The sequence below is a fragment of the Notamacropus eugenii genome, chromosome 2, assembly GCF_028372415.1.
Source record: "Notamacropus eugenii isolate mMacEug1 chromosome 2, mMacEug1.pri_v2, whole genome shotgun sequence".
Taxonomy (NCBI): domain Eukaryota; kingdom Metazoa; phylum Chordata; class Mammalia; order Diprotodontia; family Macropodidae; genus Notamacropus; species Notamacropus eugenii.
This window is the reverse complement of record NC_092873.1, coordinates 81,020,570-81,092,658: the sequence shown is the minus strand read 5'-3', so window position 1 is coordinate 81,092,658 and position 72,089 is coordinate 81,020,570. Positions and strand designations below refer to the sequence as shown.

General features: G+C 39.6%; 2 protein-coding genes, 1 long non-coding RNA gene and 3 other non-coding genes across 7 annotated transcripts; 2 read left to right on the top strand and 4 right to left on the bottom strand.

The window, feature by feature from the left end:
* Nucleotides 1-33,782: 33,782 nt before the first annotated feature.
* On the bottom strand, nucleotides 33,783-40,219 carry LOC140523568 (uncharacterized). Its single transcript, XR_011973423.1, has 3 exons — nucleotides 40,020-40,219; nucleotides 37,421-37,551; nucleotides 33,783-34,786 (listed from the first exon to the last, which is right to left on the bottom strand). It is a non-coding gene; the product is annotated as an uncharacterized lncRNA (long non-coding RNA).
* On the top strand, nucleotides 36,737-36,818 carry TRNAL-AAG (transfer RNA leucine (anticodon AAG)). Its single transcript has one exon. It is a non-coding gene; the product is annotated as a tRNA-Leu (tRNA).
* Nucleotides 39,034-39,105, bottom strand: TRNAP-UGG (transfer RNA proline (anticodon UGG)). Its single transcript has one exon. It is a non-coding gene; the product is annotated as a tRNA-Pro (tRNA).
* Nucleotides 40,220-46,083: 5,864 nt separating the features above from the next.
* TRNAT-UGU (transfer RNA threonine (anticodon UGU)) lies at nucleotides 46,084-46,156 on the bottom strand. Its single transcript has one exon. It is a non-coding gene; the product is annotated as a tRNA-Thr (tRNA).
* Nucleotides 46,157-49,634: 3,478 nt separating this feature from the next.
* Nucleotides 49,635-50,077, top strand: LOC140522685 (large ribosomal subunit protein uL23-like). Its single transcript, XM_072638007.1, has 2 exons — nucleotides 49,635-49,773; nucleotides 49,896-50,077. The coding sequence occupies exons 1-2, from the start codon at nucleotides 49,635-49,637 to the stop codon at nucleotides 50,075-50,077; spliced, it is 321 nt and encodes a 106-aa protein (XP_072494108.1).
* An 8,231-nt stretch (nucleotides 50,078-58,308) lies between these two features.
* TRIM7 (tripartite motif containing 7) lies at nucleotides 58,309-71,659 on the bottom strand. Of its 2 annotated transcripts, XM_072641460.1 has the most exons (8): nucleotides 71,050-71,659; nucleotides 68,422-68,517; nucleotides 63,870-64,100; nucleotides 61,998-62,020; nucleotides 61,362-61,477; nucleotides 60,579-60,614; nucleotides 59,956-60,036; nucleotides 58,309-59,644 (listed from the first exon to the last, which is right to left on the bottom strand). In XM_072641460.1, exons 1-8 carry the CDS (start codon nucleotides 71,542-71,544, stop codon nucleotides 59,130-59,132), a joined length of 1,593 nt encoding a protein of 530 aa, XP_072497561.1. In that variant the 5' UTR covers nucleotides 71,545-71,659; the 3' UTR covers nucleotides 58,309-59,129. The 2 variants fall into 2 exon arrangements, with proteins under 2 accessions (XP_072497561.1, XP_072497562.1); XM_072641461.1 differs by lacking the exon at nucleotides 59,956-60,036.
* Nucleotides 71,660-72,089: the final 430 nt, after the last annotated feature.

Genomic DNA, 72,089 nt, shown 5'->3' with positions numbered 1-72,089 from the left:
AGAAAACATTCTACAAACTTTGAAGTGCTATATAAATTATATAAATCTGATTTTTTTACTATTCTTTCTCATTATATCTCCCATTTGCCTCATTCAGTCTCTGCCTAATGCCACCACTCTACTTAAGCTGCGTATTCCCTCATATGTGGACATTACAAGACAAGTACAAATCTTATTTTTTAACCTTTGTATTTCTGTGACCGTAGGTAAATTCCTTAACTTCTAGGGTTGGACTTCTTCGTTTGTAAAATGAGGGAAGTTGGCCAATATCATAAATCTAGAGAGGGAAGGAATCTCAGGGACCACGTCATATTGGACTTTATACCTCTAGTTTCTCCCAGCACTCCTCTAATTCATCCTGCCCCCAGAATAATCTTCATAAAGCATAGTTTTAATTGTGTCACTTTACTACTCAAAAACCTTCATTGTCCCATCTTCTAAATAAATTCCTAAATCTTTCACCAAGCATTCAAAGATATGCACAGTCTTCCTCCCATTTACCCTCCTAAGTAAATCTCCCACTGCTAGCCTTTACATACTCAACTATACTAAGAAATGGAATAATTGAAATCAGCTAAACAGTCATAGAGAGAGAAAGCAATTTGCCCAAGATAACACTTCTTCTAATAAGCAGCAGAGCCAGAATTGGATGCCAAGTTTTCTGACCCCAAGCTGTCAATACAACACTGCTTCTGCCAAAAAACTTTTGTCATTGCTTCCTATAGATTTACAGGAGGAAGTTTGATAAAAGCCCACATAATTTTTCAAAGTTCTTTCAAAAAATGAGTGATCAGTACTTAACTTGGTAGTACAAATATATGAGTTCTTTTGGAGCAGAGAAGGTAAATGTACTTTCTTTAACTCAAATATTTTAACATGAAGGAAAGTTAGGAAAAAAGAAAGATTAATATATTCATATTCATGGAAATGAAAGACAATAGTATTTACCTTATATTGACTATCCACATGAAGTGCATATCCATTTGCTGCTTGGTATGCAAAACATCTAGAAAATAATAGGATACTGAACTTTACATAGAAACTTTCTTTGAGAAATTCCTAGGACACATGAAAAAAAGAAAAGCCAACAGCTTTACATTATGATGGAAGGCAAAGTTTATATTAAGTATTGGAACTTCCTAGCCATTCCTTTGGTAGCAAGCCTTTCTATGTGCCTGGCTCCAACAGGTATCTCTCATGCTAGTTGGGTGGTTTTCAAGTAAAGAGAAATTCAACAGTTATAAAAGTTGATTCACCTCGGGTCCAGTATTTACATCATGATCTCTTCTCTACTTGTATAATAAGGAATAAACATTCATAGTAGCTAACAACTTGAGTTTGATTGGGTTTGGGTTTGGGGGGGGGTTGGTCGTCATAAGGACAGAATGTGGTTTGATAAAAGAATAACAGGGGCAAAGTATGCAAATATACATAAACTATGTGTCAAGCACAAAAATGATGCCACCACAGGGTTCACAGTCTGAGGATCTTAATTTGAGTCCTAGTTCTGCAAGATATCCCTACGTGACTTTTGGGAAATCACTTAACCACTCTGAATCTGTTTTCCTCATTTGTAGAAAGAAAGAACTGGTCTAGATAACCTCTAATGTCCCTTCCAAGCTCTAAATCTATGATCCTACAATCCGTGATCCTATAACTCTGTGATAAGTACTATCAATTGATTCCAAAATTGTAGTGATGGTTCCAGGAGGCATATTGGAACTCTTCTTGGTAACTCTTGTCCCCAACGATTAAGTTTGTTCAGTAGTTTGTTCAAGGCTAGTCTGTGGAATGATTTTCTCTATTCTAAATGAGTTGGATAGAAAGGATCAATGTCAAAGCCTTGGCCTCTTCTGCACCAGCATCTAGCTATGCATGTGTTAAGAGCCAAGATGGGGAAATGGGGGTCATTCACACAAGAATGGTGCCAGGAGGGAAGACTCCCAGAAAAATGATGGGGGACAGGAGAAGATAGGATGTTCCTGCTTTCACTATATCCTTCCCCATACTCTGATGTGCTTGATAGAGGAGAAAAATTACCAGTCTCAGAGTCTCAGTTTCTCTTGCCATGCAATATAGATTCATAGTTTTCAAGATCTATTCTAGCAGCCTGATTTCACAGATGAAAATAGCAGTAACTTCCATTTACATAACACTTCAAAGTGTACAAAATTTTTCCCCACAACTCTATTGTTACAAATATCTCCTTTCTCAGTTTTGCTTGTGCTATATTTATTTGCAAACATCTATTCCTCCAATAGAATGTAAACTTTCTGAGGATAAGGATAATTTCTATTATTCTCTTTGTATCACCAGCACATGGTACTATGTCTAAAAACATCACTGGTTCTTTAATAAATGTACAGTAATTTAACTGAATGCTCTGTACAATCACAGCTCAAACCATTCTCTAACTGGAATGCTCTCTTCCTATCACTCCATTTTTGCCTACTAAAATTCTATGAATCCTTTAAAAATCAGCCCAAATGCCATTTCCTTCATGAAGCCTTCATGTATCACTCCAGCCAGAAATGATCTCTGCAAAATCCAAAGGCATCTTGTCTAGATCACCCATATCTCATAATGTTTTGTGCTGAAGCTATTTGCACCCAAGAGAGAAGCTCTTCTGACAGTCTGTAAGGGCAGAGAATGGGAAGCAGGCGGGGAAGGGAAAGGGCAAAAAAACCGTAGTTGGGTTACCAATTTTTCATGCAAGAACAAAAGAAAAAATATGAATTATTTTACAAATTTAACTAATACCCTCTTTTCTCTCTCCCAGACCTAGGGAATGGTAAGTTTTCCTTCTCCCTACAATCATCTTTCAAAGACCTAATGATTAGGCTTCGGTGTCCTTTTCTTTTCTTTTGCCTTGGCTAAATCAACCTAGACAGCAAGAGAGAAACAATGAGGAGAGAAGAAAAACTGAGAGGTAAATGGGAACTGAAAGAGGCAGAGATGGAAAATCAACATGCAACAAAGCAGAAATTCCTTGAGGGGTAAAAAGAGCAGGCAGGACAGTCACTCACCAGTGATCCTCTTGAGAGAAATGGGTTCAACAGAGAAACTCCTTCACCAAAGAGCTTCTAATATTTAAAAAAATGTCATTTCACATAGTAGGAATATAAGGGGAGTGCCTACAAATTTCATAGGTCATTCTCAACCTTCCTGGCCCACTCTTTCTGCCCTACACTCTCAGGCTGGATCAGCACTTAAACGTTATGGGAGCAAAAAGTTCAGTGACCTGGATTCTTTCTCTGGCTCACTGTCAGTCTATCTCTCTGTCTGTCTGTCTATCAGCCAGAGAAAACTCTCTTCCTCTCAGCCCAACCAGAAAGAGAAGGAAAATAATGACCCAGATAAGAAATGCTGAGTCAGGAACAGAGGCAAGGTGACAACCCACATGTCCAAGTTTCACTGCAGTGCTACATCCTTATTTCAAATCTCCCATACCAGTTCACCCTGAAGAACAGGGTCTCTACTCACCATCACCTAAGGATTAAATCCCAGAGAAAGAGCTCAGAGTCAGAGTTTCATTCCCAGAGGAAGTGCAGGTGCCCCCAGCCACAAGCTCTCTCCAGCTCGCAATTAGCACAAGTCCAAAAAAAGGGAGCAGTGGGAATAAGGCAAGAATTGTGAGTGTGGACCTATGAAGGTCAGGAATCTGGAGCATGGCAAAGAGAAAGAAAGGAAATTAATTAGTACAGACTTCTTTAAAATTATGAAGAAGATGTAGCTTACCTTTAGTGCCTTCCCATCTTTGTTTCTGCACCTTTGTCCAGGAGCACTTAAGGCCCTCATACTGTCCCCTGACTGCCCAGGGATCCCCTATTCAATGCCTCAGACATCCCTGCAGATTCCTATGATCCAGGTTTTTCTTTTCCCCCTCTTTCATCAAAATCTATTGGAATTAAAAGATCTACTATGGAAACATTCTGTTCCAACTAGTTGAACACTTTTTAAGAATTGCTTAAATATTTAAGACTGAGTTTCTTCATAAAATGAAAATGACAGCAATCAAATTATGACTGAAAGGCAATTTGTCATCAAAATTAATAATTTGTTTTTGTTATTCTAAGATATTCTTCCAGCTCTCCTTCAATTCTATTAAAATAATTCATGAGGACATGAAGGTGAACCTAGAGTTCTCAATGAATTATGGGCTAGAGCTCTGTCTGACCTGTCCTGCCAAGTTTGAAAAGCCTTACCTACAGGCCCAGTGGCATCTGTTATATGACAACTAGCCTAGTTAAACCTAGAGACTCCTCACTGGAATTCTAGTTACCAGGTGATAAATTTTTGTGATCATAACTCTAGCCCATAATTCATTAAATGGGAGCCAGATTGTGGAGGAATAAATCTATAATCTCATTAGAGGTCTGGGCACCTCACTGATGTAAATAATAAGCCCATAACACTTCATTTATATAGGTAAGTACATAGTACATTCTGTCTCACTCTCCCAGAGTCATATTTGTTACACCACCCTCAGGGTTCTAGGTTGGCATGTGTTAGTAAATGTCTACTAACCACCTCTCTGAAAATACAACAGGATACATTTTAAAGTTTAATCTACGTCATTAACACTTTCTTAAGTCTAGAAAATCAACAAAACAATAAATCCAGCCCTGATTGAAGTCTGCCATTTTCTGAAGAGTAAATGTTCATGCTGAAAATTTAACAATTGGCTCTCATACCTTTGGTTCTAAGGTACCCAGAAAGACTGCAAAGGTGTCTTTACTACCATTGGCTCATCCTCCACTGACAGTGCTCACACATTGTTAGGTGCTAGTAACTAGCAACCCAATTCCATTTAACAACTTAACATTGTAACTTTTACCAAAGGATATTTACTTCAAAGGTACAGCAGGAAAAATATACAAACATTTTCCTCAATACTTTGGGGGCATACTCTCTCCTACAAAATTCAAGTCTCTGGGGAAGGTAAATTCAACTTAGTTCAGTGCCTACATCATTCCCCCTCTGTTCAAGTCCAGATGTGATGTGAATGCCACATGAATCCTGCTCTAAGCTACCATTGGGCTAGGGTCCAGAAGGTCACTCTCTAACGTCATTTTTTGCTCTTTGGCACAATCAATGTTGTGCTGCCTTCAAACAAAAACTCTGGAATGCTAGGGTGTTTCAGCACTCTTCAGATCTTACAAACTCACAGGGTTTTAGGCTCTATTCTCTTCACTGATGGCCCTGAATGAAGGAATCACCAAGCTACCCCAAAAGTGCTAATGCAAAATAGGAGGTGACTGGAGGCTGAGAGACCTTTGGAATGCCAGCCAAAGAGCCTGCTCTTTATCAGGTGTTTACTGACCACAGCGTCCATGCATACTCCATAGTATCTTGAAGGTACTTCCACTCCATGTCATCATGATTCTACTGGAAGCAGGCTCCCCATGGTCAACATACGGGGAGATAATTTGTGCTTGTGCCAAACTGAATTAAAGCTGCAATAGATATTTGAAAACTGATTGGCATTTGAAGAGTTGTAATTCACCTGGGTGAGATTTGTCCTCTCAGTCTCCAAAAATCAGTCTGGCACTATAGAGATCTTTTAACCAGAGATGGAACTGAGTCATAGCCCAGAGACACATACTTCAATTCAAGAGACAGATTATGAAACTATAACAGACTATATAATAACAGACTATATGATAGCCTATATTACAAATAATAATTATTACCATTAGACACAAATATCTGTACATTTTGCACATATGTATTTAAAATCATTCTATACATACTTCTATGAATCAGTTCTTTCTCTGGATCCAACAGTGTGTTCCTTCATATGTCCTTTATAGCTAATTTGGATATTTATAATAATCAAAATGACTTAGTCATTCAAAGTTGTTCTTAAAACAATATTGATGTTATTTATACAATATGTCTTGGTTCTGCTCATTTCACTCTTCATTATTTCATGCAAATCTATTCATGTTTTTCTAAGATCAAATTCATCATTTCTCTTTTTTTTCCCTATTCTACTATGTCATGGAAATGCTTGTTTTATTTGATGTTAGAATAAAATACTTTTTAAAAAAAAACAAGTAATACTTGCTGGTAGTTTTAGGGAAAATCTTATCAACTTAAGGAAAAATTCAATTTATACCTATACTTTCAAGTTTGTTCTTTTAATAAAAATGAATATTGTAAAAACTGTCAGTAAGTATTGTTGTAGTTATGGTTTGTCCTTTGTTCTCGAAAAGGACTATAACATCAGGAAGTTGACAATATGATTGGCAATTAAACTGGATTTGAGAGAGGAAGGGCTATGCAGTCACTAGATTCACTTTCTCCTCCAGAGCCATCTGGGTCCAGTGGCCAGACAGGATATGGCTCAGGATGCAGTAGGAGACTTTGATCTTTTTAAGCAAAGGTCTTTTTCAAGTTCTCACTCTGAGTAAGACAATGCCCATTCAATGAATAGACCTCTTTAAGAAGTGAGTCAAAGGATAGCTCCTTCAATCAAAAAAAATAAACTGAGAGGGAAAGACCTTCAGGGGTTGCTCACCAAAAAGAAATAGTTACTATCTGCATTCAGGTGAGCCAGAAGGGCACAAGAAATATTCAGTAAGTGGTACTTGGACAGGGCAGCTCAGACTACTCACAGGTTGTGGTATGTCTTTTGTCCTCAAAGAGGACCATGATGTCAGGGAGATAATTGCATTGGGAAGGCTTATTCCCATTAGAGATAATGTTTACTGATTCAGCTACAAGACAGATTGCATTCTCTCTAAAGGGGTAAAGCTAGAATGCCCATTATCACCTCTATTATTTAACATTGTACTACAAATGTTAGTTGTAGCAATAAGAGAAGAAAAAGAAATGAAAGGAATTAGAATAGGCAATGAAGAAACAAACTACCACTCTGCAGATGATATGATGGTATTCTTAGAAAATCCTGGAGAATCAACCAAAAAACTACTTGAAATTATTAACAACTTTTACAAAAGTTGCAGGATACAAAATAAACCCACACAAATGATCAGCATTTCTATATATTACCCACAAAATCCAGCAGCGAGTAGAAAGAGAAATTCCATTTAAAATAACATTAGACAATCTAAAATACTTGGGAGTCTACCTACCAACACAAACCCAGGAATTGTATGTATACAACTACAAAACACTTTTCACACAAATAAAGTCAGATCTAAACAAATGGGGAAATATCAATTTCTCATGGCAGCCCAAGCCAATATAATAAAAATGACAATTCTACCTAAGTTAATCTATTTATTCAATACTATACCAATCAAACTATCAAAAAATTATTTTGTAGAGCTAGAAAAAATAACAAAATTCATATGGAAGAATGAAAGCTCAGAGATATCAAGGAAATCAATGGAAAAAAATAAAGCAGAAGGTGGCCTAACCATACCAGATCTCAAATCCTATTGTAAATTGGTAATTATCAAAACAATTAGGTACTGGCTAAAAAATAGATCAGTGGAATAGACTAGGTACAAATGATCTTGTAGTAAATGACCATAGTAATCAAGTATATGATAAACCCAAAGATCTAAGCATTTGGAATAAAAACTCATTATTTGACAAAAACTGCTGGGAAAACTAGACAATAGCATGGCAGAAACTAGATATAGTCCAACATCTCACACCATATGCCAAGATAAGATCAAAATGGGTACATGTTTTACATAAAAAGGGCAATATCATAAAAAAATTAAGAGATCATGGACTAGATTATCTGTCACATTTATGGATAGGGGAAGTATTTAGGACCAGAGAAGATATAGATAGAATTACAAAATGTAAAATAGATAATTTTGATTATAAAAAATTAAAAAGTTTTTGCACAAACAAAATCAATGCAACCAAAATTATAAAGAGAGAAGAAAACTGGGGGAGAGTGGAAATTTTGCAACAAGTATCTCTAATAGAGGACCCATTTCTCAAATAGAGAAAGCTCAGTCAAATTTATAAAACTGTAAGTAATTCCTCAATTGATAAATGGTCAAGTATGTCCTCATTCTTACAGTAAGATAATAAAGGCTTAATATATGTTTCTTTAAAAAAAAAAAAGATAAATGATCAAAAAACATGAACAAGGGGGTGGAGCCAAGATGGTGAAGTAGAAAGACACACATACGCTAGCTCCAAACCCACAGCCCATAAAATATCTGTTAAAAAAAACTCCCGGTGAATTCTGGAGCAGCAGAAGACACAGAACAATGGAGCAAAGGAGATTTCTGCTCCAGAGAGCCTGAAAACCTCTCGCAAAAGATCCGTCGCACTGTGGACCCGGAGCCCAGCCCAACCCAGAGGCCGCATGGCACCGAGAGGAGCAGATCCGAGTGGGCTTCAGGGATGGGATCTCCAGCAGCCGCACAGGTCCCTCCACCCACAGATGACGGGGGTCGGTGAGAAGGTCTCTTTGGTGGGTCGAGAGGAGAGTGGGATACTCCCATAACTCAGGCCCCCTCGGGAGGCAGCAGCAGAGGCGGGAGCAGACGGGCTCCCCAAGCAGGCAGGAGCCTGGATCCATTGTTGAAGGTCTCTGCATAAACCCCCTGAGGGAAATGAGCCCTGGCAGCCCTGCCCCCACCTGAGCACCTGAACTTGATCTCACACTGAATAGCAGCTGCACCCCCGCTGAAGCCCTGAGGCTGGGAAGCAGCATTTGAATCTCAGACCCCAATCGCTGGCTAGGAGGATCTGGAGGCGAAGTGGGTGTGAAGAGAATATTCAGAAGTCAAGTCACTGGCAGGAAAAATGCCCAGAAAAGGGAAAAGAAATAAGACTATAGAAGGTTACTTTCTTGGTGAACAGATATCTCCTCCTTTCCTTTCTGATGAGGAAGAACAATGCTTACCATCAGGGAACGACACAGAAGTCAAGGCTTCTGTATCCCAGCCCACTCAATGGGTTCAGACCATGGAAGAGCTCAAAAAGGATTTTGAAAATCAAGTTAGAGAAGTGAAGGAAAAAATGGGAAGAGAAATGAGTGACATGCAAGTAAAGCATGAAAAACAAGTAAACACCCTGCTAAAGGAGACCCAAAAAAATGCTGAAGAAAATAACACCTTGAAAAATAGGCTAACTCAATTGGCAAAAGAGGTTCAAAAAGCCAATGAGGAGAAGAATGCTTTCAAAAGCAGAATTAGCCAAATGGAAAAGGAGATTCAAAAGCTCACTGAAGAAAATAGTTCTTTCAAAATTAGAATGGAACAGATGGAGGCCAATGATTTTATGAGAAACCAAGAAATCACAAAACAAAACCAAAAGAATGAAAAAATGGAAGATCATGTGAAATATCTCATTGGAAAAACAACTGACCTGGAGAATAGATACAGGAGAGACAATTTAAAAATTATGGGCCTACCTGAAAACCATGATCAAAAAAAGAGCCTAGACACCATCTTTCATGAAATTATCGAGGAAAACTGCCCTGAGATTCTAGAACCAGAGGGCAAAACAAGTATTCAAGGAATCCACCAATCACCACCTGAAAGAGATCCAAAAAGAGAAACTCCTAGGAACATTGTGGCCAAATTCCAGAGTTCCCAGGTCAAGGAGAAAATATTGCAAGCAGCTAGAAAGAAACAATTCAAGTATTGTGGAAATACAATCAGGATAACACAAGATCTAGCAGCTTCTACATTAAGGGATCAAAGGGCGTGGAATAGGATATTCCAGAAGTCAAAGGAACTAGAACTAAAACCAAGAATCACCTACCCAGCAAAACTGAGTATAATACTTCAGGGGAAAAATTGGTCTTTCAATGAAATAGGACTTTCAAGCATTCTTGATGAAAAGACCAGAGCTGAAAAGAAAACTTGACTTTCAAACACAAGAATGAAGAGAAGCATGAAAAGGTAAACAGCAAAGAGAAGTCATAAGGGACTTTACTAAAGTTGAACTGTTTACATTCCTACATGGAAAGACAATATTTGTAACTCTTGAAACTATTCAGTATCTGGGTACTGGGTGGGATTACACACACACACATGCACACGCACACACACATAGAGACAGAGTGCACAGAGTGAATTGAAGAGGATGGGATCATATCTTAAAAAAATGAAATCAAGCAGTGAGAGAGAAATATATTGGGAGGAGAAAGGGAGAAATGGAATGGGGCAAATTATCTCTCATAAAAGAAGCAAGCAAAAGACTTATTAGTGGAGGGATAAAGAGGGGAGGTGAGAGAAAAACATGAAGTTTACTCTCATCACATTCCACTAAAGGAAGGAATAAAATGCACACTCATTTTGGTATGAAAACCGATCTTACAATACAGGAAAGTGAGGGATAAGGGGATAAGCAGGGTGGGGGGGATGATGGAAGGAAGGGCATGGGGAGGAGGGAGCAATTTGAGGTCGACACTCATGGGGAGGGACAAGATCAAAAAAGAAAATAGAAGTAATGGGGGACAGGATAGGATGGAGGGAAATACAGTTATTCTTATACAACACAACTATTATGGAAGTCATTTGCAAAACTACACAGATTTGGCCTATATTGAATTGCTTGCCTTCCAAAGGGAAGGGGTGGGGAGGGAGGGAGGAAAAGAAGTTGGAACTCAAAGTTTTAGGAACAACTGTCGAGTACTGTTCTTGCCACTAGGAAATAAGAAATACAGGTAAAGGGGTATAGAAAGTTATTTGGCCCTACAGGACAAAAGAGAAGTTGGAGACAAGGGCAGAGAGGGATGATAGAAGAGAGAGCAGATTGGTGATAGGGGCAATTAGAATGCTTGGTGTTTTGGGGGGAGAGGGGACAAAAGGGGACAACATTTAGAACCCAAAATTTTGTGAAAATGAATGTTAAAAGTTAAATAAATAAATAAATAAATAAGTAAAACATGAACAGGCACTTTTCAGATAAAGAAACCAAAATTGACTATAGTCATATGAAAAAAATGCTCTAAATCATTATTGATTAGAAAAATGCAAATTAAAATAACCACCTCATACCTATTAGATTGGCTAATATGACAAAAAAAGGGAAATGTTGGATGTTGGAGGGGATATGGGGAAACTGGGACACCAATGCACTGTTGATGGAGTTGTGAAGTGATCCGGCCATTCTGGAGAGCAATTTGGAACTATACCCAAAGGGCTATAAAACTGTGTATACCCTTTGGTCCAGAAATAGGTCCAAAAAAAGGGAAAATTACTTATTTGTACAAAAATATCTATAGCAGCTCTTTTTTATACTGACTAAGAATTGGAAATCAAAGCGATGCCCCTCAATTTGGGAATGGCTAAACAAGCTGTGGTATATGGTTGTAAGAGAATATTATTATGCTATAAGACATAACAAGCAGGATGATTTCAGAGAAATCTGGAAAGATTTTCATGAACTGATGCATACTGAAGTCAACAGAACCAGGAAAACATACACAGTAGCAGTAATATTGTTCAGTGTGAATGACTTAGCTCTTCTCAGCAATACAATGATCCAAGACAATCCCAAAAGACTAATGATAAATCATACTATCTGCCTCCAGAAAAAGAACTGATATTGTTTGAATGCAGACTGAAACATGCTACTTTTCACTTTCATTTTTTCTTTTGTTCAAGTCTTCTAGTTGTAATTCACTATTACTTTCCAAAAATGTCTACCTCAGCAAGTTAGTAGAAAACCCTGAGTCTTAGTGTAGTACCAGGCAAACAGGCAGATACTAACACCAAACTCTCCCACATGCGTCCATGCAGCACCAAGTGAGATTCCAGCAGTACCAGTCATTGCCCCCACCTCAGCATAGGACCAGGCTAGCCACCAGATTTCCATAGGCCTGGCACAGCATGAGGGTCCCCCATGGGCTTCAGGGCAGCGCCAGCACACCACTAAGCAAACAGCCAGGGCTTGCAGCCCCTGGCACAAGAACTTGGGACAATGCCCCTTGTAGCCCAGGAACAAGCTCATCTTTAAAAGTAACAAAATAGCCTGGAAACAATGAGTAAAACAAACAAACAAAAACCACCTGACAATAGAAAGTTGTTATGATGACAAGGAAGACCAAGGCACAAACTCAGAAGAGGAAAACAATGTTAAAATGCCTACATGCAAAGCCTCAGAGAGAAATGCGAATTGATCTCAAGCCCAAAAGGAACTAAAGGAGTTTAAAAATCAAATAAGAGAGATAGAAGAAAAATTGGGAGAAGAAATGAAAATTATGCAGGAGAATCACAACAAAAAAGTTGACAACTGATAAAGGAAGCATTATAGGAAAAGATGTACAAAAAATTTACTGAAGAAAACAACTCCCTAAAAAGTAGAATTAGTCAAATGGAAAAAGAGATTTAAAAAAAGCTCAATGAAGAAAATAACTCCTTAAAATTTAAAATTGGACAGGGAAAGAAAACTAATGAATCTAGGAGATATCACAAATCAAACAAAATCAAAAGAATGAAAAAGTAGAAGAAAATGTAAAATACCTCATTGAAAAAGCAACTGATCTAGAAAATAGATCCAAGAGAGAAAATTTAAGAATTATTGGATTACCTAAAAGCCACAACTTTTAAAAAAAATAAAAATAAAAGAGTCCAGAACATCATACTTCAAGAAATTATGAAAGAAAACTGTCCTGACATCCTAGAACCAAAACATAAAATAGACATTGAAAGAATCCACCAATCACCTCTGGAAAGAGATCCCCAAATGAAAACTCTTTATAGGAACATTATAGACAAATTTTAGAACTTCTAGGTGAAGGAGAAAATATTTCAAGCAGGCAGAAAGAATTTAAATATCATGAAACCACAGTCAGAATTACACAGGATTTAGTGTTTCAATATTAAAGAATCTGAAGGCATGGAATATGATGTTCTGGAAAGTCAAAGGAGCTAGGACTACAAGCAAGAATCACCTATCCAGCAAAATTGGATAAAAAAATTATCAGTATAAGGTTTTCAAGGTTTCCTGATTAGAAGATCAGAGTCAAACAAAAAAAACTGATTTTCAATTTCAAGACTCAAGAAAAGCATAAAAGGTAAAAAAGAAAGAGAAAACATAGGTGATTCAATAAGGCTAAGCTGTTTACATCCCTGCTTGGGAAGATGATATTGTAATTCTTGATAATTGTACCACTATTAATGTAGTTAAAAGGAATATACATAGACAGAGATTGGAGGTACAAGGTGACTTTGAGGGGAGGACATAAAAAAATTAAGGTGTGAGAAAGAGGATTATACTGAGAGCAGAAAGGAGAGGTAGAATGGGGTAAATTTCACATGAAAAGGCATGAAAGATATTACAGTGGAGGGGAAGATGGGAAGATAAGTGATTAGCATGGCTTGAACTTACTCTTATCAGAATTGACTCAGAGGGAAAAACATACACAATCAGTGGGTGTAGAAATCTATCTTACCCTACCAGGAAGGAGAAGAGGTAGGGCTTAAGTAAAGGGAGGAGGACTTACAGAAGGGAAGGCAGATTAGGGAAGATAGTCAGAAACAAAGCACTTGTGAAAAGGGAAAGGTTGAGAAAGAGAAGGTTGACAGGAGAAAAATAGGAAGGAGGGAAATACATAGATAGTAATCATAACTATGAATGTGAATGGAATGAGCTCTTCCATAAAACAGAAGTGGATAGCAGAATCCTACAATATGTTGTTTACAAGAAACACACTTGAAGCAGAGAAACACATGCAGAATAAAAGAAAGGGGTTAGAGCAGAATCTGTTTTGTTCATCTGAAGTTAAAAAAAATCGGGGATAGCAATCATGATCTCAGACAAAAACAAAAGCAAAAATAGATCTAATTAAAGGAGACAAGACAGGAAACAGCATCTTGATAAAAGGTAACATAGACATTGAGTAATATCAATACTAAGCCTATATACACCAAGTGGTATAAGCATCCAAATTCTTAAAAGAGAAGTTAAGTGAGTTATAGGAAGGAACACAAAGCGAAACTGTACGAGTGGGGGATCTCAACTTTCCCCTCTCAGAAACAGATAAATCTTACCATAAAATAAACAAGAAAGAAGTTAAGGATATGGGGAAAATTAATTGGAGATAGAGAACATACCTTTCTCTCAGAAGTACATGGTACCTACACAAAAACTGACCATATATTAAGGCATAAAACCTTCAAAATCAATAAAGGGCAGTAGAAATATAAATTAAAAAGTAATTGAAAACTTAATGATCCAATCCTTAAGAATAAGTGGGTCAAAGAAGAAGTCACAAAAACAATCAACCATTTCATTGATGACAGTAAGACAATATATCAAAATTTATGGGATGTTGCCAAAGCAGTACTTGGTGAAAAATATATTTCTCTAAATTCTTACATCAATAAAATAGAGAAAGAACACATAAGTGAATGGGGCACGCATTTTTAAAAAACACAAGAAAAAATTTAAAATTTCCAATTGAGCACCAAATTGAAAATACTATAAACTAAAGGTGAGATTAGTAAAACTGAAAGTAAGAAAACTATTGAGTTAATAAATAACTAAAACTAGAGGCTCATTTTATGGGAGAAAAAAACTAATAAGAGAGATAAACCACTGACTAATTTAATTTTTTAAAAAAGGAAACCAAATTTCCAGTATCAAAAATGAATTCACTACCAATGAAGAGGAAATTAAAGCAAGCATTAGGAAATTTTTTGCCCAATTCTATACCAATAAATCTAGCAATCTAAGTGAAATGGATGAACGTTTACAAAAATATAAATTACCCAGATTAACAGAAGAGAAAATAGAATATTCAAATGATCCCATCTTAGGAAAAGAAATTGAGCAAGCCATTCCATGAATTTCCTAAGAAAAAATCTCCAGGGCCAGATGGGTTCACAACTGAATTCTACCAAACATTTAAAAGCTGACTAATGCCAATACTATATAAACTACTTGGGGAAGTAGGCAAAGAAGGAATTCTATCAAATTCTTTTTATGACACAAATATGGTGCTGATACCTAAACCGGAAGAGAGAAATCAAAGAAAGAAAACTATAGACCAATTTCCCTAAAGAATATTAATGCAAAAATTTTAAATAAAATGCTAGCAAAAAGTTATATAAAAGCAATATGTCACAAAGATATAAATTTATATTTTTTGTACTTGGAATTTATATCTGGAATGCAGGGCTGGTTCCATATTAAGAAAACTATCAGCATAATCATCCATGTCAGTAACAAAACAAGCAGAAATCATACTATATCTCAACAGTTGCTGAAAAAGCTTTTGACAAAATACAATACCCATTCCTATTAAAAACGCTAGAGAGCATAGGAATAAATGGAGCTCTCCTTTAAATAAGTAGTCTATATCTAAAACTATTAGCAAGCGTTATCTGCAATGGGGATAAGCCAGAACCCTTCCCAATAAGGTTAGAAGTGAGGCATTATCACCACTGTTATTCAATATTGTGCTAGAACTGTTAGCTACAGTAATAAAAGGGGAAAATGGAAGGAATTAGAATAGGCAATGAGGAAACAAAACTATCATCCTTTGCAGATGATATGATGGTATACTTAGAGAATCAACTAAAAAACTACTTGAAATCATTAAGAACTTTAACAAAGTTGCAGGATATAAAATAAACCCACATAAGGCATTTGCATTTCTGTATATTACCAACAAAGCCCAGCAGTAAGAGATACAAAAAGAAATCCCATTAAAAATAACTACAGATAATCTAAAATATTTGGACTTCTACCTGTCAAGACAAATCCAGGAACTATATGAACACAATTACAAAACACTTTTCACATAAATAAAGTCAGATCTAAACAACTGGGAAAATATCAATTGCTCATGAGTAGACTGAGACGGTATATAAAAATGACAATTCTGCCTAAACTAAGTTCCTTATTCAGTGCCATACCAAACTACCAAAAGAATTTATTTTATAAAGTGAGAAAAAATAACAACAAAATTCATCTGGAATAATGGAAAGTCAATAATATCAAGGGAATTGGGGGGAGGGGTGGAATGAAAAGAAAGGTGACCTAGCTGTACCAAATCTCAAACCATATTATAAATCAGTAACCATCAAAAATATCTGGTACTGGCTAAGAAGTAGTGATGGATCAGTGGAATAGATTAAGGACACAAGACACTGTAATAAATGACCACAGTAACCTAGTGTTTGACAAACTCGAAGTCCCTAGGTTATGGGAAAAGAACGCACGATCTGACAAAAATTGCTTGGAAAACTGGAAAACTAGGCAGAAACTAGGAATATACCAATATCTTACACCATATGCCAAAATAAAGTCAAAATGGGAACATGATTTAGACATAAAGGGTGAAATCATAAGCAAATTAGGAGATCAAGGAATAGTTTACCTGTCAGATCTATGAAGAAGAGAAGAATTTTGACCAAACAAGAAACAGAGAGCATTACAAAATGTAAACTGGAAAATTTTGATTATATTAAATTGAAAAGTTTTTGCACAAAAAAGCCAATGCAAGCAAGATTAGAAGGAAAGCAGAAAGCTGGGAAATAATCTTTACAGCAAATGTCTTTGATAAAGGCCTCATTTCTCAGATATATAGAGAACTGAGTGAAATTTATAAGAATACAAGCCATTCCCTGATTGATAAATGGTCAAAGAACATAAATAGGCAGTTTTCAGATGAAGAAACCAAAGCCATATGATCATATGAAGAAATGTGCTAAGTCACTACTGATTAGAGAAATGCAAATTGAAACAACTCTGAAGTAACTTCAAACTGATTAGATTGGCTAATATGACAGAAATGAAAAATGAGAAATGTTGGAAGGGATGTGGGAAACCTGAGACACATTGATGGAGTTGTGAACTGATCCAACCATTCTAGAGAACAATTAAGAACTATGCTCAAATGGCAATCAAACTGTGCATACCCTTTGACCAAGCAGTACTGCTACTAGGTCTATATCCCAAAGAGATCACAAAAAGGGGAAAAAATAGTTACAGTGGTTCTTTTTGTGTTGGCAAAGAATTAGAAATTAAGAGAGAATGTCCATTACTTGGGGAATAGCTGGACAAGTTATGGTATATGGAGGTATGAAATACTATTGTGCTATAAGAAATCTATAAGCAGGATGATGATTTCAGAAAAGCCTGGAACATTTTACATGAACTGATGCAAAGTGAAGTGAACAGAACCAAAAGAACATTGTACACAGCAAATAATCATCAAATAATATCAGCAAATACGATTAACTATGAACAACATGGCTCTTCTCAGCAATACAATGATCTAAGACAATTCCAAAAGACTCATGATGGAAAATGCTATCCACATCCAGAGAAAGAACTGAAGGAGCTTAAATGCAGATCAAAGCATACTATTTTCACTTTCTTTGTTTTTGTTGTGTGATTCTTTTCTTTTTGGCCTTTTTTCACAACATAACCAATATGGAAATGTTTTACATGATTGCACATACATAACCTATATTAAATTGGTAACCATCCTAGGGGAATGGTAATGGAGAAAGGCAGATAATTTGGAACTCAAAAAAAATGGAGAATATGGGGAGGAAGAGGATAGAGAGAAGATTATCACCCCAAAGTGTTAGGGTAAATGTTTTCATGTTTGTTCTTGATATATCTTTGAGGAAAATATTCCTGTGTAAAAGCTAATTCAATGTTAAGTGGTTATATGGAACTGGGGATCCCTAAAATGGAATGAATATAATTGGTGAGGGCTAAAGTCAATGACAAAGAAAAGAAACTCCCCAACCACCTCTAGGAACCAGAAAAGAAGAGAAGGGTGAAATTTAACAGACCTGACCCTCAGAGACTAGAACAGGAATTAGACTCCTGTTACATATGTTCCATCCCTATTACATGAGATATAATTGTACTTTTTGCATTTGCAGAGACCCTTAGAGATATCCTCTATCCAAGACTTTAAATGGGGTTGAGGAGCAGGGAGAGGGAATAGTTTATAATTGCATGGTTGATTATTTTCCAATTTATATCTCTTCATAAGTCAATTCCATTGACAAAATTTTGCAAAATTTGCTTTTATTCTTTTAATAATAAGATATTGATATTTGCTTTATTATTGAATCCTATATAAGTATTGATATTTAGTCTAACATGAGAATATGGAATTTACATCACTAGCAAATAAAATATCTTAGAAGGAAAATAACTAGGTCTGCCATATATAGCAGCCTCAGACATTGGAGGAAACTGAATAGGTCTTTCTCTCAAAAGAATTTTCTGGGGATATATGTAGTATTTTGCAAATCAATGTTCCATCTTAGTCATCCCCAGAAGGAAGTATGCCACTGAGCGACTGGGAAATGAGGTACTCTAGAGACCAAAGTTTTCAGACTCCAGAAAGTTCACCTCGAAGACCTTTGGGATCTCATTAGTAGAGAGGAAAAATGGGGAAGGCAAACTCCTGAGAGTGATAACCCAGCTTTTTAAAACTCCCATGTTATAATGGGTTGGGAGAGGGGACTGGGAAGATGTGAAATTCTTCTGAACAACCAGAATGATTTAGGGTACAGACCTGAGCTATTGCAGAATTTCTTGGTTTTAGGTGGGAGATGTGATAACTACTTCTCTACTGAGGAGACATAGTTCTTAACTCTCAGTCTTAAAATTCGTCACATAATTCCATTCATCATTTTTCACTCCTCTATTCAGTAAACACTTCAAACTCAATATGTCCAAAATCTGTTACTTCTGCCTCTATAAGATCCTTCACACTATACACCACAGAAAATAACTACAACAGTTAAGATATACCCTCCCCTGAGCAATATGGAACTATACCCAAAGGGCTATAAAACTGTGTGTACTTTGATACAGCAATACGACTTCTAGGTCTATATTCCAAAGACATCCAAGAAAAGGGGGTGGGGGAAGAATGACTTGTTTGCACAAAAATATTTATAGCAGCTCTTTTTGTGATAACTAAAAACTGGAAATTAAAGGGATGCCCAACAATTGGAGAATGGCTAAACAAATTTTGATATATGATTGTGATAGAATATTATTGTGCTATAAGAAATGATGAGCAGGTGGATTTCAGAAAAAGCTGGAAAGACTTATATGAACTGATGCAAAGTGAAGTGAACAGAACCAGAAGAATGTTGTACACAATAACAGCAATTTTTTATAATGAAGAATTGTGAAACAGTTATTCCCAGCCATACAATGATATGACAATCCCAAAGGACTAATGATGAGGCATACCATCCACCTCTAAAGAAAACTGATATTGTTTGGATATAGTCTAAAGCATTCTATTTTTCGCTTTCTTCCTTTCATTCTTTTTCTTTTATTTGAATCTTCTTGTACAAAATGACTAATATGGAAATATTTTACATAATTGCACATATATAACTTATTGAATACTGACTCAGGAGGGAGGGAGGGATAGAATTTGGAATCAAAACTTTTTTAATGTTAAAAAAATGTTTTAACATTCAATTGGGGAGAATATATTAAATTTTAAAAGGAAAAAAGAAAAGATATACCCTTCCCCATCAAACTCCATATATCTTGAGGAAAAGCATAAGTAAATATGTTGACCTGACCCAATTCCAAGATAAGGGAAGGGCAATAAGATCATTTCTGCTGGGATCATGACTTTGCTCAAACACCCTCCACTCCGTTATGTTACTGGGTAAAAAGAAGCAGCATATACTGACTCTACCTAGTCACATGAAGAAAAGAATATGGATGGAAGAAGGAATGAGAAAGGCTTGCCAGAGTGGTCATTCAGCCCAAATGAAAGGGTACTTATATACAACAGGATCCAGTTCTATCTTTCCAGAGATTATTCCAGCTGGCAAATTTTGTCTCCCAACATCAAAGAGACTGTCAGCCTTGCATTGATGTGGGGCTCTACTCACCTCTAAAGGGAAAAATCTATAAAGTGAGGTGAAGGGAAATATTAAGACAACAAAAATACCAAATAAATTTGAGGGGGAGGGGTTCAATAAAATCTAAGTGTACAAACTGATAAATCAAGATTAAAACCTAAAAACTGGAAGAATTGTGAGTAAAATCTGAAGGACAATAAAAGCTCACTTAGCAAATATTATTGTTGAGGTCTGGGATGTGCTGGGGAACCCCAAAATACCGATTTGCCAGGTCCTGCTCGAATGAATTCGACACGAGCCTTCTTAAAACCAAAGAAAAATAAAGTGTATTAAAGATTCGTCTTACTGGGTTGACTCTTAAGGAGCCTAAGTATTTGTAAAGCTTATATTCACAAGCAGGCCAGATAGAATCTCAGTTAGACAGAGTCTGAACTGGATTGAATCTGAACACCTTCATAGAGGTGAGATAGAACTTAAATACAGCAAAGACTGAGGGAAGAATCCAGGTGTTGCCAAGTAGTCTGGGGTCCCAGGGATAGTTTTGATAGATTAATCCCAGGGAGAATCCTAATGGAAGTGGCTGGTAATAGGATCAAAGGGAGGAATATCAAAAGAATGCTAAATAGAAGATAGGGAGAATCTGGGCTGGGAGAAATGGAAGGGGAATCCAAGGAGCCTTCCCCAAGGACAGACTTTCAGGGGGTCCTTTTGTCCACAAATGGGACAAAAGCCCTCCTATCCAAGGAAAAAAGGTCTTGACTTGGGCTTGTACCTCATCATTATAATTTGAAAGAAAGTAAACCAATGCTCCCTAAAGAAAGACAGAATCCTATGGATTCCCCATAAAGCAATGAACAATATAAAACTTTAGAATGGTTCAAAAGATAAATAAAACCAATAAAAGAAATTCGGAGTTAATATAGGCCAGAAATCAGAGCTCTCAATATAGTATTTGAAAAACAAAATTGGATTAGATTAGAAAAAATTGAACCCATGATCTCTCTGAAGAAGTGAAAAAACTGGTAATACATATAGATTACAATACTGAAGTGGAAGAAATTTGTCAGAAGATGAGTAAAAAGCAACAGCATTTAAAAAAATATGAATTGTATACAAGTCAAAGCAACTTATTTTTGAAGAAAGGATTGTTACTGTTGTTGGCATCCTTCATGACCTCATTTGGAGTTTTCTTGCAAAGATACTGGAGTGGTTTGTCATTTTCTTCCCCAGATCATTTTCCAGATGAGGAAAACAGAGGCAAACAGGGTTAAATGACTTGTCCAGATCATATGGCTAGTAAATATCAGAGGTCATATTGGAATTCAACTCTTCCCGATTCCTTAGAACTCGATCCACTGCGCCACCTAGCTGCCTGAAGATGTGGTACATAGAGTTAAATTAAATATATAGATGGTCCAGAAGATAATGACAAATTAAAAAAGATATCACAAAGCAGAAAAGAATGTAAGTAAACTGCCTAGAATTTCTGCATGCAGTCATCAAAGTAACAATAGAGAAGATTCACAGATCCCCACCAAACAAAAACCCCAACTTTCAAACTCTGAAAACAGGTAGTAATAAAATTTACCAGTGTAAATAAAATAATAAGCAAGTTTTTCAAGTAGCCAAGAGAAAGACTTTCAAATATGAAGGAAATGAAATTCAAATAGCACAATACTATTCCAGTGTCAGGAAGCATTGCCTAAAGGAATAGATTAGTATATTCCAAAAAGCTACCACCCAAAATACCACATCTCACAAACCTGGATTTAATCATCACTGAAATAAGAGCATTCAACAAAAAGAGGGGTATTTGAAAGTCCTCTCTCCCAAAAAAAAGAATTTAATAAGAAGTGAATACAATGTTAGGTTTGGCAAATATTCCAAGCAAATGAAAAATAAGAAAGATAAATAAATACAACTGCAAATAAAATGTATTGATGTGAAATTAACTATCTGATTATTGGAGTCTGCTGATTATGAAAAGAGAAAGGAAAATTGACCTGTGAGGTAAAAGAAAAAAACAAAGAGGAATCATCAAAGTACTTTAAAAAGACATAAGGAGATAAATAATCAGAACAGGAATAGAAGAACTTAACTGAAGTGCCATGGACTAAAGTCTCTGACCGCACTATAAGTAATCAATGTCTTCTGTAGGATGGAGTTGCATAATGGGAGGTTGTGTGAATAGGCACAAGAGAGATGGTGGGCAGAGGACAAATGAAAAAGTCTATGAGGGAACAGTGAAGGGACAATTATCCTATAACATCTCAGCAAAATGTGATGTGATAAGAGAATAGCAGAAGTGACAGGAGAGAACTGCAAAAGGGATTCCCACCTTAGTTAGGGAAGGGAAGGAAGAAGTCCTGCCTATGACTTCTTCCATAGCGAAGATATATACCTACAGTGGAAGATGAATTTAGTCTAGAAATTTGTGCACTGAAAGATCACCTTCTTTGACAACTTATTGTGCCTCCATGAGCAGCATCCCATTGCAAGAAAAGAAATATATGTATTCCTAGAAGCAGCTAATACCCAGAACAGTGATGCAGGTAGAGGGAGATATGGATCCAGAGATGAGCTGGCATGACCATTGGGAAAGGGACTGATCATGGTGAGGTCAGGAGGAAAAAGTAAGCCACATCATTTGTGACATGGGACATGTCTTCCACTCTTGCTTCCTTCTGAATTGTTTCCTTCATAGATTGATATTTCTAAGAGTAAGGGTCAGTAGGGAAAAAATGAGGATGGGAAAAGATAAAGCAGGAACTTGAACTTGATAGTTCAGAAGCTTTAACCCCATAAGGGACGCTAACAATAAAGAAAGACCAAATAAGGGTATAGTCCACAAAGGACAAAATAAAATTCAGATCAGAAAAGAAGACAACAAGGCAAAGAAAAACTCCCTAGATAAAGGCATTGTAAAAGAAAATTAAGAAAAATGTAATCAGGGGTTCACTTGAGCCTTTGAGAGCCATGAGACTAAAGATCGAAAGTTCAGCTCCTCTTCTTCAAAAGGGAAAAGAGAAGAGTGAACTCCAACAAGACACTGAGTGAAAATGCAAGAGCTGCTCCCTCAGACACATGACTCCAGCCAATGGAAGAAATTAAAATCATGAAAAAAGGCATGTGAAAGCAATGCAGAACGTCAGGGTAGCTATTCCTATTTGCCAAGAATAACAGTGTTGACACTTCCTCTTCTTTGTTGCCTTTCATGACCAGGAGACTATATCTCCCTACCAAAGCTTATCTCTGTATCTTTAAAGTCTATTTTGTTCCCCTAGTTTGGCAGCTTGGTGGTACAGTAGATAGGGCTAGACCTGGAGTCAGGAAGACCTGAGTTCACATTTAGCCTCAGACACTTACCAGTTGTGTGATTCTAGTCCCTTAACTTTTGCCTCAGTTTCTTCATCTGTAAAATGAGATTGATAATAGCATCTACCTCCCAGGGCTGTTGTGAGGACCAAATGAGATAATCACATGCTCGGGGTAGACACCTCCCTAACTCACCAGTGGGTTTGAGACCCCTTGATTACCCTCAACCTGGTTTGGCCTGTCTGTCAAAACAATTTGCCAGTGTGGCTGCAGCTTCTTGGAGCTACAGGTGAGAGTTGAGTGGAACAGGTGGATATCAAAGGTGGAAAGCAGCCTTGAAAAGGGCTTGGCAGCCATCACACCAAAGGTTCTAGTCCTCCCTGAGCACACCCTACACTGCAAATGAGACAATTTAGCTATTGTTACAGTCTCTAAAAGCTGATATTGATATAAGCTGTGGTTAGCTTAATGCATTAGTGACATCTATGTTTCTTTTGCTCAAAGACAGATGGGAGGGAGGCTGTGGTTGATTAGACACAGAGAAAAGCATATTTTCTTCCAATCTCTGGGATTCCTACCAACCAGGGCTCAAGATGAATCAAACAGATTTTTATAGATGGATTATTACTAAACTGCCCAAAAGCAGAGATCAAAATTAATCCAGCCTGACCTGGACTCCCCAGAGTACAAATTACTCAGTAGTCTTCTGGGTGGAAGAAGAAGCCTTGAGAAGGAGATTGGTGAGTATAAACAGGAAAAAGTCATTTTCTGAGGCAATGGTCTTAAGCAGACCTTCTCCTCATATTTCTCTTCCCTCAGGTTTATAGTAGACAGTTATGGCTACAGATTATTTACATCTTTCTCAAGGAGTTTTGTCACAAAAAGCAGAAAAGATACAGGATGCTAGTTAGAGGGAATGGAAGGATCTAGTGAGGGCTTTTTGAGGATGGGAGAAGACATGGGCATGTTTGTAGACAATAAGGAAGGAGCCAGTAGACAAAGAGAAATTGGAGATAAGAGAGAATAGGGATGACAGAAAGGGTTCTCTGTTGGAAATGAGATGAAATAGGATGGCTTGTACAAGTAGAGGGGTTTGCTTTAGTAAGGAATAGGACTACCTCTTCATGAGACAAGGATGAAGGAAGAGATAGTGGCAGAAGGTGTTTGAGTCATAAGAGATGAGGAAGAGAGAAGAGAGAGTTCATAGCAAATGGTCTCAATTTTTTTGGTAAAATATGAAGCAACATTTTCAGATGAGAGGGTTTGGTGAGAGGAGTCATGGGAGGTTTGAGGAATCATGAAAGCGAGAAAGATTGGGAGGTAGGTATTGAAATCATTGAGGAAAGAATGGGAATGTCCTGGAGGTCTATAGACAACAGCTACCAGGATTCTGATTGTGTAGAAGATATGGATTGTATGGAACTCAAAGGAAAAGAGATTGTTGACTGATGGAGGCAGAACAACAACTTGGACATAGTAATGGGGAGCAAGGAGTATACCAACTCCCCTGCTTTGACCAACAAGCTGAAAGTACCAAAAGTGTAGTCAAAGAGCCTATGTCTTCAGTGGCAAGCCTAATGTAGGTGACTGCCAAAAGGAGGAAGGAGTGGGAGAGGAAAAGATATGAAATGAAGGCAAGTTTATTGCCTTAAACAGGCATTCTAGAAGGTATAGTAAAAGCAATAGGTTAGCTGGGACCCTGGGGTGGAAGGGTTGAGAGCTATAGGAATAAGGAATTGAATGGGGGGGGGGTCAGTAAATGGGGTTTGAATGATGACCTACAGGGATTCATGATCACTGAGAAGAGAAGCGAATGATCAGGTGTGAATTTGTTCATCATTAAATGTAAGACACTTCTCTTCGTAGTGAAGGTTGGAGATCAGGCAGGAAATACATTCACAGTCTTCCATCAAAGAGGTGATGAACTTAAAATGTAGAAATAGATATTTTCAGATGTAGCCTATCAGGCAAATTGTTTTGCCAGATTATGTAGCTATGTATTGAGGGCTTTACTTTTCAGGGTTTTAAATTGTTTCTCAATGCTAGAGGGTGGGGTGCAGAAAATAAGAGAGTCAAGTTAATAAAAGAAAAACTACAAAGGATATTTATGCTATTATGTCCCACAATTATTTTAATACAATTTACTGTTGTGCAGTAGTGTTGCTCTGAATTAAAACTCAAGCACTGAACCATACTGCTAAAGAAAAATGGTAAAAATACACTGCATCATGCTGTTACTTAAAAAAGAAAAAAAAAGAAAGGAAAAGAAAGCAATTTCAGTGCATTGCCTTAATGGTTTTAGACTACTGTTGATTTTATTGTTATTGGGGATTACTGTTAATAGAGAATGTTTCTTGAATAAAATTATGTGTTAAGTATAAAAGATTTAAAGTAGACACATTTTTAGATCATAACAGTGTTAATACATATGCTATGTAAGAAAAGAAAATTGAAAATACGTATTTGAGTGATTTGGCCTTCTATCCACAGAAGGAGAAATTCCTAAGCAGCATGCCTGTCCTCCCTCTTCAATTCCTCTCTACTCTGAATGGCAAACATACATTTACCTAAAAAATAGAGCAAATTCCACAAGGCAAACACTCACACAGAGGGCAGAAGAAGCAATACAAGGACACTCTCAAGGTCTCTGTGAAGAGTTTTGAAATTGATTATGAGGCATAGGAGATACCCAATATTGTGTGCCCTTTTCAAAGAAGGCACTGTGCTCTTTGATTAAAACAGAATTGCAATAACTCAAAAGAAACGTGAAATATGCAAATTTAGAGACATCTCCACTCAAAATGTTCATATGCCAACCTGTGGTAGAGCCTATGGAGTTCATATTGGTCTGATCAGCCACAGGAGGGCGCACTGTTGGTCTTGACCCCAACATAGTAATGTCATTTTGGTCTTCTTCAAGGATGAAAGACAACAACCAACCAACTCCTCCCTTGTCCCTATCCCCTCCTTTCTCTCTCTTGGTTTAATATATTTATATATTGAAATCTGTGTGTTTGTGTGTGTGTGTGTGTGTGTGTGTGTGTGTGTGTGTGTGTGTGTGTGTGTGTGTGTAAAGGGAGGGAGTATAAATCACCTTTATTCTACCTTTATTCAATTCAGATTAAAGTGAAGTTCCTGGATACCCTTCTACTCACTCCTTCCTCACTGAGTATATATTATTCATCTTATGTACCTTTATGTGATAGTAATTCTCCCCTTCTTCCTTCTTTCCTCCCCAGAATAGTCCCCCTTCCCCCCTCCATTTTTATCTTCTTATAAAACCATTCAAATAAAACCTCCCACAAAACTTCTGTCATTTTAGTTTTATTCTATGACTATATGTAAGAGGGGTAGCTATAAACACACACTCATATGTAATATTTGCTTGTTATTCCCATATTAACATATAAACAACTCATTCTCACATATTCTCTTTCAAGTTACACAACTAAATGTACTTCTCTCAATTTCTTGTGGTACCTACATTTCCATTTCCAAATATCTGTTCAGTTCTGTTATTTTCATCAAAGATACTTGAAATTCCTCTAATCCATCAAAGATCCCTTTTCCCCTGTACAATCATATTTAAGTTTGCCAGATAGATTATCTCTTGCTTTTTGGAACATTATATTCCAAACTCTCTTCTTCCATATAGTTGTAGATGCTTAATCTTCTGTAATCCTTACCGTAGCTCCTTAGTATTTAACTCATTTTTTTCAAGGTGGTGGGAGGGAGCAGCTTGAAGTAGTTTTTTCTCTTACTGCAAGCTCAGAATTTTGGCTAAGATATTCCCTGGGAGTTTTCACTTGAGGTTTCTTTCAGAAGGTTACCAGTGGATTTGTTCTATTTTTATTTTGCCCTCTGGTACTAAGAGTTTTAGGCAATTTTTGTTTATAATCAATCTCCTTAGATTATCTCTCCTTGATCTGTTTTACAATTGTTAATATTATAGTTCTATTTTTTGTTTTTTCTTCAATTATTTGGTTTTGTTTTCTTGTAGTCACTGCCTTCAGTCTGGCTCATGATAACTTTTAGAGCATTTTGTTTTTTAATGAGATTTTTCACCATATATTTCAAGGAATTGATTTTCCTTGCTATTCTTTCCTCCCTAGTTTTTCCATTCTATTCTCTTATTTCATTTTTTTCTAGGTGTTCTTGCAATCCCTGTGGCTAGGTAATTCTTTCTTCTTTGAGGTTTTCTCTGGACTTGTTGTGGACTTGCTATCTTCTTCAGAATTTTTCCCTGGGAATTTCTCAACTAAGGTATTTCCTCATAGTGATCAGAGTATTCCCTAGATTCCTCATGGAGATAAGGAGGAGGAATGGATCAGTCTTGGAAGTAAATAGTGTGGACAGGTCCTTTAGGGTCCTAAGTATAGTGGGCCAGGCTAGGACCCTCCTTTAAAGCATTCTGCCTGGAAACTCCTTGTCATGAGTCTCTGGGACCTCTCCCTACTATAGATTCCACCTAGCATCTCTCTATCCCCCCAGATGCTGGGCTCAGGTGTTACTTCCATCCAGCTGGATTTTGCTTAATCTTTCTCCTGTAAGGTAACTGGGGATTGTGTTGCCCCATTGAATCCTGCCAGAATGCCTTAAGGTTACTTTCTCTGCTAAGCCAGGGTCAGATTGTGACTTTTCAAGACTAGGCTAGTTTTAGTCTCTGTTTCCAGGAGTGTTGCACTGGACCCTGCTAGAAAATCCTGAGGCTGGGGAGAAGGAGCCAAGATGGCAGAGTAAACAGTAGATCACTGTCCTATCCCATTCTCAATCCCCAAACATCCATAAAACAACACTCCCAGAACAGATCTCGGAATAGTAGAGCCAGGGAAAGATGGGGTTGGACCAGTCTTTCGATTCAGGTAACTTCGAAGATCGACAAATAAGGTCCATATCACTCAAGTAAAAGGGGAGTACAATACAGCATAAGAAGTATCCCAACAAGCTGGTAGCATGTTCCACCTCAAGAAATCAGTGGGCCCCAGAGCAAGGGAACAGGCAAATGCCAATACCAGAACCCCCTCCACATGCCTTACCACAGCCAGGGGAATCAACAGACCCCAACTTAGAAGACCACCACATGTACTCCCTGCACCAGCCCAGGAAGGCAAGCATCCTCCAGCAGCTGAACCTTCCTGTGCTTCAGCACAGTCCTGGGTGGGGAAGGTCTTCTAGCAGGACTTCCTTTTACTTCAGCACAGCCCAAGTTGGGCAGGTGTCTTCCAGCAGTGAACCTCCCTGTGCTTCAGTTCAACCCCAGGGAAACTCAGAAAAAACCATCTAGCCTCAGCACATGCCATACACCATCACTAGGACCCCAGCTCAACACAGGTAAGAGTCTCTGATAAAGATTTCATTTCTAAAATATATAGAGAACTGAGTCAAATCTATGAGAATACAAGTCATTCCCCAGTTGATAAATGGCCAAAGCATATGAACAGGAAGTTTTCAAATGAAGAAATTAAAGATATACATAGTAACGTGAAAAAAATGTTCAATCAATTGATTAGAGAAATGTAAATTAAAACAACTCTAATGCACTACATCACATCTATCAGATTGGCTAACATGACAAAACAAAAAAATGACAATTGTTGGAGAAGATGTGGGAAAATAACACTAATACGTTGTTGGTAAAGTTGTGAACTGATTCAACTATTTCTAATAAGTTGTTTTAGCCTATTTGCAAATATTTTAATGTGTTGCTTTAATGTTCATTAGAGCTATTGGCCTCTAGTTTTATCTATTTTGTCTTTATGGTTTAGGTATCAAAATATATTTGTATCATAGGAAAAGATTGGACAGATGCCTTCTTTTCTTATTATTCTGTACAGTTTGCTTATTATTAGAATTAATTGTTCTTTGAATGTTTGATTATATTTACTTGTAAATCTATCTAATCCTGGAGGGCTAGTTCAATTTATTTTTCTGACATTAAATTATTTAAGCAATCCACTGTTCTTTTGTTAATCTTGCTATTATATATATTTTTTAAAGGATTCATCTCTTTCCTATGTTTGTTAGTATATTAATGTAGCACTATAATTTCTGATAATTTCCTTTGTTTCCTCTTCAGTTGTTGCCAATTCTCCTTTTTAATTTTTGGTATGAACAATTTCACTTTCCTCTCACTTCTTTAAGATCAGGTTAGTCGATTGAAAAGATCTGAAGTTTTTCCCAAACTCATGGTTGGCTACTTAAACTAGTGCTCAGGAGGCAACAGCCTCAGAATTTTCTTTTTTTTTTTTTCTCAAAAAAATTAATCAATTAATTTTTAGTTTTTCAGCATTTGCTTTTAGAAGATTTTGAATTCTAAATTCCCCCACACTTTCCCTTCCCCAAGACAGCATGAAATCTGATATAGGCTATACATGTATGATCATATTAAATATATTTCCACATTAATTATGTTGTGAAAGAAGAATGAGAACAAAAGGGAAAAACAATAAGAAAGAAAAAAACAACAAAGAAAAAGAAAATAGTATGCTTTGATCTGCATTCAAGACTCCATTCTTCTTTCTGGATGTGGTTAGAATTTTATATCATGAGTCTGCTGGAATTGTCTTAAATCATTGCATTGCTCAGAAGAGCTAAGTCTAACAAAGTTGGTCCTTGCACGATGTTCCTGCTACTGTGTACAGTGTCTCCTGTTTCTGCCCACTTCACTCAGGATCAGTTCATTCAAATCCTTCCAAGTTTTTCTGAAGACTGCCTGCTCATCATTTCTTATGGAACAACAGTAGTACATTACATTAATATACCATAACTTATTCAGTCATTCCCCAAATGATGGGCACCCCCTCAATTTCTAATTCTTTGCCACCACAAAAAGAGCTGTACATGTGGGTCCTTTTCCCATTTGCATGATCTCTTTGGGATATAAACCTAGAAATGGTTTTGCTGGATCAAAGGGTATGCATAGTTTCATAGCCCTTTGGGCGCCATCCTTCTAGTCCCTCAGGTTTAAAATCTCTAGTCATCCTCAACTCCTGTCTCTCACCCCTCCCCCCCATAAACAATGTGTTACCTAGGTCTATTGCTTTCACTTTTGTGCTACCTCTCAGATAGGCCTCCTTCTCTCTGCTGATACTGTCACCAACAGGCCCTGGTCCCCTCATGCTTTACCAGGCCTAGAGGCCTGTATTGGGCTACCCGAGTCTTTCCTACCTCACCTCCGAGGTCTTCAGCTGGCCACGCCGGATGCACGTATGAGAGAAAGGACGTTCCAGAGTCGAACAGGGGTTGAGCTTTATTTCAGGGTCTAGTTATAAGTGCAGGGGAGTCTTCCTTAGGAGGAAGAGGGGGAGATTTCCTAAGGAGGCTAAGCTTAAGGGATTGGAAGTAGAAGTACAAGCGGGGAGAGAGGGGGAGGGGAGAGAGGAAAGAAAAGAAGCGGAGCCCTACTGTCCTCTTTGGCTCCACACGTGCTAAGAGAGCTTTCCGGCTTCCTCAATCCTACTTAACCTTCAGCCACACAGTTTGCATCTCAATACCGTGCTGTTAGGTAACTAGGTGTGCTCCAATCCGGGACGACCTCGAGGGCAGGGAGACTCCACCCATCACGTATCTCCCAGGGAGAGGAGGAAATACCCGAGCTAGCCGAGCTAGCTCAGTCTGACCTTCTCGAACCCCTGCTGTTGTTCATGGAGGGCCTCGTAAGACTCTAAGATTTAGAAGTCCCACTTTTACCCGCCCGAGACCGTCCACACGGAATTGAGCTTACAATCCCAACAATGCTTGAACTATTATAATAGACTGCTTGTGAGTCTGCATCCTACACATATCATTCCACCATGAAGAATCTGAGAAATGCCTGAGACTATGTACCATCCCAATTTTGTAGAATGAAGGAAAAGGTTACATCTGTCACCTCTGCCATTCACTCTATAATTCCAAGTCATAGATCCAGGGTAGACTGTGAAGACTGGCACCTAGGGTTGGCATTTCAGGGTGAAGAGACATCATAGGCCCTAGACTGTGTACTGAGTAAGGAACAAGTTCAGAAGCAAAAAAAAGTTATGTGTCTCTGAACACAGGAGTGAACAGGATCTCAGGGCTGGTCTCCAGCCTAGTCTGAAGATAGCAGCAAAAGAGCAAAAGCAAAAATACTATACCAAAAGGGAGTCTTCAGTTATGTCACTGAACCTACAGAGCTTTCCAGTTGGCTGACAGTGACTGAGATAAGAACAGTCTACTGGAACTCCAACCTGGGGCAAGTTTGTAGGTGTGTGGCTTAGACTCAAATCCAGGAACTTGCAGAGTTCAGACAAAGGAAGCAGTGCTCAGACTTTCCTGAAACAGAACCTTCTATGTGAAATGAAAGCTTGGAAGTCATCAACCTGAACTGTACTTGAGATACTAGAATACACTAGAACACTAAAGAGTACACTAAATACTGTCTCTCCCACCCCCACAAACCAAGAAAACAGCAGAAACACCCAAGAGGACACAAGCTCAGGTTAGACATTTGTTCAAGAAGTACACAGAGCATGGCTCTAATATAAAGTCTGAAATCAGAAAGTAGCCTGGAAAAAAATGGTAAACAAAAAACCAGTTCTACCATAAAAAGTTATTATGGTGACAGGAACACCGAAGACACAAACTCAAAAGAAAATAACAACTCAAACATTTTCAAGCAAAGCGTCAAAGAATATCACATCTTGAGCACAAGTCCAACTGGAATACATGGAAGAGATAAGACAAGAATTTTTAAAAAGTTGTTTCAAATAACCAATAAGAATGCTAGAGAAAAAAATTGGAAAAGAAATGAGAGCTGAAATAAAGAAACGGATAGAGAATTAACGCATCTCTGAAAATTAGAATACACTAAAATAGAAGTTAATACCATAGGACAATAAGAAATATTAAAACAAAATCCAAAGATTAAAAAATAGTGGAAAATGTTAAGTATTTTGACCTAACAAACTGGAAAAATCTAGAAAACAAATCAAAGAGAGATCATTTAAAAAGCATTAGACTATTTAAAAGCCTTAGCCCAAAAAAGAGCCTTGACATCATATTTCAAGAAATCATAAAATAAATTGCCTCAATCCCTTAGAACTAGAAAGCAAAGTAAAAATAGAAAGAATCTATGAAAGGAACTCCAAAATGAAAATTCCCAGGAACATTATGGCCAAAATTTAGAGCTTCATGTTTGAGGGGGAAAAAATACTGCAAGAAGCCCACAAAAACGAATTCAACGGCAGAGGAGCCACAATCAAGATCACACAAGATTTAGCAGCCACCACTAAAAAAGAAGTGAAAAGATTAGAATAAAATATTCCATAAAAGAAGGAGTTGGGGAGGCTTATGTTCAAAATTTGAGCATGATCCTGGGGGAGGAGGGAAGTAGAGGAGAGTTGCATAGAAACTTTGAAAGACACATGCAGGAGTCAAGAAAAACATAAAAAGACAAAAATTAGTGAACAATCATAAGGAACTAAATAAGGACAGACTAATAGGGAGAGATGATACATATATCCCCTCAGATCTTCATCAGGGGGCACAGGAGTCTAATTAGAAAGAGGGCCTGGCCATGGTTTTGTTATGTTTTGATGATCTTTTTTTAATGGAAAGAGAGAGGAAGAACAGGGTAAATTATCTCACATAATTAGGGTACAAAAGCAGAAATTATACAAAGAAGAAGGCTTGGGGAAGTAAGCAACATTTGAATCTCACATCAAAAATGGTCAAAGGAGGGGATAAACACATGCATACACAACTGAGTACAGAAATATATATATTTCAGCAGCAGGGAAAGAAGAGGAAAATGGGAAAAGGAAAAAATGGGGAATAATAGGGAGAGTAGATTAAGGAAATGATTAGTCCTAATCAAAACAAACTCTAATAGATTTCAAAAACAGGCTTAAAAGGAAAGGGCTCAGCATGAGGGAAAGAGAAAAGAGGTAGAAGAGCAAGAGTAGATTGCACCCTGTCTAGAGTGGATCAAGAAACACTGAAGGGGTTGTGAGTAGAAAAAGATTAAGAAACCCTGGCTAGAGCACTGGTGCTGAATATATTGCTTTCTAAGCACCCTCTTCTTTATATATAAGGGACAGGAAACAAAAAAGCAAATATAAAATGATAGACTAGAGGAAAATGTGAAATTAGCAATCAAATTATGAGAAGAATTTACCCATAAAACACAAAAGAGCAGCAGAATAGATTAGAAAGCAGAAGATTTTACAAGAAACATATCTGAAACATGAAGATACACATGGAGTTCAAATAAAGGTCCTGAGCGAGATTCAGCTGACATAAAAATAGCAGGGATAGCAATCATCATCTTAGATAAAGCAACATCAAAAGAAAAAATTAAAAGAAAGAAACCACATTTTGGTGGTAAGTACCATAGCAATGAAGTAATATTGACACTAAACATACATATATATATGTATATACATATATATATAGTACCAAAAAGCATAGCATATGAATTCCTAAAGGTAAAATTAATTACAGGGAGAAATAGTCAGGAAAACTACAATAGTGGAAGACCTCAATTTGCTCCTCTCAGATCAAGGTAAACATAAACAAAAATAAAGAAAAAAGAAGCAAAGGATCTCAATAGAAATGTAGAAAAGTTAGATAAGACAGACCTCTACTGATTATTGAATGAGAATTCTGAAAAAGAAACAATTAACAAATTTGAAATAATAACTGTGACTAGGCTATTATGATGTAAAAAAAAAACCAAGACAAATCATTAGATAATTTTTATTTAAAATTATATGATTTTTAAAAGAAGAAAACCAAAATGAACAATATCAACAAAGAAAAAAGGAAAATGCACAGCCAATGAAGAAAATTGCTTAATTAGGAACTATTTCACCCAATTACATTCCAATAAAACTGAGAATTGAAATGAAATCTATAAGTATTTACAAAAATGCAAGATCAATAGGAAAAAAATAGAAGACTTAATCCAATCTCAGGAAGAAAAAAAAACTGGACAAATTAAAAGTGAATTCCCAAAAGGGGAAAAAAATAACAACCCCGACCACGTTTTTACAAGGAAATTCTATCAAACATTTAAAGAACAATTGGTTACAATATTACATAAACTTTTTCCTACCAAAATTCTTCTAGCATACAAATATGATCTTGATCCCTAAGTTAGAGGGAGTCAAAACAAAGATAGGAAACTATAGTTCAATAATCTCTAATGAATATTAGTACAAAAATTTTTTTAATTTTATGAAATAGCAAAATATCACAAAAAATTATACCTTGTGACCAGGTTGAATTTATACTAGGAATTCATACTTGGAAGTAAATTAAATAAACATTTGTTAAGCACTTTCTATGTGACAGGCACTATGCTAAATACTGGGAATATAAATAAAAAATTTTAAAAGCAGTCCTTGCCCTCAAGGAGCTTACAATCTAATGGGAGAAGTCAACACACAAAAGGAAACTTAAAGGGGGAAAAGCACCCTGAGGTGCCGGGTGTGGAGGTATAATACTCCCCAGAGTCCAAACAGAGTTGTTGATGAAAAGGGGAGTTAGCTGGAAAGTTCAGATAAAGGAAACCTTCCTCTGAATTTAGTGTTCTATCCTTTAGCCCTCCATTCAGAGGAAAGGGAAGGAAGGCTGAGGAAGTTAGGGTGTGGTGTTCCAAATCAATAAGCATGATGAAATTTCAGGTGATCAGCTTATCCTCAGTGGGTCATAAAGTTCCTTGAAGAACAAACCAAGCAGAGCTGCTAATAGACAATAGAAAGGATATATTAGGAAAACTATAAATATAAATAATCATATTAATGTGACTAATGAGAAAAATAAAAATCACATAATTATATCAGTATGTGCAGGTAAAGCTTCTGATAAGATTCAACATGTATTTCTATTTTAAAAAAAAAACCTTTAGAAAGTATGAAGATAAATGGCACTTTCCTTAACAGGATAAATGGGATCTTTTAAAATCCAAGAGTCAACATTATCTGTAATATTGATAAACTCTAAGGGTGATAAACCCAGGTCTTTCCAATAAGAATAGGGTAAAGAAAAGGTGTCCATTATGATCATTACTATTCAATATAGTGTTAAAAAAAGAAATTGAGGGGAAAAGCATAGGCAAAGAGGAAACAAAATTATCACTTTTTGCTGATGATATGTTGATGTATATATAGAGAACCTTAGTCAATTAGTTATTAATGGAAATAATGAATAACTTAAGCAAAGTTGCAGAATATAAGTTAAATATATATAAAACACTATCATTTCTGTATAATGACAACAAAATCCAACAGGTAGATTTAGTAAAAGAATCCATTTTAAATAACTACAGGAAATATGAATACGTGAGAGTCTACCTGCCAAGAAACACATAGGAACTACATGGATAGAACCATAAAAGACTATCCAATAAAGACAGATCTGAATAATTGGACAAATATTACTTAGTCCAATTCAATATAATAGATTCAATATAATAAAGGCCAAATCAATATAACAAAATATCATTTAATTTACTTATTCAGTGCCATACCAAACTATCAAAAGATTGGTAGAATTGGAAAAAGAAAGTAATAACAATTTATTTCCTTGCCCACAAGGTTTTCCAGCTTCCATCTCTACATTTCTCTCATTTCCACAAGACAGTCAAAACTCAGTGGCCCTTCCTTCAGGAGGAGGCAGAGAAAAGTAAGAAATAGCATGTTTAACCAGGGAAGAATTTTTTTTTATTAATGAATTGATGCAAAACAAAGCAGATAGAACCAGAATAATTTATGATCACAACAGTGTAAAGACAGACAAACAACACTGATAGGCCTCATATCTCAGATTAGGGTAGTAACCAATTGTGACTGCACCGTCATGACAAAGAGTACAACGTCTCTCTGTTCTAAGTAGAGAAGTGGGGTACAGAATGAGACAGACATTTTTAGACTTGACCCAATGTGTTGATTTGTGTTGCTTGATTAGAGGAGGCTTCCATGAGAAGTTGGGGACTTAGTGGGAAGAAAAAGGAAGAAAGGAAGGAAAGAAGGGAGGAAGGGAGGGAAAGAAAGAAAAGAAAGAGAAGGAAAGAAAAAAAGAAAGAAAAAGAAAGAAAGAGAGAGAGAAAGAAAGAGAGAGAGAAAAAGAAAGAGAGAGAGAGAAAGAAAGCAAGGAAGGAAGGAAGGAAGGAAGGAAGGAAGGAAGGAAGGAAGGAAGGAAGGAAGGAAGGAAGGAAGGAAGGAAGGAAGGAAGGAAGGAAGGAAGGAAGGAAGGAAGGAAGGAAGGAAGGAAGGAAAGATCATTTGAAAAACATTGTAAAGAAAAATATAGCGTTTTATCCCAAAGGACTTACTTTAAAGGGGGAGGGGAAGGAGGAAGATTTCAGGGGATAAAACATCAAGACAGTGGTTAAAAAAAATTGGGGGGGTTTGGGGGAGGGGGGGAAGGAAAGGTAAGTGGCTGGACCAGATGACGTCTAGAAGAATCCAATTCCATGCCTTGAGTGCATGCTTGCAACCATGCGTCTCCACCGTATAAAAATGGCCCGTCTGGGTCCCCAGATAGCCCCACTTCTACCAGTTGGTCGGCCGTTGGCATATTTTCTCTTTCCCTCACTTTGCAAGAAATGAACAGGCGACCCCTACCACCATTACTAGCAGCAGCATTTGGTATCTCCTTGAAGGTGGATATGCCTACACCTTTTCTGCGCATTTGGTAGCGTGGCCGAGCGGTCTAAGGCGCTGGATTAAGGCTCCAGTCTCTTCGGGGGCGTGGGTTCGAATCCCACCGCTGCCAGGTGGAAAATGTTTTCCTCCAGCAACACTTTTGGATCACGTCATCACTAGATGATAATACTCGGCCGTAATTGCGCTACCGGTTACCAAAGTAACGGTGTGGTTAAGACTAAAAAAGGAACCGAAACCTGTTCCTGAAAAGCGCGCTCTGAACTCGCCGCTAGTCCAACACTCCACCACTACCTCTTGATGTTTACGTGCCTCAGTCTTCTGTTTAAAGTGTAATTACTGACAGTGCAAACCTAGAGACAAGCATTTTGTGGGGGCAAAAAAGGAGTGGCCATCTCCTGGGGAATGACTGAACAAGTAAACACATTAATATACGTGATGGATCACTATGAGATTATTGTTAGATGGATTACTATCCCCATGTGATGGATTGCTGTTTAAAGTGATGAAGGGGAGTGTGAATGAATGTGGGTGTGAGACATGTGACGTGTCCATGTGCATCCCCTAATCCTCTTCCCCGGGGTGAATGCCGACACAATTAGCTGGGTTGGACGTATGGTTAAGGGTAGGATTAGGGATGGGGCGGGGGGGAGGGAGGGGAGAGAGAGATAATAATCACTGGAATACTTAGATTTGCAGAAGTGCTTTACATACATCCTTTCATCCTCACTACAATCCCGGGAGAGTTAGATATCACTTCCGTCATGCTGCAGAGGAGGAGGCGAAGCGCTGGGCGTCGTAACTTGTCTATGATCATCATCCTATTCATAAGTGGGGGAGAAGACCTTGAGAAAAAAAGGAAAGGATGTGAGGACGGGTAAGGGAGGGAGGAGAGACGCGGGGAGGAGGTATATTCTTTTGCTAGACTTTCATTGTGCAACCTTTCATTTCCACGACTAAACTCATATAAGCTATATTGCAAAATGATACAAGTTCTGGCTGTTCTCATTGCAAGAAGAGCAAGTGGGTTAAGCAACTTTAATAACCATTACGCTACAGAAGCACTGGCTGGAGGACTTATTTATTGGATTAAAGTTGCACTGATCCGGTTGGGAAACCTCATATAAATTCACTTAAAATGACCTTTATAACTGTCGGCACAGTTGTAAACTGATCCAACAGAACAATTTGGAACTATACCCAAAGGACTTTAAAACTGCATACCCTTTCAGCAATGCTACTACTAGATTTGTACCCCAAAGAGATCAAAGGGAAAGGGAAAGGACAAAATATAGCAATTCTTTTTGAGGAGGCAAAGAATTGGAAATTGAGGGAATGTTCATCAACTGAAAAATGGCTGAACAAGTTGTGGCTTATGATTGTGACAGAGTTCTATCTGTGCTATAAGAAATAACAGGAAGCGGCGGGGGTTGGAAGAGAATGGAGGATGGGGGCGGGGTCAGAAAAACCTGGCAAAACCTGTATGAACCGAGGCAAAGTGAAGTCAGAATAACCAGGAAAACATTACGCACAGTAACAACAATGTTGTAATGATGATCATCTGTGAAATATTTGACGACTGATGAATACACTGATCCAAGACAATTCCAAAAGATTCATGAAGCTCCAGAGAAATGAGAAACTCTAAGGGCAAACTGAGGTATACTTTTCTCGCTTTTTTTTTTTTTTTGCAACGTGCTAATATGGCAACATGTCTGGCACAATTTCACGTGCATAATTGATATCAAATTCCTTGTCTTCTCAGTGGATAGGGGAGGAGTGGGAGGGAGGGAAAGAATTTGGAACTCAAAATTTAAAGAGAATGGTTAAATAAATAATAAATATGAGGTGAAGATGACATGCACTGCACACACAGCAAGGTTGTGTGGCTTACACAAACACTCACTTCACAAACTAGCGCATAGACTACTAGCACAAACGTGAATTCACAATACTAATCAGTAAATGTTCATGAACACTCCTCAGCGAAGTGGCATCTACGCTAATGCAGTCACCGTGGAGTGCAGGTTTGGGAATTCTCTACGACTTGTCTCTGAAACAGTGCCAACACAGAGGTAAACAGGCAATTCACCAAACCACCCCAAAGTACATGGTACCTTTACCATATTTAAATGTACCTGCATAGTAGACCAAATATCCTTTGCTTTAATGCACGGACAGTTCTACGTCACAATTGTAACATAGCAATATTCATTCTACTGCATTTTTTCCTCCCTTTCCTTGTTTTGAACACCAAAGCAAGTCAGTCTAATTAAACTCTAAATATTTATTTCTGTTTTTGACGGAGGAAAAAAAGAAAATGCTACGGGCTCGTCCGGGATTTGAACCCGGGACCTCTCGCACCCAAAGCGAGAATCATACCCCTAGACCAACGAGCCGGTCAGTACAGCTCTCGATCAGAATTTCTAAGAGTCTTATCAACCTCGTTCATATATTTTATTGGGTTTGGGTTTTTTTTTTAATTAACTCTAAATTAGCCAATATCTAACTCAAAGTTATGACACTTCAGTTACAAAGTCTCTAATTCTAGGATTCATCTATATTGGCCCATACTATAATAACCTCAAAACATAATCGCCTCAGATCAAACCCCGGTTGCTCTGATTTCTTCTCAATTTCCTTCTAATCAGCCATCAGGCCACAAACCTTCATGTGTACTGCGTGCTAAGCTCCGGGGATACAAGTTTTTTTTAAAAGCACCCCAGCTTCATTGCTTTTCTTCATCTCCTTTCCCCATTTCCAAATTTAATCAATCAATTAGCAGTTGTTGGCGACTACTCTGAGCTCTGCGAAGTCATATTTAACTTATTTGAAGAAATACATTTGGGCAACTTTCCAAGTACTCTGGAAGTCCCAAATAAACTAGGAGGAATTGTTCAGAACTACACATCAGCAATGAGCAAAACAAAGGAAAAAACTGCAAGGAGTACAAAAAACTAGCCCAGTCCCCTCATTTTACGGAAGAAGAAATTGCACTAAAACTCAGAGAGGTTAAGGGACTTGCCTATGGTCGCACAACTTGTAAATTACAAAGAGGGTTTTAGACCTTCCACATCCCAAAGCCAGACTTCTATCCATTGTCTCCAGAGTCTCTCCAGATGACTCTTACCCGCAAAGTATTCTGCCCTGGCAAGCTAATCGTAAATCCTTCAGAAAGAAAAAAAGAAGGGGTGGGGTACTTTTAACAGAATTCATAACTTCCAAGCATCCTAACCGCGGGAAACAAAATTAAAGCTCTTCAAAATAGAAACACAAGACGCAAAACAAACTTACACAAGGAACCAACGCTTACATTTTGACTTAGGATCTCTTCATAGTTCTGCCCTCCTCTCTAAGGGTCAGTCAGCTAAACAAAACGCTCAGGCTCTGGGCATGTATATTCAGAAAACAAACAAAAATGTCTTGCCAAGAAAAGGAGAAAAGAGGGGAATTTACAGGTCCTTATGTAACTGGGAATCCACTTGGAGGCAGGGAAAAAGATTGTGTCAAGTGAAAACAAATTCCAGCTATGGAGAACTGGTTACAAAAGAGCCAGCAAGGTGAAAAAAGGAAAGATTTTTGTGTGATTTGGGTGTGGCCTGGGAAGGCAGAAGAAAAGGAGAAAGATCATATTGTTCCAAACATTATAAAATGTAGATACTTTGTATTGATTTCTATCCTTTTTTTCCTTCCTCAAGAAGAAACATTGTAACAAAGGGAGAATAAACCAAACTTAGTAATCTTAACTGTGAATATAGATATGATAAACTTTACCAGAAAACAGAATTAGAATAGATTACAAAGCTGAATCTAAATAATTGCTGAATACAAGAAACACACTTAAAACATAAAATTCAGAGACTTAAATGAGAACTTGGAATAGAATCTATGGTGGTTCAGGCGAATTCAAAAAAGTAGAAGAGGCAGTCACAATCTCGGACAAATGTGAAAATGGATGAATGAATGAAAGAAAGAAAAAGAAGCAAGAAGGGAAAACAGATTATATTTAAAATTACTAGAGAGAGAAGGAGGGAGAAAATAAGGGAAAACCAGACTTCCCTGCACATATGTGCCTTTGTCATGAAACAAAGATATTGTCTTTATATTTCAGAACACTTGAAAAAAGTTAATCATTTTTCTCTGAAGAACAGCGTATTTCATTTTTTTTAATCTAATATCTTGCAAATTCTGAGCAGAGTTGGGGTGAATGACTCACAAGAGGACTAGAATGATTTATTGGTCACCACACAGATAAACAGTAATTCAGTCAGAGACAGTCCCAAGCAGCCTCCCTTGATCCCACCAACCCAGGCATTCCATGTGGTGGTATGCTGAGGTGGCAGCCCAGACTAGCAGTAGGATATGTTCTCTAGTAAAAGGTCTAGGTTTACACACTGAGTTTTCAAACGGCCAGCATTGGCAGTTGGCCATTTTTTGAAGGTGAGGTGATGGGATCAGGGAACATAGATTAGTAGCAAAAGAAAGATTTCTAAAAATTAACCACAAAGGCCTATTCAGCTTGTAGAAGGCAGAATTATAATTGTGTTGCATCAACATGATTGCTAGAAAGGTTCAGTAGAGTTCTAACTAAAATTGAACCAGCTTTAAATCTTAAGTATACCAGACCTGTAAAACAGGAGACAGGCCAAGGGAAGTGGGGCCATAGATTCCTCTGATAAGTCATACAATGATCTATGCAGTCTATGTGCACATGGAAAAACTACTGGGGGTCAGAAATCAGAGTCTATAATTGAAAATATAAAATACAGTATATACAATGACTCAGAGGAAAGGCCCTGGGGGGTAGCAAGAGGAGAAAAAGAGACAGATTGGGAAAGATCTTCAGCCAAAGGTGGTAATTTGAGCTGATTTAAGGAAGACTAAGAAGCCAGGAGTCAAAGGTAAGGGAGGAGAGTATTCTACTCGTGAAGGATAGCCAGGGAAAAGGCATACGTAGTAAAGAGATGGAGTGTCATGTGGGAGAAACAGAAGGCAGGACAGCGTCACTTGATCAGCAGAGTACATGGAGGGCATTATAAGATTAGAAAGGTGGGAAGGGGCCAGGGTATAGCTTTAAAACCCAAACAAAAAGTTTTATATTTGATCTTGGAAGTGATCTGGAGCTATTGGAGTTTGAGTGAAGAAAGGGGAGATGATCAGACTTACATTTTAGGAAGATTACTTTGGTAACTGAATGGAGGACCAGTTGGAGTGGAGAAAGTTTGAGGCAGAGAAACTGAGAAGTTTACTGCAATTGTCCAGATGTGAGGTGAGATTTGTATAGTCCTGAGTGAGATGGGAGACTGCATCTGAAGAGCAGTTGTACAGAGAGAAGGGAAAGTTTAGGAGAGTCATTGGGAAGACTTGGCAATAAACTGGATATTGGGTGTGTTCAAGGGAGGAGTTGAGGTTGGCAGGAAATTTGTTGAGCTCCCCTTATGTTCTAGGCATGGAGCTAAGTACTCTCTATGTGTGCTCTTTGGTCATATATGCTCCCTCTCCCATGCATATTCTCTCCCAATGCATGTGGCCTCTCCATACTGTGTTCTTTCCATATTTTCCTTGCCTAGGTTCCTATTCTTGACATAATATAGAAATCTGTTGTCCTCTATGTATGGAAGGTTTACACCTGCCTTTTATTTTACAATGCTATTTAATGCAATGCCTTTAAATAGTGTCTACAAACTAGTTAAGTAAAAGGAAAATTAGTAAGAGCTCATAAACTAGGGTTTTGAGTGGATGCTAACCCAAAACATTCTTTGAAACTGGGGTAGCTTTCTTGAGGGTCACAGCTATTGGAGAAGCCTTGGCTGTTTAAGACTCAGAACTATAAGGCTGTACAAATCCTATTTAGTGCCCAAATTAGAGAACAATTTGCAGCTCTACAGTCTCAGTGACAAAATTTTGTCCCTTCAAGGCTATAAATCAACATTCTCAGTTTGTTCCACTAAAGAGTTCTAGTTATTTCATATTACCGCATCTCAGATTTGTAACAGTTACCTGTCTGGGATTATTTTGGTCCCTTCAGACTCTTTTCTCCCTAAATAGATCTTAAATATCTGAGAAATGAATTTGCATTTTTTAATTCTTTCTAATCTGAGCCTCTCTCCCTTTCTCCTGTATGTGAGTCCTCTCAAAAATCATTCTGGGTACTCCATTAAGGGCAGTGGATATGTCTCCCCTTTTATATTAATAATCAAGTATTCTCCTCCCTCTACCTCCACTTCCTAGATATGATCTGAACCTCAGTTTCCTCACCTGTGAAATGAGGGTACAGGATTCAATGGCCTCTCTCAAAATCTTATTAGAAGACACCCTGTTTTCCAGAGCTAAGGCACAGCCAATAAGTTGCACCCTGAGCTTGGCATAGCAACAATCCTTTGTGCTCACTCTCTGGATGGTCCCAGCCACAGCAAAATCCTAGAATTGTTTCATATATTTACTGTATTGCTTTGATCAGCACCAGGTGTTCTTTGAGCTCAGACAAGCACTGGATAAGCTTGGACAAGTTCCAGCCATGAAGCCCTGCAATCAAACTTGTCTCATTGTTACTGTTACCTCTAGTTGTCAGGGCTACAGCTCTCTTGTATAATCATTGGTGTAAGTACTGAGAATTTGCTCACACTAAAGTGGATCCCTCTCTGGTGGGAAAGGGGTTCAGGGGCAGCAGCACACGTGTCTGGTTTCCCTCCTTGCTTGCAAGAAAATAAACTTCTCTCTCAGTCTCTGCACAGTTGTTCTTGCTTGCTCTGTCTGTTTGACTCTGGCCTCCACAAACCAAGAGATTCAGTCCATTTGTCACCTCTGAAATCTAGATTTGTGAATCCTATAAGCTGATGGACATACATTACAATGAATCTTACCAAGTCTTACACAGCCCAGAGGCTCATCTCATTTAAGATGGTTTGTCCAGTAGATTCAGTTGAATCACTGGATGTCTGCTACATGTAAGGCTAGAAACTGGGAGATACAAGAATGAAAAGGGCACAGTCACTGGCCTGATCACATTGATTATTTGCAATCTGAAACCCATTCACATCTCTCAGTGTCATTTACATTTTAAACATTTCTCTCTAACTGGATAATGATTTTAGTTTACATTTGATCCTTCCTGTTGGATAGATAAACCCAGAAAATCACATTAATGATATGTGTGAAGCAAAGTAAAAAAAGAGAGATTAAAAAAAATGTTTCCAAACAACAACTCCTAGAAGAAATCTCTCTTGTAACCAAACAAGACAAATTAATATGTATGACAGTATAACCTTCACACCATTCTTATGATTCATGACTCATTAATTGAATAAAGAGAACTATAGGGGGAGTAGTAAATAGATACAAAGAAAGAGAGGTGTGTGTGTGTGTGTGCGCGCGCGCGCACGTGTGTGTATCTGGACTTGATGTTAGGAGGAATATGTGTTCAAGTTCTGACACAGGAAAAAGGCAGATATAGGAGATGTCAAGTATATAGGTCTGGCCTGTTTGCCGGGAAGAATTCTTAGCTTAGTACAGTAACCTGCCATATAAGTGCCTAATACATATTTGTTGGCTAACTTCAAATCTTGCTTCAGACAGGACACTACTTCCTTCATGTGAGTATAAACACACACGCAATATAAATATGTATGTATACATAGCATGTATTGTATGTATATATTGGCTAAGACCTGGATCTGAGTTCTAATGTTTTATAGTGTTTATATTTAAGAGATTGTGCAGATACTGTTCTCTCAGTTAAATTTATCGGTCTTCATCAGCTCACGCTCATCTTCCCAAGTTTTTTTATTAATTTTAATTTTTTTTACATAGAAGTAATATTCCCTTATGTTTATGCACTATAATTCTCATCCATTCCCTAATTGATAGGCACTCTATGTTTCTAGTTTCTTGATACTAAAAACAGCATTATTATTGATATTTTTATATACCAGGACCTTCCCTCTCTTTGACTCCTGTGGGCCAGTGCCTTGTAGCATTATCCACGGCTCAAAGGATACGAATAATCCCACTCTTCTAACATTGTTCCAAATTATTTTCCATAATTCATAGCTCCACCAGCATTAACATGCCTGCAGTTCCACAAGCTCTTCAACATTGACTAGGGACAGCTAGGTGGTGCAGTGGATAGAGCACCCGTGCAGGAGTCAGGAGGACCTGAGTTCAAATCTCAGACACTTGACACTCACTAGCTGTGTGACCTTGAGCAAGTCACTTAACCCCAATTGTACCTCATCCTGGTTCATCTCCAGTCATCCTGATGAATATCTGATCACTGGATTCTGATGGCTCTGGAGGAGAAGTGAGGCTGGTGATCTGCACAGCCCTCCCTCACTCAAAACAAAGTCAAGTACAAGTCATGTCATCATTTCACTGATGACATGGTCTTCTTCGGCAACAAAGGACGAGCACATCAACGTTGATTGTTTCCTTCATTTTATCAATCTTTGCTGATTTGTTGGATGCCAGGTAAAACTTCAGAGTTCTTTTAATTTGCTTTTTAAAATTATTATTAGTGATTTTGAAAGCTTTCTCATAATGCTGGTGATAATTATCATTTGTTCTTTTAGAAATTGTTCCTATATCTTTCGACCAAGAAATTAGTGTTAAAAGGAATTTCCTTCAGTCTGCAGAACTTACCCATTCTCCTTTGCAGATTTATCTATTAATTATCTGTGCGTATACTGTTGGAAACTGACAAAAGAGAACCGCAGAGGAAAAGATGAGCACAGAAAACTAAAAGGGCTAGGGAGCTGGGATAGGGAGGGGAATGGGGCATTCAGAAGAATGACACTATAATCATACAAGTTTTTTCCTTCCTTCCATTTATTCATTCTTTCTTTCTCTCCAATGTTCCCTGCTCCCGTCCTTCTACCTTCGTTCCTTCAATCCAGCCTTCCTTTTTTTCTTAGCACAGTGCCTAGCACATAGTAAACACGTAATAAATACGTGTTTCCTTCTTCAACAATGCTTATAGCACATAGTAAGTGTTTAATAAAATGCCTGCTGCCCTTGTTTGCTTCCCTGCCTTCCTTAGCATAGTGCCTAGCACATAAGTAAGCAATTAATAAATGTTTGTCACATTGCACCTTGCCTTCTCTTCTTCTTTGATTCCTTTCTTATCCTAGTATTTTACACATAGTAAGCATTTAATAAATGTTTCCTGCCTGCCTCCTTGCATTTATGCTACGTCTAGGGAAAGGAAGACAAAAGATGGGAAAACAAGAACAGATTGACCGGAAGAGGGGAAACTAGATAGAGCCCGATCGACATTGCAAAGCAGAAGTATGGAAATTTCTTTTCTTCTTCTTTGACATTTTCTCCGTTTCAGTAATCGTAAATGATTACTTCGAACAGGAAAGAAAAACAGTATCTACGGAAGGCCCCAGCGAGATTTGAACTCGCGACCCCTGGTTTACAAGACCAGTGCTCTAACCCCTGAGCTATGGAGCCAGCCATGCTTTCAGCCTGCAGAGACACTCCTATATTGTCATGTGCCGAGGTGTCGCTGCACTGCGTGAGTTGGGGAAGGTTTAGAGCCGGGCGCGCGCCGCGGCAGACGAGGCAGCGAGAACGGCTCTCGGGCCGGGGCGACGAAAGAAACCAATGAACACCTTGGGTGCCAGAGCCGCAGCGCCCACGGCTGGGGCGGGGAAAGAGCCAGAAATCTGGGACCCAGGAGGACAGAGAAAACTAGAAGGAAAAGACGGAGGTCCGGATCAAAGGGCAGTGCGTAGAATAGGGCAGAACCCTAGCCTGGTGGTGGAGAAACAGGGGTTCGAATGCTTGCTGGGTCACTCGCTCACTGCCCAGCTCATGTGACCTTGACCAAGTCACCCCTGGGCCTCAGGAAAAAAAAAGGGGGGAGGAGCGTGAATCTCTTTCCTGCTTTTAGGTTCTCTGAAGGCAGAGGGGCAAGAGTGACTCTGGGGGGTGGCGTTGTAGGGATTGAGATGGGAGAGGAGGGGGCCCTGAGTTTGGGAGCAGTGACAAATGGAAGGGCTCCTTCCCCCACTATCTGCCAGAATGCAGACGCCACTGAAATGGGCCGGTCTTCAAGGCAAGCTTGGTAAATTGCAAGGATGCCAAACTGGCAGCATATTTGCAGCCTACAGAGAGAAGTATATAGGTGAATAAGAAGACCTGTTTGGGGGGGAGGAGGGGCGTGATTCTGACAATAGTGGGTAGAATGGATTGGAAAGATGAGATCGGTGAGGTGGAGAGAACAGATTACCTGCACAAATTCAGAGATCTGAAAAGGCTTCTTTATTTATTGATTTTAACTGAAACTTCCAATCTCACCCAGGCTTGCAGTGCAGGGTCTACTCAGGGGCAAGCCCCAGTGTGATCAGCACCAGAGATCTGACCTGCTCTATTTCAGATTTGAGTTGCTTCACCCTTCCCTAGGCAATCTGGTTGCCCTCCACTGCCACCCAATTGGATCAGCCCACTGAAGCTCAGAACTCTCTAGTTCAAGACATCTTCCAACCTCAGCCTCCCTTGTAGCTAGGATTACACCTGAGAAAGGCTTCTTACAGAAGGTAGAATTTTAGCTTAGACTTGAAGAAAACAAGAAGAGATGACAATAAAGAGAACTGTAAACATCGGGTCCACCAGTGAAGATTCACAGGTGATGGAGTGTCTTTTTTCAGGAACAGCAAGGAGGTCAGGGTCACTGGATCACTGAGTATATGGAGGAGAACTATTATGTGAGATATTAACTGGTGAGATATAAGGAGATTAGAAGTCTAGGAAAGGTCCAGCTTATAAAGCACTTTAAAAGCCCAAAAGAGGATTTTATATTGGATTCTGAATGTGATAGGGAGCCATTAGAGTTTACTGACTGGGGAGAGGACATGGTAAGACCTACGCTTTCGGAAAAATCAATTTGAAGACAGAGAGAGAGAGAGAGAGAGACTGGAGTAAAGAGACAGTAGAGGCATTAAGATCAACCAGTAGGCTGCTGCAATAGTCCAGTTCTGAAGAGATGAGGGCCTGTACCATGGTGGTAGCAGTGTCAGAGGAGAGAAGAAGACATATATGAGAGGTTATGAAGGAAGAATCTACAAGATTTGACAGCTATTTGTCAGGGTAAGATAGAGTGAGGAGTTGAAAATGACACCTAGATCAAGAGCCTGAGTGACAGGAAAGATTACGATGCCCTTGACAATAATAAGGAAGTTAGGGAGAGTTTCAGGGTAAAAATAGTCAGTTCAATTTTAGACATGATTAAGTTTATTTTTTTAACATGGTAAGTTTAAGATGTGTATAAGATATCCATTTAGGGATGCCCAATAGGTATTTGAGACTGGCATGTAAGACTGCAAGTCAAGAGAGAGGTAAAGAATCATCTTCATAGCAATGATAATTGAATACATGAGAGTTGATGATACCATCAAGAAAAATATTATAGAGAGAGAAAAGAGCACAGGCCAGTTTTGGAGGACATCCATAATTAGTAGGTGAGACCTGAATGAAGAGAGCAGTGTCATGACAACCTAGGGAAAAGAGAGTACGAAGGAGAAGACAGACTCAAAGATTGCAGAGAGGTCAAGACTTTGAGGATTGAGAAAAAACATCACCATTAGCCGCTCAATGGTAACTTTGGGGAGAGTGATGAAGTTGGGAGCCAGACTATAGAATTTAGAAGACGGTGGAAGGAAAAGTAGAAGTACCAATTATACCAAACAGTATAAATAGATCTGAGGATCCAGGATAGAGCCCTGTGTGACATCCACAGTTAGTGGTCATCACCTGACTGTGATCAACACATCCAGTGGTCAGCATCCAGCAAAGAAGCCTGAGGAGTGATCAGTCATGTAGAAGGAGAACCAGGAGAGAGTATTATCCTGAAAACCTAGAGAGAAGAGAGTATCCAGGAGAAAAGGGTGATAGACCATGTCAAAGGTCAGGAAGGATAAGGATTGAGAAGTGGACATTAGATTTTGCAGGAGAAAATTGGTAACTTTAGAGAAATCTATTTCAGTTGAGTAACATCTGAAGGCAGATTACAAAGAGTTGCTCATTGCCCTTTATTGTTGAAGAGGATCAAGATGGCATCAGAACAATTCAAACTCAGAAGGCTCTACCACAGATTGGGCACAAATAGTACACATGAACATTTAGAGTGGAGATGTCTCTAAATTTGCACTTCTCACATATTTTTTTTGAGCTACTGCAATTCTGTTTCATTCACAGAGAAAGGGAGTTAAGAGAGAAAAGGAAGCAGAGGCACCAGTTACAGATGGCCTTCTCAAAGGGTTTAGCTGCCCAATGGACAAGAGACAAGGGATGATAACTAGCAGGGGTGGATGGATCAAATGAGAGTTTTTTTGAGGATGAGAAAGACATGGGAATGTTCAGAGGCAGTAAGGAAGCATCCAGTAAACAGAGAGAGACTGAAGATCAAGGAAGAAAGTGGAGATGACAGAATGGGCAAGCTGCTGGAACAGATGGGATGGAAAGGGATCACTTGTGCATGTAGAGGGGTTTTCCTTGGCAAGGAGTAGGGTCACCTCTTCAAAACATAGACAAAATTCCATAATCAAGATGAAACAGGAATAGTAAACTTAGGTAGCAGTGTGATTTATATAAAAGAATGAGTCACAATTTTTGATACATGAGAATTATTTTTTTAAACCATTCAATGTTTTAATCACTTATTCTAAGGAGTCTCCTGTTTTTTTTCCTGCTCCCCTAACTTGAATTTACATTCTCACTGACAGGTTGGCTTCCTCTTTAGAGGGTAGCTTTTCCCTCAGGTTCTAGGGTCTGCCCATCAGTGAGCTTCCCATTAAGACTCATGCTAAGGACTATTTACCAAGATGGCTGCAGACCTCCCAGTTTCCACATACCTACTCCAATAAAACTTGAAAAACTTCAGACCAGACCTAAATAATGATTAAGAAATACAGTGAAGCTTTCCCCAAAGATGGCACTGAAGGCAAAGAAGGAAGCTGTTGTCCCCCTCAAGACAGAAGCCAAGTCCAAGGCCTTGAAGGTCAAGAAGGTGGTGCTGAAGGGTGTCCATAGCCACAAAAAAAAAGAAGAAGAACATCCTCCACCTTCTGGCAACCCAAGACACTAAGAATTCGGAGGCCTTGGAAAAGTATCCCTCAGAAAAACAAGCTTGATCACTATGCCATCATTAAGTTTCCCTTGACCACTGAGCCTGAGGACAACAACATCCTAGTCTTCATTGTGGACGTCAAGGCCAACAAGCATCAGATCAAGCAGGCAGTAAAGAAGCTATATGGCATCAACATGGCCAATATCAACATATTGATCCAGCCCGATGGAGAGAAGAAAGCCTACATCCAGTTTGCTCCAGACTATGATGCTTCGAATGTTGCCAACAAAATTGGAATCATCTAAACTGTGTCCAGATGTCTCACCGAACCTAAAATAGAAAGTTTTCCAGGAAAAAAAATGCAGTGAAAAATTGTAGAAAGTGACTTCTACCCCAGAACCGTACAAAAGTCAGCCCACAAGCTACAGGAAAAGGGGGCCATCCCATAAAGCCAGCATCAGCACAGGGTAGCATTCTAACCCAGAGACAGGATGCTTGTAGTCTGCAAGATTCTGTGTCCAGAAGTGGCAAAAGTGGAGTGGTCCTCTGAAAATGGCCAGGGTGGTCCCCAAGGCAGGAACCTGTGAAGCCTAGGAGACAGCAGGCAACAACTCACTTGGGGTTGAGATAGGATATTATAGGAAAGGAAACAATCACAAGCAAAAAACCAAACAAATAAATGAAAACACTTGCTGATGAAGAATGTGGAATTAAAAGAAGGAGAAAGAGGAAAAGTAAAAAACTAGAATCTAAGGGGGTATTTTACATTGCCTCTTAAGATAATTGGGAATTAGCTGAATAAATTGAGTTGTATTAATATAGCAGAATATTGTTAGATCTCTGCAAACGAGGAAAAATGATTTCAGGGAATCCTGCATAGTATAAACTGAAACAGTAAGCAGAATTAGGAGAACAATTTATACAAAGAAAGCAATATTGTAAAGAAAAACAACTTTGAAAGACTTAAGAATTCTGATCAAAACAATGACCATTCAAGCCATCAGAGAACCAATGATGAAGCATGTTACCCACCTCTTGACACAGAAGTAATGGTCACAAGGTGCAAAGACACACATTGTGGGACATGGTCACTATGTGGATCCATTGTGTTTGGCTCTGTTTATTTGCTACAAGGATTCTTTTCTCTTCTTTGTTTTTAATGGGGTGGAGGGCAGGTTAATGGAGAGGCATCAGCAATTTTGATGAGAAAAAAAAGAACCATTTTACCATTTTTAGATGAACAAAGGAAAACAAGGAAACCTAGAAGGAAGAACAGACTAACAGGTCAGTTTTGAAAGTAACATGTAGAATTTATTAAATACTTTAAAAAAAAAAGCAAGTGGTATAAAACAGAGATTCCTGGTTTCATATAGAATCCTCTTTTTGTGTTCTACTGTATATAAAGAAATGCTCTTTTTTACAGGGAAGTGTCTAAGTTCGGAATAAAAGTAATTTTAAAAAAAGACAGAAGTCAATGCAATTTACTCTTAGCAAAAGCATTTATTAAAATGGTACATACCAAGAACAATTAATGTAAAACATTCCTCACCTAAAACTGGGGAGAACTCCCCTACAAATACACACAACATCAGCAGAGAAAACGAGCAAAGACCTAAGGTACGATGATAGCGAGGCACCAGTGTACAACATGGCAATGTCAAAGACACCTCCCAAATATGGTATTTCAGGCCTAGCAGCTTTTTCTCGCCTTTGCAAGCCTTTCAAAGTTGCTTCTTGGGTGTAGTCTCTTCTGGATTGGTTGCTTAACTAGACAAAAAAAAGAGGATATTTTCTGGATTCTAGCTATGTCTTTTCTATGCTGCCAGGAGTTTCTTTGGAGCTGTTTCCTATCTGAAACTATATGGAATGTCAGTCTCTGCTCCTGGCTGGATATACTCTTTCTCTACTGGTAAACTAGTTCTGCTTCAAACTAACATGTTGGATAAGGAGTCGGGAACAGAGGAAATCTCCTCCCTTTTGCTGCCCTTTAGTATAGATGCTAGGCTCTCTGTCACAACTGCCTCCAATTCTCCAATTCTGAAATTCGTTCAAGGTACAGAGGTGTGTGGGTAATTTTTCACTGTCAATCCTTGTTTCTTTCTTGACTCAATCGTAAAGTTTCATATCTCATAAAGAAACCCATTTACTTTCAGTTTACTCCTCATTATCACCTTGTGATTGATTATATTCTGGGCCTTCTAGGACTAGAATCATCTGAGGTATGAGTCCCTTACACATCTTATCTCTTGTTGTGGACAGAGGGTCGATGCTGGAGATAGGGAAACCTGAGTCCAAGTTTTATAACGAGCACTTATAAAGCACTTCACTACTATTGCAGGCACTGTGACCAAAAATATACACAGTGTGGGACACAGCATGCAATATCACATTTTTTTCCATTTGCTGATCAGTTGTGTTGAATTTTCCTTACTCTTTTCTTTAAAAAGAAAAATCTTTGTCATAAATGAAGGCTCTCTGGGAAGTGATGGATACAGCGGGACATCTTTGTAATGCAAAAATAAAAGATCAGTAAAAATCAACTTTTTAAAAAATTGATATTTTGTTTTGACATAATCCTTTCCTGTTATCATCCCTTATAAGATTTTTTAAAAAATAACAGTTTAGCTAAATCAACTAACACATGAACCATATCTGAGGGTCTATTCAGTATTCCACATCCATCACCCCCATTTCTGCAAAGAAGGAAGGGAGGTTCATCTTCTCTGAGGTCAAGCTGAGGCTCTCTGGTCACAGCATTCAGTTTAGTTTCCAATAAATATTCCCAGAGTATAAACTTATGTCACTTTTCTGTTCAAGTAGCTCCATTACCTCCCTATTCAACAAGCATTTATTAATCAAATTCTGGGTACTGTTTACTAGACTCTGCTAGATAACAAGCCTACAGATGCCAAAGCAAAAACCAACCCCACCTTTCTGCCCTCAAGGAGTTTATAGTAGCGGGATAGGAGGGAAGCAGAAAGAAGACAGTCCCAAAATATACATAGAAAATTAAAAAGAAAATCTATACAGAGTAATTTTGAAGGGCAGAACACTAGCAAGTGGGGGGTGGAGAGCATAACAGGTTTCCTGTGGGATACATCTCTAGGATAAAATACTAACTTCTGTTTTGTATTTAAAGTCCTTCACAGTTTTGCTGTAGCCTAGGTTTTCCAGGCTGATTATATATTATTCGCTTTCATACCCACCCTGTTCCTTCCAGAAAGGCCTACTTGCCCTTCTCTGTACAGGGTATTCCCTGTCTCACTTCTGGGACCTTTGGACAAGTTGTCCCCCATACCTGAAATACTATACTTCCTCTCTTCCCCTCTATTCCCCCATAGACTATAGTTCCTAGAGGCCAGGAAGCTGGTTTTGGTTTTTTAATCCCTAGCCCTCTTCCAGGCTAGTAATGCCCAAGAAACCCTCCTCCTCTGACTAGGAGACAACACCCTAGCTACATGTTGCCTAGAAAAATCCTCCCTCCTCAAATTAGACTACAGTTCAGGAATGATGTCCATGGACACACTCTTCTGTGGCCGTGTGTATATGGCTTCTGTGTAGATTTATGTACTTGTCCCAAATACTCAACCTAGCAGCACAACTGTTGTTATCTCTTGGTGTGGGACATTTACTCTCAAGTCTCAGACTTAGAACTGGGAAAAAAGGGACTCTTCTTTCCAGGCCAACTTGGGTAAAACACATTGGGCTTCTGTGCAAAGAAAGCTATTAGCTACCAGGAGAAGGTGGGAAGGAGAAAAAAGAAGAGAAATTCCTCCTCTCTCCTATCTGGCAGTATTCCAGAAGTTGAAATGGAAAAGTAGCCTAAAAAAGTCCTAAACAGATCTATGTACTCCCCGTTTTTATCTAGCTAGCACAAAAAAAAATGACTTTTTTTTTTAACTAGGGTCCATCCTCCTAAACATAGTCAATTTATCTGAATCAATGTATAACTTCATATGCTTCTTTGTATTCATCAAATTCATTGTATCTTACAGCACAGTAATATTCCATTACATTCACGTATCACAATTTGCTTAGCTATTCCACAACAGATGGGCATCTGCTTTTGTTTCCAGTTCTAACCATAAGAGTAGCTGTAAGTATTTTAGCATATGTGGAACCTTTCTTTTTCTCAATGACCTCTGAGATATATGCCTAGCCGTGGAATTCCTAGACCAAAGGATTTTATTTGCATACTTCCAAAATGTTTTCCAGAAAGGATTGTACCAATTCGTACCAATAATGCATTAATCTTCATCTTTTCACCTCTCCAACGTCTATTATTTCCATCATTTATAATCTTTGCTATTTGGCTGAGTGCTTTGATTTGCATTTCTCTTACTAGTAGTATTTGAGAGCATCCTGCCATATGGTTGTTGATAGTTTGCAATTCTTTTGGCATATCCTTTGATCACTTTTAATTAGGAAATAGTTTCAAGTCTTTATTTTTGTTAGTGCATAAGTTCTGTTAGTCCGTACATCTTAGACAGTAAACCCTTATCGGAGATATTTGAGACAAAGATTACTTCTTATCCTAGCTGGTGCAAAAGTTTTTCAGTTTCATGTAATCAAAATTATTACTCCAAACTGTGAAAAGTACACGATCTGTTTCTCTTGTTTTTTTAAGGTATGATCTTTAATATTCAGATCACATATCCACTTTGAATTTATTATAAAAAATATGTTCATTTAAAGCTAATTTCACAAGACTACTTGCCAATTGCCCTTGGTGTTCTTATCAAATAAGGTCTTTCCTAAGTAATTTGTTTTTGGGTTTATTGAACATTGGGTTCAATATTTCTGGGTTTTCTTGTTAAATATGTTCTGCTGACTTACTTTTCTATTTTTTAAACTAGTACCAAATGGTTTTGATGGCTGTGGCTTGTATTGTTTAAAGGCCAGAAAAAGCTGTTCTACATTCATTCCTACCTTTTTCATCATTTCTCTTGATTGTGTGGACAGTTTCTTCTTCCAAATGAATTATGTTATCAAGCCCTGAAAAATATCCCATTTGGTACTTTGGCATAAAAATCTGTATATTAACTTTGGTTCTATCTGAATGTTTATATTTGCCCAGCTCAGCCATATGTACTATGTATTCTTCCAGATATTTAAATGGCTCTTTATTCCTATAAGGAGTATTTTGTAATTGAATCTATTCACACATTGAAGATATTTTAGTATATTGACTCCTAATTTTTAATTTTTAATAGATTATTAATTTGGCAGCTGCATGAAGGACAGATTAGAAGCCAATTAAGAAGCTCTTGCAATGCTCCAAAAGAGATAAGGGCATAAATAACTCTAAAATCTAACCTTTCACCTTTCAACCACAACCTTAATCTAGTCATTTCTCACCTAATATACTGGTATTTACTTAACCAGACTACTCCTCCTTGTTTCATCCTCTCTTTGTGGTTGACCATTATTACTAAGTTCTCTTCCCTCATTACTGTTCTAACTACCATTCCCCTCCTTGGGTATTTACCAGTACACTACAGAACAGGTCCAAAATCCAGTCTTAAAATTTTCGCTGGGCTGCAAGAAAGTCAAGTAATTTGAACCTCTCCTTTTCTCCTTAGATAAATTGAGGGCTTTTTGCTAGGTTATACCTGTTGCCAGTAATGTTGCCTCATCACCAAGGAATGACAAAACATTTCACCGCCTTTACTCAGGGTTCCTAACACTTTACCTTCTCTATATTACCTCCCTAATGAAAATCATGGGAACATAGATTTAAAGCACTAAAAGATCATCTAGGCTGGGGCAAACCCCTCATACTACAAATAAATGAGGCCAGAGCGTGAAATTATTTTCCCTAGGTCACACAGGTGACTCAGTATAACTCCAGAAGTATCTGATGCCTCTGTGATGAAATACAAACACCTAATTTGTTATTTAAAACCCTTCAAAATCTGACTCCAAATGCAGTTTTCCAATCTTATGACATTTTCCCCTTTCACAGAGTCAAAATGATTTACTTGATATTCCTCACAATTTCCCATCTCTGTGCCTTTGCATAGGATGTCTCCCCATGCCTGGAATGCACTTCCTCATCACCATGGCCATTTCCTTTAAGAGCTCAGCTCTACGTGAAGCCTCGCCTCATCTCCCTAGATGCTTGTGCCTGTTCCAAAAAACTGCCCTTACTTATTTTGTATTATCTTACTTATGTACTGTATTTGTTGCCTCCCTCAATAGAATGAAGGCTCCTTAAAGATTTTTAATTTTATATTTGCATTCTCAATGCATACCAGTTGCTTGTTGGTTCATAGCAAGTGAAAGAGCTGGGATCTGGATCTGAACTCAGGTCCTCTAACTTCCAGTCTAGTGATCTCTCCACTTCTTAGTGATTCAGTGTTTCAGTTAAGTACCCTGGACCTAGACACAAGACACAGTTCAACTCCTGCCTCAGACAACTCATTTAGATGAATTTCTTTACCTAAAAAATGGAGATAATAGTAGCCACTACCTCCCAGGGTTGCTGAGATCAAATGAGATATTTCTTTGTAAAGCACTTTGCTAACCTTTAAGTGACATAGAAATTCTGGTTATTATAGACTTGGAAATTCACTTTTCATCAAACATTTATATGGGCATCTATGTACAAGATAGACTCTGCAGACTTCTTACACTCTGTATGCAAACCAGTCATTTCAGAGTTAGTTCTAGTTCCCAGAAACTAGGAGGTTGAGACACATGGATCCCTAAAGAGAAAAAAGGAGCTTTTGGATCGATGTCTATGTCCAGAATGAGGGAAGGAGGAAAATGTCTTTAAAAAAGGAGAGCAGAGAAAAATGAAAGAACAGAGTGGACAGTAGAAGTTCAGGTGACTATTGTTAGCACAAAGGCAGGATTCCTGGATTCTGGGAGAGGATGAAAACCCGAGTTTCCAGTCAGTGTGGGTAGCTGTGCTTACCTCAAGCCTGGTTCCTCACAGCTCTGCTCTACTGCTACCTCTATAGGTGGTATCGCCCTGCCCCTGGAAATGTGACAGAACCTCCTTTTCCCACAACTGCCCAGCTCACCTCTGACATTTAATAGGGATCATTATTTGAGCATGGAGAGTGAGGGAAGGGACCTCAAGTCCTTTGGAGAATGGGAGAAAGCCACTCAGAATCAGACAGAAGCATGATGACATCACAAGTAACTGCTTTGCATATAGACTTCCTCTGGGGAAAGGGTTCTTAGGTTTCATGTGCTGTCACGGGCCCCTCTTGACAGTCTGGGGATACCTATGGAAAGACCCTTTCTCAGAAAAATGTTGTGAATTGAATAAGATAAAATACATAGGATGACAAAGGAAACCAATTATATTGAAATACGGTTAACAAAAAAATTTTTTTCAAACACAAGTTCACAAATCCTAAGTTAAGAACTCCTGTCCTCAGACCTAGAATCTGTACCAAACTTTTTATTTCTCCCTACCCGGAACAGCTTCTAGTCAAAGAAGTATTCACTCCTGCTACAGAGACATTCACTTAATTATATATCATACTCACATGCAAACACATCTGTATGCACCAAGGACTCAGACAGCAATAAAACGTTCAAAAACCCTCATCCATTAACACACAGCCCCAAAGGGACATGCTCATATTAGCACTTACAGTACAAGTACACACAAGTACACCCACATTCACATAATGGGAGACTACAATAAGTGCACACTCCCTTCCTATGCCCACATACACATATCCAAATTCACTAAGTAATGTACACATTCACACAGAAATAGACACACATCACCACTCGGAATAGAGAAATGATCCACAGATGCACATACACTCACAGAAACCTCTGAAGGACATGTCCCCTTCCCACCCACCAAGAAACCAAGTAACAAGATGAACTCATATTCTGTATTTCTGACTCTCCGAAGGAAAGATGATCAGAGAAAGCCACTCTTCCTCCCTTCTTGTTCTGCTCTCCTCTCTCTTCATCATAGTCACCAAGAGCAGGAAGTATTACCAATTGGGGAAACTGAGGCACCATCCTGGTCATGGAGATCATGAGGGAGAACCTAGAACCCAATGATTCAAGGTTTAGACAATACATATATGTGTGTATGACATACTCTGTAGGTGTGCTTCTTGGAAAGGTGTTGGAAGGGTATTTACATCATTTGGTAAAAATGGAGTATATATTAGTGACAGGAAGTACCTGAATATTAATTGTTATGAGTGCATTTGTGCCTGTAGGTTTGTACACTAATGTGACTGTTTGTGAAGTTATGAGTGTAGATTCGCATGTGTATTTGGGAGCAGAGATCTATCCCCACAGTCAGTGGTAGGCATGTCTTTGTGCTGCTAATCTGTTATATGGTTGGTGAGGGAGGGGAAGGAAGATTATAGGGCAGTGTGAGTGTGTTGGCATTTATTCACTTGAGTGGCTGCATGGTCACACACATGGGCAAGGGTCTAATTCTAGTCTGGGCATACACTGACATCTTGGAAACAGAGCTCTTTCCTGATTCCAAATGTTAGCTGTAGCCAGAAAAATTGATGACAAGACAAAAACAAGCAGCCAAATCCACTCAGCTTTGAGTCCACTTTTAATCCTGTTGGCTACAGCCTGACAAAAGTGCAAAGCACAGAAAATAAAATGTCCTGCCCCAGACCCACAGCTACCTTCCTCCTCAGCTGGGATAGCTCAGGGTTGAGATTCAAGTAAGCAGGAACATACAGAGAGCTGAGAAAAATGATCCTCTAGTGAAGGGGAATTTTACTAGCCTCCCCCTTCCACTTCCTACCACCTCTCCCAACACCTCCTAAAGTCCTGGGGGAAAGGAAGATGCAGAAGAAAGCTGAGATGAAAGACAGTATCAATAGCCAGAGAAAGAAGACAGAGCAACTTTAAGACCTAGAGATGAAGTGAGTCTAGAACAAGAAGCCAGGCAGATAGGTTCAGCCTAAACTTGCTGTTTGGCCACAGTTGTTGCCACCTGCCAAAAAAGGCCTAAAGGAGGGTTGGCCAAAGTCCCCAGTATTCACAGGCCTCAAGGTTAAATCCACAGATAAGTTTGGGTGGAAAGATAGCCCAGAACAAGGAGGGGAAAGGGGAAAGGTATGAGATAATCTGGCTGCTTTCCTTGTAATAAGCTCCAGCAAGAGGCTGGAGAAGGGATAAAGCCAGCACGTGGCAAACAAGAAGCCAGGATTTGGGAGAGGCCTATACATACAACATTAATTTGTTGCCTGTATCTCATCTTTCAAAGAAAACAAAGTTAGATCTGGCCAGGTAGAAAGCCAGGGTTGGGGAGAGAGACCTGTGCAAGATCAACATCCTGCAGCTCTCAATACCCAGAGGCCTGATTCAGCCCCATCCTCTTAGCGGCCCATCATTTCTGGCCCCATGTCATGGCCAGATCCGCAAGTATGTTCCAGTAGAGCAGACAGAGAAGAGGGGAAAGACTCGTTCTCGGAAGGCCACTCGGAAGGTGTAGATGTGCCGCATGTCCTCAGCAGCGTAGAAAGATACTGCACCAGCCTCTAAATCCAGGGCGACCCGGACTCGAGCCAGTCGCCCTCCGGGGCTCAGTGAGGTGCGCTCAGGAGATGTCACGGCCCAATACTGCCCACCATTCAGCTGAAGGGCCCAGACACCCTCTTCGGGAGTGAAGGGGGTGAGGCCCTTACGCCGGACACTCTCACGGGCCACCCCAAAGGCCCAGCCATCAGCTGATCCCACCTCCACCTCCCAGTGGTGACGGCCAGAAGAAAATCCACGAGAGGCCAACACTCGAGTATTTGTGTCAAAACGCCGGGGATTAGGAGGCAGATCTTGAGGTCGTGGGCCCAGACGGACACTCTTGAGATCCAGTGAGAGGATGAGGCGGGGGTTGGCTGTGTCAGGATCCAATGTCAATTCCACTTCGGGGGAGAAGGAAAAGAGGAAAAGACAAAGGCAAAGAAAGGTATTATTGGGTATAGCTCCCTGACTCTAGGTGGGATATCCCCCCTCCTCTCAGAAAAGCTGTATCTCTCTCTTCTCTTGCTAAATCTAACTCAAAAAAAAAATCCCTTTTCCATTAGGAAGCCTTCCAGGATTCCTAAATCCCACCAGACCCTGATCATTCTTTTTATCCTGTGTACATTCAGATCTCACTCTGATCATTTGCACTGTGCTCTACGTTAAAAAAAAAAGTCAGTGTTCAGTGTATGCCCTGTATCCCCCATCATACCAGGAGCTCTCCAAGGGCAGGGACCATGTTTCTTCCTTTCTTCTGTCTCTCCCCCCCAATGTGCCTGGTACAGGGATCTATCTGTACAGGGCGGGCGGGAATGGGGGGGAAAGAGGCACAGCAGGGTCAGTACATGATGTAGACTGACAGACCTCCCCAGAGACCCAGGCCATAGTGTTGCTCCCTCCCCCGGGAGAAGTGTCAACAGTACAGGTTACCCCACAGGCCACTGAGAACATGCCCTCTGGGGTAGTCCCACCTGCATAATGGAAAAGGCAGAGAAAAGAAGAGACACATCTATAGAAAAAGACCCACACAACTCACAAAAAAAAAAAATACAAAAGTAATAGAATGTCAGAGCTGGAAAGGATCTAAGGTCCACTCATTTTACAGAGAAGACAAGGCCCCAGGAAAGGGGAAGTGACTTGCCCACGGTCACTCAACTGGTTAGAGACAGAGCCAGGTCTCCTAACTCCTGGTCTGGGGCTCTCTGCCCTATAGCACACATTGCCTCCCTCTAAGACAGCTGGCAATGCCAGAGAGAGAGACAGAGACTGGTAGATAGATTTACAGAGATGGGGAGAATTGCTTTGCTTTACATCTTTACTGCTAATAACATTTACCTTTCTCCTCTTTTTCCAGTTCTCCCCGAAGATCCTCTGAAAGGAGGAGGAACACAGATGCAAGAATGAATGTTCTAGCTGGGTTAACAAGTCAACATTCATTCAAGCAATATTTTATTAAATCTACTATAAGGCCAGGCACTGGACTAGGCAGGGTTGGGAAGGAAGGAAGAAATCAAGCATTTATATACTTCTGCTATGTGCCAGGCACTGTGCTAAACATTTTACCTGGAAGGTGGGTTATAATATCATCCCCATTTTACTAACAGGGATTAAGTGACTTGCCCAGGGTCATAGAGCTAATAAAAATCTGAATCCACATTTGAACTCTGGTCTTCTTATCTCCAAGCCCAGTGTTCCACCCACTTTGTAACTTATCTGCAGGGCCCTGAAGGAGTTTAAAATGCCACCCTGCTCCCCATCCTGCCTTATTCCAGTGCCTGCAACCCACTCAAAGTCCTTCCCTGCACATGAGCTTTTTCTCCAGGATAAATATTGGAAGAGTCTCTGGCAAGACAGATAAGAACCCCTTACAGGATGACTCTGCTGCTGCTTATTCCTTCCCCTTTTTGCATTGCTGTCTCACCTTTCCTCCACCAGCTCCACCAGGATAAGACATTCAGACATAAGCACAGTGCCTATCACGGCAGGCATTTAATGAATGCTTTTGAATTAATCAGCTGACAAAGCTGAACTACAGTGTCTCTTGTCCCTCCTGTGTGAGCCTCATTAGACACATTTTACAAGCCTTCCCAGCTACCCTTCCCCAACAAAACCCATCACCTTTGAACTTCTTTAGCAGTCCCTTCAAAACAAAGGTCTTGAGGGAAATATTCCAAACTTTACTCTTCATTTCAGAAGAGACTGAGGCTGGTTTGGGGCCAGGCACGTTGTCACACCTTGGAGAGAAGAAGGGAGAGGATGTCATTGGCACCAACTACCTACCTTTCCCTGGTCTTTTTTCCCCTTTGGTCTCTGGGAAATGGAGCCATGAGACCACCTAGTAATAAGAAAGGGGATACCACAGAACTTCCTAGCATGGTTCTTGCCTTTTAGTTGCAGGAACCCATAAAATACATTCTATCCCTCTCCTGACATGACATGATGTCCGTTTCTTACAATTAGGGTTTAATGTGGGCTCTACCTCCAGGAAGCCTTGACTTAAGTAGCCCTTCTTAGTTTCCAACCTGGAGAGGACTCCCTGGGGAACCACAGAGCCTATGCCTGGAGTCCTGGGAGGGGCCTCTGTTATGAGCTTGTTGGTAGAGAAGTGAACCCATTGCAACCACGCTTTGGCATCAGCTTTCCTTGGGGGAGGTCATTCAGGTTTTCCTCCCCACAGTGGTGGACATGAAGAAAAAGGACTAAGGACAATCAGAGAAGGGTTTTTAAAAATGCAAAGAGTTATAGTTTACTTACCTGCCTAATGTGTTCTTGAACTCCTAAACAGAAATAATGAAGAAAATAGTCAACACTGAATATGCCTGATTCTCCAGATAAAGAAAGAAAAGCCAGGTTACACTTCAAACAAAGAAACCATGGTCACTTCCTCTTTCTCTCTGATTTTCTAAGACCTAAAAACCACCCCCTTAGGAGATCTCATTTTCCCCTATTTTGTAGAGAAAAGTTTTCTCTTCCAGGTTTTTGTGCCCTAATGCAGGCCAAATTTGTTGCCCTGGGTCTCCCCCTCCTCACAAGATGACATTTTCTTAGCCTTACACCTCTTTCCTATCTGAATCCTACCTACTCTTTAAAGCCCAATTCAAGTCCTCCCTCCTGTACGATGTTGTCCATAAACACCTTTCCATTCTCTGAATTCCTATAGAACTTCTTATCACACATTTGACATGTAGTTGTCCACTGCCTTTTATTACTATCTTATTTTGTTTTAATATTTATGCTTTCTATCCCCAACTGGACTGTATAACAACCTCAGTCCTGTACCATGTCTTAAAACTTCTCTGTATTTCTATGTCATTACAAGAAGCTTTACTGAGCCCCTTCATGCTAGTTTCTTTGCTCAGTTGATTACCTCCAATTTATCCTGTCTATGTCTTTTTAGGACATAATTATTTGCACACTGTCTCCTCCCCTGGACTATAAACTCCTTGAGAGCAGGGACAGTTCTTTGGTCTCACTTTGTATCCTCATCAGTTACTGCAGCTGTACCTGGCACACAGTAGAAAGCTTAATAAATGCTAGCAAACAGCTTTGTATAGAATAAATTCACAATCAATTGAATTAGAGACTACAAGAAGCTACAGGGAGAACATGTAGCCTTCCAACTTTCCAACAATCCCAGCCACAAATTCCTTACCCTTTAATGCTATTTGTTATACATATGGTTAGAGAATTTTTTAAGGCAGAGTGAAAGGGGGAATGGGGGGGATGGAACAGGATTACAGGAAACCTATGATGTTTCTTAAACCAAGACCAAAGAGACAAAAGGGCACCATGATAAGAGTTTAGGATTTAGAATCAGAGAACTAGGATTTTAAGCTTGGTCCTGCTACTTGCTACCTGTATGACTTTGGGTAAGTCATTTCTTTTCTAAGGGACTCAGTTTCCTCATCTGTAAAATAGGGACTCCTGAGTTCCCTTCTGGCTCAAATCTATGAAAGATCTCTCTTAGTTAGGGAATGAAACCAAGTCTCTATAACGGATGATCTTAGAGAAAAGAACAATCAGCTATCTGAGCTGCATGGTTTAATCAACCAACATTTAATAACGGAGCACTGTGGTTAGTACAGTGCTAGGTACTAATATAAAATGAAGTTTAAAAGCACAAGGAGCTTACAACTAGGTTGGGGAGACAACTCTCACTCCTAAAGATCTCTAAGTCTCACTTTCCTTAAAAATAGGTAGGCAGAAAAGGACCAAGGGCATACAGTTAGACTCAGAGTTGACATCTGAGCACACATGTATTTAATCCAAATCCAGTTCTAGCCACATGAAACAGAAGTAAAGGAGACAGTATGCAGCTAAGTGTTAAATTAAGACTAAATGCTATCGGAGTTTGAAGGACAGGAAATCAATTAGAAATTCTGCTATGCTGGAGGACTTTTTTCCTGGTCCCTTCCAATGCCAGGATTCTATGATCTTCATAAAATCACAGAATCAGATTCTAATGTCTTCTTAGTCTAACATCACCTTGTTACTATTACTCTATCCCACCCAAAAGAAGCCTTGATGGCAAGATAAACTTAGAGTATCACACTGCTATTTTTTCACTATTGTTTAGTCTTAAACAATCTAATGATTGTAATTCTGAGTAAGTCAGGCCCAGCTCACCTGCAGGAAGTCCAGGTCAGGTTTGTGGGATGTCTCTTCCATCTCAGTGGTGAGTTTAGACAGCAGGGAGATCTCACTGCCAAGCTGGTTCAGGTTCTCAGTTTGCCTTTGGGTCACCTCCCTGGCCAGCTCTTCCAGACGACCTACCAGCCTGCTTTCCTGCTCCATCAGGAAGGCCCTCAGTGCTTGAAACTCGGCCCCCACCTTCTCCCGCTCCACAGTCACTTGCTTCTGCCAAGGAGAAAGGGAATGGGAATAAATCAAGAGACATGGATCTCTAAACACTGAGATGACACTGTATAGCCCATAAAGGAAGAACACACACTCCCCACTCTCAACCACATATCAGAATACACACACACACACACACACACACACACACACACACACACACATGCACGCACACACACACACACACACATCTGTCTATATATACTCCTATAACTGAACTTGTTCTCCTGTATACCCTCCAATACACACTCTCATCTATTATACAAACATATTCTTTCCTCTTGGTTCCTATATATACCCCATTCATTTTATATGAGATGAAACTATATATTCAGAGAATCATATTCTAGTGATCTTTTGCTCTGTCATCCTAATAGCCTTTCTTATTCAGCCTGTCAGTTAAAAAACAAAAACAAAAACTTATACATCTATAATGGGGTCAGGAAACCTGGATTTCAGCAAGCTGATAACTCTCATATGTTGTGTTGGACAGCAGATGCAAGGCCCTCTGGCCAGGACATAATATCCCAATGGTCTGCCACCTAACACTGCGGAAAAGAGGAGGAAATTCTTGGATTTTTCCAATCTTCTTCTTCCTCCCAGGTTCCCTGTTTCTTCCCCATGACAAAATGACCCTCTATCCTCATGGAAATAAAGCTTTGTTCAGACAGTGTTTTGTCTATTACACAAGCATGCTGGAAAATATACCCAGCCTTGCTACTGCCCAACTCCTCATTCCATATCTAAATGAGTACTGTCCTTTAAAGTGATCATCTACCCTTTGGGATTACACACTTATTCAAATTATGCTACTATTATTCAAAATAGTTTTTGGGACTCCTCCTCTAGAGCTGCTTGTCTTTAAAGTTTAGAAAACACACTAAAAAAAATCCATAGTTATCTAACTATATCTAGAGCTGATGTATCTAATTCCCATCCAGGTATTGCAAAACTTACCCACAGAACCAGATTCAAACGTAATTGACAAATGTTTAACAAAATACATAAAAATACAGCATTAGCATAGATAATGTCTATGTCAGTATGAGGCCTTCAGGGATCTGTTTCTATTTGGGTTTGCATGATGGATAAGAGGGCAACTCGCTCCAGTATCTTTGCCAAGAAAACTATTACAGGGTCATAAAGAATCAGACACCACTGAAAAGCAACTGAACAACATTCTCTGGTTTATAGGCAACTAGGTGGTACAGTGGATAGAGTGCCAGGCTTGAAATCAGGAAGATTCATGTTCATGAGTTCATGTTCATGAATTCAAACCTGGCTTCAGATACTTCCTATCTGTGTGAACTTGGGGAAATCAAAAAACCCTGTTTCCTCAGTTTCCTCATCTGTAAAATGAGCTGGAAAAGGAAATGGCAAATCATTCTAGTATCTTTACCAAGAAAACCCCAAATGGAGCCATAAAGAATTGGAAATGGCAAAAACCAAACAAAACAAAACAAAACCCAAAAACCACTGAACAACAAATCTAGAGAGGCAGTGTGGTCAGATCTCTAGAGTCAGGAGACTTACTCAATCACAGTTTCCTTGCACAGTCTTGTACAATCCCTACCCATCAGGATTGTTGTGAGGAAAGTATTTAATCCAATGCACAGGGTTGTTGTGAACTTTTTCTTCATACCTTTCACAAACCTTAAAGCGCCACATAAATTATTCTCTTTTGCAATAAAAGCAACTTACATTTGCACATTATTTTATAGTTATAATCACAGCGTCTTCACACAAAGAATCTCTATTTAATTCTCTCTAGAACCCCGTGAGAGGGATATTTTTCCCCTTTGGTAGATGGGGAGGCTTAGACTCAAACAGATGCACTAATTGTCTTACCCAAAGTTATACAGCTAGTACTCAAATGAAATGCGTGGACTCTACTAGACCAAGGTGACAAAAAAATGTCATCCAATTTGGTCACTTACCTTACTGACTGTGATTGTCCATGATGGGTCTTTGTTTCCAAAAATCAAATCCAAATGAAAATTGGGAAGATTTGCAACTAACGAAAATATTCTAGAACCTGTAATATATTCTTCTACAGAATTTCCAAAAGAGGAGTTCAAAAATGTTTGGAAACAATGGAAGTATCATTAGAATAAATTGTATGTTCTCCCAAAGTGACTAGTTGGAAGAAAGTAGCACTTATTTGGGAGTGTAGACTAAGGTAATTTTTTTAAAAATCAGTCATTATCTCCATATGCTCATAACATTTACTATCTTTTCTAAACAAGCAATCTTACATGCCCTCCCTGTTCAGTTACCCAAAGATTCATAAATTCTTATTCATTCATCCATTCACAAAGTCAATAAGTATCTGTTAAAGTCTACCATGTATCAGGCACAATGCCTGATAGGTATGGGGTATACACACAGAAAACCAAAACCATCCCTTCCCTCAAGGAACTTACATTCTCTCAGGGGAATGAACTCCTATAATAAAGGACAAGGGTGGGAAGAGAAGAAGGGGAAGGGGAGAAGCACTGTATCAGGGGGAAAGATCAGAAAAGGCTTCTGGTGAGAAGAAGCTCTTAACATTTCACTCTTCCATATTTTGGAATGGGCCTGTTCCAGTTTTCTTACTCATATTTTTCCCTCTCTCCAAAGAAGGGAAAAAAGAAGCGTTCCTGGATGTTTGTTAGATTTGTTGATCTGTATGAAGGCCAAGGTATAGATGAGCTGTTCAGAAGGGATTATCCATTATCACTCTACCTTAGTACCAAATGAAAAACAGGTATATGTAGCTTGTTGACTGAATGACTGACTGACTGACTGAGGCTACTTCCTACCTAGGACAAATGGAGTATATGTTTATATGTTTAAGTGCCAAATGCCAAGAAGTGATAAAGAGGAATTTGGGATAAGGGCCACACAGACAAGGTCCTACAGAATTAAGCATGTTGACATCCTCTGCCTATGTCAATTTTCTAGCTTAAGATTTTATCTTACCTTATTTTTCTCTTTAATTCCCCACTAAAACCTTTTCAAGTCTACTGTGTATTAACTTTATTAATGGAAGTTATATAAACCCTATAACTGGCAGCTAGGTGGCACAGTGGATAGAGAGAAGCACATGAGGACTTGAGTTCAAATCCAACCTCAGACACTACTAGTTGTGTGAACCTGGGCAAGTCACTTAACCTTGCTTGCCTCAGTAATTCATCTGTAAATGATAAATCATTCCAGCATCTTTTCTAAGAAAACCCCAAATGAGGTCATGGAGTTGGACATGACTGAAAAATGAGTGAACCAAAAAGCCACATAGCTGACTAGTTGCATTACAGATGGGGGAGGTAGATGGGACAATATTGAAAAATAAGTGGCATACAGCATCCAACCCCGCATCAACTAAACATCAGGCAGAATCCTTCAGAATAAGATTCTGCAAGGACAGGTATAGGAAGCATAGAATTTTAGAGATGGAAGGAAGTTTAGATTATCTCTAAACTAACTAGAACCATGAGAACGTCATAAGGAACACTTCCAATATTTTGTAAGATGAGTGACCACTGATAACACACTCCAAGTGCCCTAAAACAATTTTATGTCCTTAAGTTATGCAGGAATTATAAGATTTGTTGGCGGGAGAGTCCCCCCCAGTTTTCCCACCCTACTGAAACCATAGTAGTAACAGACCAATGGTACAAGAAGGGACTGCTTTTGACCTGACAAAAATATATGTACTTCTCTCACAGCAAAAGGTTGAAAGTTATTAGGGGTGGGTATTACAGGGTATCATAGATCAGTGGAAGGATCATGAGCAGGGGACTCCCATATCCTCTTTTCTGGAATCCTAGAAGTCCAATAGTAAAAAGTAGCCTGGGTCCTCAGAATTCTTTGACCTCCACTTTTACTCAATCTACCCATTATTGATTTATGTGCTTGCCTCTCATAGTAGAGAGTAGAGAAAGCGCCTCATATGTGCATGTACTCATATTCATCTCAGATCTCATACACACACACACAGACACACATGTGTGTGCGTGCATGCTCCTCTGTTCTACACAAACTCTAACTCTTTAATATGAATTCTTCTATATAGATATATACTTCCATCACCACCACCACCTCCCCATCCTTCAAGTCTATACAGGATGTTCTAAGAGTTTTAGTGCAGTTTTAAGCTTTGATACTTTTAAATTGCACCAAGACTTTTGGGACACCCTGAATATACATTTCTGCCTCTTCCACCCATAATTGTACCTGTTCTTACTCCACATACACCCATTTGGAAGAGGTGCAACGGTCAAAGTGGGTACCCAGACTGGTGTTCAATATAAGACACCTCCCCTAGCTTCCACCTCCTCACCAGGAGCTCCCGGCTCTCCTTCTCCTCCATGGATTTAAAGTCTTCAAACTCCTCCAGTTCCTTCTTCAGAGCACCTAGCCGGGACTCCAACATCTCCTGGATGGGAGGAAGGACAAGTGAATTAGCTGACTCTGGGTGGGGAAGAAGGAAGTGTAGAACATCCCACCTTTTCCACCTTGCTTTGCTCTCAGGATACAGGGGCTGATTCTGTTCACTGAAGAGAGCAAAAATAACCTTCAGCGACTGGAGGGTTTTGTGAGAACAATGACCCATAGCTATGATAAGACTTGAACAATGATACAAGGTCCCCCTACCCAAAAATATCTCCCCCACAGACTGGCAAAAGCCTAACCCTCACCAGCCTTCTCCTGTTTAGAACTGCAGAACTCATAGTTGGGAGGGGCCACAGTAGCCATCTAATACAACTCATACCAGAAAGGAAGAAGCACTATAAAATACCTGACCATTGGCTCAATTAAGTAACTGGGCAGCTATGTGGCAAAGTGGAAGATCAGAGTTCAAAATCTGACCTTAGATATTTACTGGCTGAGTGGCTCTGGTCAAGTCCCTTAACCTGTTTGCCTCAGTTTCTGTCGACTGTAAAATGAGAAAAATGATAGCAACAACCTGACAAGGTGGTTGTGAGCGGACCAAATGGGACAATACTTTTAAAGCATCCGGAATAATTCCCTTCCCTGATCATGCAGTTTGAAGAATTCCAGTTGGGTGGAACCCACCATCCTTCACGGTTGCCCATTCTATTTACCGGCAGTTTAATCGTTAAGAAGGTTCTCCTGATTTCAAGCCTCTATCTGTCTATGTAACTTTCACTCAGCGTTCTTGGTTCAGTTCTCTAGAGGGTTGTCTCCAAAAGACCACAGCTAAAATACCCAAGGTTCCTGCAAAGTGAGGGAAGGAATGGGAGTTGGGGGAGGACAGAGGGAGCTAACCTTTTAAGCCTGAGCATTGATTATTTAGTCTGAGACGAGAACTACTGAAATGCAGTTGTGAGAGGTGGGGGGAGTATTTTGCTCCATGCTAAGGCTTGGCAGGGCCGGCCCAATCAGAATATTGCAATGGGAGCAAGGTGATGAATTTATATTGCACTTTTAAAACGTAAGTAATGGAACTGACGTTAGAGACGGGATTCTTAACATTTTCCTTTTGTCGTCATGGACCCTTTTGGCAGTCTGGTAAATGAGACCCCTTCTCATAAGGTTTTTAAATGAAAGGAAATCTATTATACTGAAATAGTTACCAAAAAAAATTTTTTTTAATAGGTTCACAAACCCCTCAGACCCTCTGAGCTATCACCCATAGGTAATAAGCTCGTTCTCTTGAAGAGGAAACAGGCTCATAAGTAGTGACATCTGCTATATCAATATTCAGCTGGTCCTGCGGGTAGGCTTCTGAACTCAGCTTCTCTGATTGCCAGCCCAATTATTTAGCCACTACACCACAGTGCTTCTAAAATAATGACAGTTACCGAAAAGGTACAAAGCACTTAGTTCACAGGAGCCCTGTCAGGTTGTTTAGAGCAAGTATTATTACTTTCACATATGAAGAAGCTGGTCCCACCCAGCGATCTTCATGAAAGGGAAGGAACGGACCTCCACACCCGTGAGGATTTAGGTGAGCACTACACCTCAGTAAGAGTTGAGGAAGGCAAGCTTTCAGGTGACTCCTCCCACTCGTCTAGAAAGCTTACCACCCATCTGTGGAAGGAGAGCTAGCTTGTTGCATCTAGTGCCTGGATAAGAGGTCTCCAAATTCCTCCCAGTCCTAGCATATTCCAAGGACCCCTTCATAACCATGGGAGGAAGAAGGGCGGAATGTACCTAATTGAGGTTGTAACTAGTAATCACAAAATGGAAAGGGTGACAAAGAACAGCACGAATGGCTCCAGGGGTGACGGAGCATTTATCAGGAGGTGTGTGTACCAGACTGCATTTCGGTGCTCCTCATTTCGCCCAACAGGGGCCTGATCCTATCTCAGTCCTGGGTATGGCTATTATAAGCTCTGCCAGTTTAGAGGGCATTGTCCCACACCTCTCCCCAAGCCTTCGCCACCCTGGTCTGGGGCAGCTTCGCCAGGTCTACATCTCTTTGAGCAGGAAGATGACACAGTAGGGATGAAGAAGGAGGAAGTGGAAGAACCCAGGGGGCGCGTCCCATAGGTAAGACTGCCATAGCAGGTGAGCCCACCTAGGGGCATCTGGAGTATAATCGATCTGCAAGTATTTATTAAACACTTCCTATATGCTAAGTCCAGAAGATACCAAGAAGGGGAGAAGACAGTTCCTACTTTCAAGGAAATAGCAATCTAATAGGGGAGAGAGCATGAAAACTACGCAAAATCTACGTAGGATTGTCAGCGGGGGAGAGCGGGGGTACGACTCCAAGACTCAGGGGGAGACGGGGAAGGAGAGGAAAGCGAGGAGAGGGGAGACAGGGCTGGGCGTCGGTGCTGTGTGAAGGGCCAAGGACAAAGACGAGGACAGGGGCGAGGGGCGAGGGGCGAGCGGGTGGCTGCGGAGCCCAGGAGCCTGGGCAGTAGGCGGTCGGCAGCTGCCGCGAGGAGTCGCTCCATGCCAACGGCCGGGGCGCGCGCAGCGGGGTCTCCCTCACCTTGGCCTCCTGCACCGCCTCGTCCAGTGGCAGCACCGCGTGGGCGCGGTGCTCCCGGGCGCGGTCGCACACCACGCAGATGGCACGCCCGTCATCCTGGCAGTAGAGCTTCAGCGGCTCCCCGTGTTGGACGCAGCCGGACACCAGGCTCCCCGCGCCCTCCCCGTCCCCGTCCCCGGACGGGGACAGGCTGTAGCGGCGGAGCAGACTGGCCACTCCAGCCAGCTGGCGATTGGGACGGAGCTGGCTGGGCCGGGCGGGCTCCCGGCACTGAGGGCAGGGCAGGGCTCGGGGGGCAGGCGACACCGGGATCCCCGGGCGCTCCCAACAGCGGGCGATGCAGGAGCGACAGAAGCTGTGGCCGCACTCGATGGACACGGGGTCCTGGAAGAGCTCCAGACAGATGGAGCACGTCGCTTCCCCGTGCAGCTCGGCCGCCAGAGCCAGAGCCTCCGCGCCAGCACTAGGGCCGGACCTCGGCCCCACCGCAGCCATCAGGTTAGGCGGCTCCAACGGCCGCCGCCGCCGCCGCTGCCTCGGCTGCAACACCCCCAGTTCTGGGATGGAACGTTCAGCAACCGCCTCCCGGAGAGGGCCGGGGACTGACTGAGGGGGTGGGGCTCTGATGCAGGGGCGTGGCCTGAGGGTAGGCACGAGGGGGTGGGGGGGGTACCAAGATGGAGGGTCCCTGGCGGCAGGAACCAGCTGAAGTTGTCTCCCCTCCTGGTGATAGTGACTAGTGTTGGGCAATAGAGCCCGGGTCCCCTCGTTCTGCAGTGTGCAAAGGCTCAAGTCAATTCTAATCCCAAACCCCTCCCCCCACCCAAAAAGTGAAACCACTGACCGCACTAGTTACTCCCCTCCCCTCTCTGCCCCTCATCAGCCCTGCCCACACACAGGCTCTTCTTACAGATTGGGCAGAGGGTATGCGAGCCCTGTTATCTGCCACTCTCCCTGTCTCCAAGTCTCTGGGTCAACTTCCGATTCTTTCTGTATCTCTATCAGTCACAATCAACCAATAATAAACATTTATTTAGCGT

Excerpts from the sequence above, each read along its gene's own strand:
- LOC140522685 (XM_072638007.1), top strand. The coding sequence starts at position 49,635 with ATGGCACTGAAGGCAAAGAAGGAAGCTGTTGTCCCCCTCAAGACAGAA. Across the intron at positions 49,774-49,895 it reads AGAACATCCTCCACCTTCTG|TCTTCATTGTGGACGTCAAG; the intron begins GCAACCCAAGAC and ends ACAACATCCTAG.
- TRIM7 (XM_072641460.1), bottom strand. The coding sequence starts at position 71,544 with ATGGCTGCGGTGGGGCCGAGGTCCGGCCCTAGTGCTGGCGCGGAGGCT. Across the intron at positions 62,021-63,869 it reads CTGACCTGGACTTCCTGCAG|GAGTTCAAGAACACATTAGG; the intron begins GTGAGCTGGGCC and ends ATTTCTGTTTAG. Across the intron at positions 60,037-60,578 it reads ACTGGAAAAAGAGGAGAAAG|ATAGATCCCTGTACCAGGCA; the intron begins GTAAATGTTATT and ends CGCCCTGTACAG.